The 72,089-nt window shown below is 37.2% G+C and overlaps 2 protein-coding genes across 5 annotated transcripts; both read right to left on the bottom strand.

Moving 5' to 3' along the window:
- Nucleotides 1-7,664: 7,664 nt before the first annotated feature.
- Nucleotides 7,665-19,501, bottom strand: LOC136232362 (beta-adaptin-like protein B). 2 transcript variants are annotated; one of them, XM_066021474.1, is made up of 16 exons: nt 19,331-19,501; nt 18,841-19,048; nt 18,483-18,680; nt 17,766-17,879; nt 17,357-17,607; nt 16,645-16,780; nt 16,346-16,525; nt 16,117-16,209; nt 15,791-16,002; nt 15,638-15,701; nt 12,467-12,646; nt 11,405-11,497; nt 10,506-10,915; nt 9,894-10,083; nt 9,603-9,806; nt 7,665-8,173 (listed from the first exon to the last, which is right to left on the bottom strand). In XM_066021474.1, exons 2-16 carry the CDS (start codon nt 18,925-18,927, stop codon nt 7,874-7,876), a joined length of 2,712 nt encoding a protein of 903 aa, XP_065877546.1. In that variant the 5' UTR covers nt 18,928-19,048; nt 19,331-19,501; the 3' UTR covers nt 7,665-7,873. The 2 variants fall into 2 exon arrangements, with proteins under 2 accessions (XP_065877546.1, XP_065877545.1); XM_066021473.1 differs by having other exon boundaries at nt 18,841-18,936.
- A 4,218-nt stretch (nt 19,502-23,719) lies between these two features.
- Nucleotides 23,720-29,590, bottom strand: LOC136232612 (mitogen-activated protein kinase kinase kinase 3-like). 3 transcript variants are annotated; one of them, XM_066021847.1, is made up of 20 exons: nt 29,346-29,590; nt 28,892-29,028; nt 28,590-28,752; nt 28,446-28,485; nt 28,270-28,352; nt 27,275-27,559; nt 27,122-27,163; nt 26,917-26,982; nt 26,721-26,831; nt 26,542-26,622; nt 26,371-26,448; nt 26,202-26,272; nt 26,017-26,101; nt 25,834-25,934; nt 25,615-25,654; nt 25,369-25,428; nt 25,239-25,285; nt 24,959-25,142; nt 24,728-24,877; nt 24,316-24,589 (listed from the first exon to the last, which is right to left on the bottom strand). In XM_066021847.1, the coding sequence occupies exons 1-20, from the start codon at nt 29,547-29,549 to the stop codon at nt 24,446-24,448; spliced, it is 2,172 nt and encodes a 723-aa protein (XP_065877919.1). In that variant the 5' UTR covers nt 29,550-29,590; the 3' UTR covers nt 24,316-24,445. The 3 variants fall into 3 exon arrangements, with proteins under 3 accessions (XP_065877920.1, XP_065877919.1, XP_065877917.1); XM_066021845.1 differs by having other exon boundaries at nt 24,317-24,589; nt 28,270-28,361; XM_066021848.1 differs by lacking the exons at nt 24,316-24,589; nt 24,728-24,877 and adding an exon at nt 23,720-23,981 and having other exon boundaries at nt 28,270-28,361.
- Between the last annotated feature and the right edge of the window lie 42,499 nt (nt 29,591-72,089).

Raw genomic sequence — 72,089 nt, 5'->3', positions numbered from 1 at the left:
AGAGACGCTTTCACGCGGGGCGTAGTACGTGACACGCGGGGCGTGTTTCAGCTGAAGAATACTTCCTCCCCAAGTTCTCCATACTTGGGACCACTCCCTATTTACAACTCTACCACTCCTTATTTACAAGCATGCCACTCCTTTACCATTAACCCTACTTTACCCTTTATATTTGTATTGTAATTAGTAGATAGTTTACCCTTTTTGTAATTTGGCAATTAGGTTTTTGAGATGCTATAAATTCGTCTCTTTCTCTTTGTAATAGGAACTTTTTATCAATCAACTAAAATTCTTCTTCAAGAAGCTTTTGTTAAGGTTCATCCTTCAACAATGGGGATTTTGTTATTCCTATGGATTTAGTCCATAAATTGGGATCCACTCCTTCTAGTTTAGCTAGATAAGTGTTAGCCTTTGTGAGTTTATGGTTTAAAACTCTCAGATAGAATTAATCCGTATCATTTTCCCTTTGACTTTTAACACTGTTAGTCAATTTGGTATGTGTTTGCTAACGGAATGAAGTACATGGTACCACTTTGCAAACGTTTAAACCACATGGGTGTTGTTCGAAAATGGGTATAACCACAAGGTTTATTTTTGTACTTTTCCCTTAAAATTATTAATTATTGTTATATTTATCAATAGTGAGAGAAGAGACTCCACAATAATAAATTATTAATAAAATAAATAAATTAAAGAGGCACTAAGAGGTGAAGAGATGCTCCTTATTGATAGAGAGTATGGAGATGCTCTTAGTGATTTGATGAGCCACTAAGAGGTTGTTGAAGATTTAGCATATTTAATCTAGTTTATTTACTAAACGGTTTTCAAGGTTTTACTTATATTCAATTCCACATCTTTACTAAAAGTCAACTGCTAAATATCGCAACCAAATTCATTATCACCGTCTCTTTTGGACTTTTTTGCCCTTCTCATAATTTTGATCAAAAACTGAAAATTCTCTCTCCAAAATCATAAACCCGAACAACAATAATTGAAATTATGAAAATAATTAATGTGTGACAATCTGAACCCCGAAAATGGATGATTACGAGTCAGAAACATTAAGATTACATCTTTTTTATCAAAAAACTCATGAAAATAATACATATTTTTCATAACGATTTTACATTTTTCGTCACAAAAATAGAAGAATTTTTCATTTTTCGTCATAAAAAATTGAATGATTTAGTATTTTTCGTCACTAAAAATTTTACGATTTTGCATATTTCAAAATTTGGTCTAAACAAATGCGGCATACCGTTCGACCCATGGTGGGAACGGATGCGGCATACCGTTCGACCTATGGCGGGAACGGATGCGGCGTACCGTTTGTTGAAACACATTTCCACATGATTTTGATTTGACAAAATTATTTAAGTTAATCCATGATTAAGAGACAATTAAATTTAAGTGCTTTGATTTAATTGTACTAATATGTTCGTTCAATGTTGAGTATAAATATAAATAAAAATAAAAATAAAAAGTAAGACAGGACGAAGTCAGCATGAGAACACAGCACAAGCTGAGTGAAGTGTAACTCAGCGTGACAGAAGATAAGTCATCTTCAGAACAGAAGCTCAAAGATCAAGCTAATTAACGAAGCTGAGCGAAACGGAACTCAGTATCAAAAGTAGAAAAGTCTTCTTAAGAACCATATCTTACAGAATGAAGCTGGCCATGAAAGCTAAGTAAAAGAGAACTCAGTATTGGAATTGGCAACAATCAAAGACAACGGCTATCAAAGTCAAGCTGAGTAATCCTCAGGACAGCGCGAATGATCCATTTGCTAAAAGACAAGATCCGACAACTGTCTGCACCAATAATGGAAACCTTGGAATTACGCAAAAGTCAATTTCGAGATGCATGGGTCAACTGTTCTTTTGCTAAAAGACAAACTGGCACAAAAAGACGAAACCTGCGAGAAGAAGACAAATCTGACGCCTGCGGAATTCAAACGACAAGATTGGCCTGTAAATCTGAAGCTAACCAGAACTTGTCCTCGGAAGAAGCCGTTTGAATCCAATGGATAATTCCAGATTCAAATCATTAGGCCTTAGACTTCAACTATAAAAGGACAAGCTCATTCTTGGATCCTTAGTCGATTATCAAAACAAAAAGAGAAAGAATATACATACAAAAGCACACAAAAACAAGAAAGAGATCTTACACCAAATTTTTATTCATGTGTAAAAGCTAGATTGATTTTGTAATCATCTAAAGTGTTCTTCATCTGAAAAGAACAGATTTTGTATCAATTGTAATTGTTGAGAGAGTGGTGCTGAGTATTCGGTTTGGTACTCAGTGGTAGAGAAATCTAAGTGCTGGGTTGTAGCGCTTAGTGGAGTTGAGTAGACGAATAGAGGATGGTACTCTTGCATATTCAACTGCCTTGTAAACGGTTTGTGCTCTACCTTTAAAGAGCTCAGTAGTGGATTGAAAAAGCCCGGAAGGATTCTGGGGTCTGGACGTAGGCGGAGAGGCCGAACCAGGATAAGTCTGCTGAGTTATTTCTAACCCTTTCTCTCAATATATATTTGTATGTGTTGCTTGCTATATTTACTCAGTATATAAATTGTTTAAGCTGACGCTGAGTAAATCAGAGTGTTGAGTTGGAAGCTGACCACCAAAGTGTCAATTCCCAACTCACAAGTAAATACAGTTCTAGTCAGCTCCTGACTAAAGTTGTGTTACGTCTCATTCGGCCGCGCTGACCAGAACTGAGTTAAGAAACTCAAAGAATCATTTTAATTAAAACGAAAAAGTTACATTAGTTCCTAACCCCCCCCCCCCTCCCCCCTTGGAACTAATTACACGGGACCAACACTGTTCGACCCATGGCGGGAACGGATGCATCATACTGTTCGACCGATGGTGGGAACGAATGCGGCATCCGTTCCCGCCATGGGTCGAACGGTATGCCGCATCCATTTAGGTTAAATTTTGAATTTTCTCTCAAAAAAAAAATTCCTCAATTTCGAAATTTTTTTTATGCCAAAAGCAAAATTGTCAAATGGGTGCGGTGATAAAGAATTTGATTGCGATAAATAGCAATATAGCAATAGATTTCATGAGTGGAATTAATAATATTTAAAAGGCAAATAGATTTTTAGTAAAAATATTATTTTTAGTGACGAAAAATGCTAAATCATTTAATTTTTTATGGCGAAAAATGCTCTAAAACAAATAGATTTTTAGTAAAAATATTATTTTTCAATAATATTTTTATTTACTCAAAATAATTTTTATTTTGAAGATATCTTATTAACCCCTTAGGATATATTCTAGCGTACTTGAGACCAACATTTAACATACACACAACGAAAGATGTTAAAAGAGCATTTGGAGTGCTGCAAGCAAAGTTTTCTATAATTAGTTTCTCATCACGTGTGGTTGTAAGGAGATAATTAGCGAAATTATGAGAGCATATGTGTAATCATGCACAACATGATTGTGGAGATGAACGAAATTCATATGTTGCTAATTTTCATTTTACAATTGATGGATTAAGCTTCAATATATCCATGCTTGGAATTTCTCAAACTTGATTTCATACTATATTCAAAATCATGTACAAATTCATAATAGGTCAATGAATTAACAACTACAACCTGATTGAGTGGAAGAGATTTAAAAACGATATGAGGAAGAAGAAAAAGAAAGTGATGATTAATGTAGTAATTTCTTTTTGTTAATTTTTATTGCTTCAATCTTTGTAATTTTTTTTAATAAATGAAGTGTTATGTTTTTTTAATTTTTTAATATTCATGATTAATTTATTATATGATTTATTATTTTAAATTTTGATTAATCCAATTAATTTAATATTTTGGACAACTTATTAAGAAAATAATGAATTCATTAATAATAAATATTTTATATTAAAATGTTAATTCGATCCCATAAATTGAAAATGGTGTCAGTTGCAAAGCAATTACAAGATGGAATATATTTGATTTGATGTGTTAGTATGGATACACAACTTGCAATTGCAAACCAATTACAAGATGAAAATGTTGTTAGTGAAATTTGATTTTTGATTTTTACTTTTCTATTTACGTGGATGACACATTGCACCCACGTGGATAATCGTTTGATATGAAATATGACGTGTCGTTTACGTGTTGATAAGGTGTTCTTAATGTCAATATTCAAGTGATAGAGTCGTTGAATCTCGTCAAAGTGCTACTGTAGTGACTTTATTATCTAAAAAATAACTTAAGTGATGATGATGAAAATACAATTTACTTTAGTGAATGTTGGTGCTTTTGACACCAATTTTTTCTTAATTATTCGTCATGATATATCTGATCTCATGAAAAACTTACATTATTTTTTTACTGTTACTTATTATCGGTGATAAGGTCTAAAAAGATATTAAATTTGGATATTTGTATCCTATCAAACCATGATATGTGTTTAGAATAGATTTCAGTTTGAGAGAGTTGAAAAAACAGATATCTCATTGAAAGATTCTACACATTTTCCCTCTTTCAAAATATTTCTTTAGACAAAAGCATTTATTTATTCAGTCTTGATCACATGCATATTAATGAGCATTTAGAGTTGCAATTTTAATTGTTTTGTATTTTGTGATTCTTTTGTTGCGTTTGATTTCTTCTTATATTAGGCTGTTTATTTTCTTTCATTTTAAAAAGGTTCTATGTGTTGCCGTCCCGGGCCCCTCCGGCCGCCGGAACCATCTTGGTCACGAGTAGTTTTGACCTCCCACATGTCCAGCCCTCCCTAAATCCAAATTTTTTTACATGTTAGGACTATTAAACAAAATCTAGCTTAATTTTGAAAAATTATACATTAATACTTGAAATTGGCTCTTGACCATTCAAATTATAACACACATATATACAAAAAAAAAAATTAAACAAGCTCGATTTAGCAAAAAAAAAAATATTCTGAACGCACGTGTAAAATCACCCCCCCCCCCCCCCTCCCCCAACCGAGTAATCATGTATTCGCCACTGCTCATATTTCATATTGTTATTTTGGTAAGTGATGTAGGATATTATGAGATGAGTTTTCTAGAGTCCTTCCGATGCTTGAGATAAGATAGAAAAATGATCAATGAGAGGGTTGGAACTAGCGATCCCGCTGCGATATTTAAGTCAATAAAGCTAAATGAGGAAATGATATCGAAGAGTAATTCTGTGTATACAAAGAAAATTTCATCTTTTTCCTACTATTCATTTTTCTATTTATAGATTGACATGTTATACGCCCTAGAGGAGCTTAATTTCACGTGTTAGCTTAGAGGAGGTATATTGTCACATGTATTAGTTGTACCAGCCCTCATAGTTGTGCATGATTCTAGGCGTAGAATCGAGATTGAATGTGTATGACCTGACACTCAGGTCACTCCTCTTTGACTAGTCCATATAACACTAACGGTTATTCTTTTAGGAGGGGATTTTCTTATTGGTCCAAGTGTAATTGGTTTATTTAGGATGGTATCAGATGCTCCCACCCCCCAAGATAATGAGCCAAGTGCTTATGGCTTCGTTACTTCTTCCTATGAGATTATTTTTATGGTCTTTTGTGACTATTCCAGCGCATGCGCCTTACTTTTCAATTAAAGTAGGTGGGAGAAATGATGGAGGCATGAGAGAATGGTTTTTTAAGTCTAACGCACCACGTGAAATTGGTTTGGCGTCACTTTGGTATCCTAACGGCTTGTGCTCTAATATCACGCTAAATGTCAATCAACATGTCTTTTCTCTTTAATCGAAGCAATTAATGAGCTTTTCAGATGTACTTTCAAATCTGAAGGCTTTTCAAAACAATGTGATGTTCATTAATTTCTTTTCAAGTCTACCGCTTCGATGTCCCTTTGGATTCTATAAAAGGAAGAGATACGACATTGAAAATATTTTTTCTAGATCTTTTTCTTCTCTCAAACCTCATGCAAGCTTCTACCTCGAGAACTTAGCAAGAACTTTTTGCTCTCATCTTGATGTTTTATTTTGATTTCTTTCTTTGTATGGAAGCACAGTGTCAAAGAAATTCGATAGTGGATTGGAAAAATTCCGTAGTTCTTTGGGACTTCGTAAAGCAATTGACTGCTGATATAGATACATCTATGACTTTGGGGTATCATATGCTAAATCGATACAGAAACATGATCCTTAGGAAACTCGGGAAGAAGCACGTAGACGTTGATTTCCAGTTGTAGGTAAATGTGTGGTCACTAGAAGATGATAAGGTGGCAGATGAAGCTCAAAAACCTAGAGAATTTCCAGATTCAAAACTCGGCTCATAATGTCATTGTATTTCTCATTTCTTGAATATACATTTGTTTATATCAATGTAGACGATGTTACTTTGATGAAATCTTAGTCCTTATATGGCTTAGGAAAATATAGTAGTCTACTGTCGAATGGCATAACTTAGTGAAATTACAAATATAATAGTTTTTCCAGAAGATGTCTATTAATAAAACTTGCATAGTGTTACATCATTCCAAGTCTTGGGAACTGGTTTTCTCGTAAGCTCCCTTAGACGTTAGGTGTGTAGATTGACACATTCGTCAATCTAGAAGGGACCTTCCCATTTACAGCTCATCTTTCCTTTTCCTTTCAAGGGTTGTAACCAAATCACCCAAGAAGAATTGCATATGTCAAACCCTCTTGTCATGAGCTGGCTTCATCCTCTACGATGGGCTTCCATTTTTATTGTTACTCACTCCCTTTTCTCTTTTTATAGATCTAGTTTCCTTCTCATGTTTCTTTCGTTGTTTGCTTCCGAGTAAAAAATTTGTCTTAGACTAAATGCTCCTATTTCCACGGGGACAAATGATTCAATCTCATAGATGAAGGAGAAAAGGGTTTCACCGGTAGGAGTCGCGAGAGTCGTTAAGTATGCCCACGAGACATTTTGTAGTTCATCTACCCAAGAAGTCTCAAGTTTATCCAACCTCTTCTTCAAGTTCTTTATTATTGTTTTCGTTAATTCATTTCATTTGTTCGATGATGTGACATGGAAGCGAACCAAAGTGTAATATGTAATCGCTAAGAGTAAGTCTGAAATGTGCTGCGGTCAAATTGATTTCTGTTATCATTAATTATAGTGTGGGAACACCTAACCGGACATTTTTTCTACGAAGCTAATGACCTGGGTTGAGGTAATGGAGGAGGCAGCAACCTGAGCTGAGATAATGGAGGAGGGTGACTTGACTTCTGCTCACTTATAAAATGAATTAATGCAAGATTAAGTACTTTTTTTTAAATACAGAGTTAAGGTACAAAATGTTGATAGTGTCGACCAATTTTACCTTAGAAAAGTTACTGTGTTTTTTTTTCTAGTTTTTTTCTAATTTTAGTATGCATCATGTGCGTAACACGATAATATTTATATTTATAATTTGTTATATAAATGATAACATGAGGACACATGTCCACTAGAAATAACAAAGATTCGTGATTAAAAGAAGAATTCCATTTAATGATATTTGAAATTAACCAAACTTCGCGATAGTAATGCTAAAATTGTATAATTTATGACATACCCTTGACTCACTGCCAGTCATTAGGGGTATTTTTTGCAGGTTGGAATTAATCTCACACAAGTGTCACTGTCAAGCATGAATCAAATGTTTCGATTCCGACTACTTTTTTTGTTTAAGAACGTCTATACATTGTAAGGTTATAGTGGAATTAAGAAAAACAAAATGAATTATTTCCATAAATCCTATAAAAAAAGCATACAAAATACATGTTAAAAAATTCATATAAAAAAGGATAATTTTACTTGATACAATACAGGCAAGATAAAAGTAAAAACTAAGACAAAATTATCGGTCAAAAAAATCACTACACAAACAAAAATTCATTCAAAATATGTAAAATGTAAGGTGAAAAGGTAACTAAACCTTGAGGAGAGTCTCAACAGCTTCAAAGAAAAGAGAAGCCATCTCAGGGTTTGGAGTCTTTATTGCACACTTTACCCCAGGTGTCCCAACAGCAGTGGTAAGCTCAACCAAAAACGGAATTCCCCGAGGTATTTTAGTCGAGAAGTAGAAGACATCTTGATTCGCATGTTTCCGTTTCGCGATGAAGAACATGTTTGATGCAGCCAACCTGTCTAAAGTAGCTTCTACATTGTTCAATGCAACACCTGGAAACTCCTTCGACACCTCGTTTGAATCGGGAAGGGATCTCCATGTCTGCCAGGGCAACGTATTAGTTACATACAGCCATTTAAGAAATCATCATTAGTAACCAATGATATTTCTCACACAATAGTAGTTAACTGCAAATTTCTCACTGCCTGAACTCTCAAAAATAGCCAAAGTAGACATTCAGGACGTTTGTTTCGGTCCACATTATACCAAGTTCTGGACATATACTTGAGAAAGTGATGATTCTATGCAAATTTCTCACTCTATTTAAGGACAAATTGCAGATAAATGGTCGATTTGGCATTCCAACTTGGCTCACAAAATCAATTTGCCCCAAAACAAAACTTTAGTCCCAATTTAGTCTACAACTTAGCTTTTTTGGTCAGATTAGTCCAAAAGTGACACATGTCAGCATATGATTCATGTTTCTTTTTTACACGTATCACTTTCTGATGCTGACAAGTGTTGACTGCCATTGACACGTGTCATATGGACTGACCTGATCAAAGATGCCAAATTGATACCTGGAATTCACTTTGAGGCAAATTGACCCCACGAGACAACTTGAAGGGCCAAATTGACCTTTTATCCAACAAACAGCACAAGGTCCCTTCGGTGCCACAAGAGAACAAGTGCAATGAATTCACTACCACTCTTTGCACTTAATTCCTTAAGTTCATGATGCAAATGACTAGTCGAGATCAGGCAGAAGTTTTTTAGCAAGTGCCCTAAGTATCTGATTTATCTGCTATTCAAAAAATGTGTATAACATAGTACAAAGGAAAGCTTAGTAACAATATAAGCACATGAAACCTCCAATAACTAATAAATTTAAGGGTTAAGGTGTAAAAATACCCTTAACATTTTGGGCCAGGAGCAATTTTACCCTTAACGTCCAAAATGGTGCTATTTTACCCATAACGTTGGAAGTCAAGAGCAATTTTACCCCTAACGTTGATAAATTGGGTCAATTTCAGACAATATTATAAAACACGGATATTTTTGTTCATTATTCTGCGCCAATTGCATAATAATTCGTTCTAAAAAAAAGATTTCATGTTTTTTTTAATTTAATAATAGAATTTGAGATTAATATTTATAAATTCGGTGGATTTTTTGAATTTTTTTTGTCTAATCCGTACAAAATGACAGTATATTTTTTTATTTTTTTCACATCTCAACGAATGTTTGTGATATGTTACGGATAAAATGACATACGTATGAAGTGTAGATAATAAGATTCATGACCGAGAAGACAGTTTGATGAATTATTTCTCAAATTGATCCAATTTATTAACGTTAGGGGTAAAATTGCTCTTGGCTTCTGGGGTAAAATTGCACCATTTTAGACGTTAAGGGTAAAATTGCTCCTGACCCAAAACGTTAGGGGTATTTTTGCACCTTAACCCTAAATTTAATGCTTTATCTATTTTGCCTAGGTGATAGCCGAAGGGAAAAAAAAAAAAATTATTACCTCTAGGAAGCTTCCACGCTCCATCCTTCCATCTTCAGAGAAGAATACATGAAATGGAATTTTGTCATTGAAGTACAGTACTGGCAGTTGATTATTTTTCACAGCAACTTGCAAAAGTGAGTTTGGAGGGCCAGGAGACAAGTTCTGGAACAATACCATAGGGAGCAAAATACTTGATGTTGTAAATGGTTGCAATTGTGGAACCTAACAGATAATAAGACAATACGTTACATTCAAAGTGAGGGGAAAACAACAAAAATATCGGTTCAGAAAAATTGAGGCGAAAATAACCTGTAAAGGTCCAGCAGCGGCAAGACCTAATGTATTCTTGTTAAACTGAATCATAAATCCATCAAGGGGAAGCTGTGAATTATTCTCAAACAATAAGCTATAAAAGATTTGGCCGTCTCTTCGTGTTAGCTGTGCACTGATTTGTAAACCGTGACCGACTGATGCAGGAACTAGAACTGGCAAAGGAGGGCTGCAGCAAGTTTAAGGATCTGGTAAGTATCACTTCATGGAATTAATCTTGGTCTAGGGCAAGGGATAAAGGGTCAGATTTGCCCCAAAGCTTACATGATCAAGTTGGTCCAAAATGAACTTTAGGTACCAATTAAGTCCACAATTTGGCATTTTTGGTCAAGTTAATCCAAAAGTGACACGTTTCAGCATAAAATTAGTGGCTTTTTTATGTGTAAATTTCTGATGCTGGCACATGCCATTTTGGACTGATTTGACTAAAAATGACAACTTGAATGGCCAAATAGATACCAAAATTCATTTTGGGGAAAATTGACCACACAAGCCAAGTTGAAAGACCAAAGTGGCCCTTTCTCCCTAGCCAAGTGTTTCAATTCTGTGACCCCAGTCCCACAAATAATTAACACTTCCTGCCTTACTTACCCAGAAGGAGTAGATGGCTGGTCAACAGGGACAATGGCACTATTATCCAGGCCTACAAGGTCACCAAGCAAATCTGGCACTGCAGCAGCTGGTGGAGGTGAGGTCGGGGCTGGTTGCCTTGCTTCAGTATATGGAACATTACTAGAACCTGTTGGTGGTGATGCACCACCATGAACAGGATGAGAAGATGATTCTGCATACCCTGATTCACTCCCCCCCTCAGGGTAGTCATCATCTTCAGTTCTCTGTGTTGTAGTCTTGACACGAGTTACAAACACTTCTGGCGGCTTGTGATACACAGAGGCCAGAGTAGCAATGTTTGCAAGAAGCTCATCTAGAAGTGATGGATCAAGTAGGTTTGAATCATCACTAATCACAGGCTTCTCTGCTAACACAACGTCCTTGGCAGCCTGAAAGATTAAACTGCAGCTATCAGATATAACAAGTACAAAAATGTTACTACTTGAAGTGAACAAGTTACACATGTGTTGACACATTAAATGTCATAAAGTTCTATGTTTCAAATGTGACAATTCTATGTTTCAAATGTGACAAGTGTGGATTTAAAATCAGTTTGGATATCATAACGTTCAAAGTAACATACAGGATTCAAACTCATCCAGCATTTACTACCCTGTGTCCATTGGAGGGACAGAAGGAACAGCATTGGCTATATGGAAAAATAAAATAGCTAGCTTGTGCAAGCATATTAAGTAAGATACGTGCAGCCAAATGGATGGATTTGTGCTAATACTGGCAGTGTTAATTTGAGAGCAATGCTATAATAACTATCATCTCCCCGCCTACACCCCCTCATCAAAAAAATATATAAATAAATAAAAAATATGAATATACCAAGCAAACAATACAAAGGCATGCTTATTTACACAAAAGCACACCTCAGGATCAGTAGATAGCAGTCGCCAATATATGTAAGCACGGTCCCTTAGATCAGGATTATCAGTCTCTACGGTAGCATTGTTCAAAACAACCTGTTAAGAAGAAGAATACATACACCGAATTGACTTAGAGACATGTCAAGTCTACATGGGTAAAACAACAGCCATAAATATCAGAAAAATTATCCAATTTAGTCAAAACTATCAAAGAATAACAATAATGCTAATAATACTAATAATAAACAATAGACAATAACATGTTGCAAGAAACCCATGACATTTGCTGCACGTGAGGATTTAGAAACATTCCTAGAAAACAGCATACAAGTACTCTGACCTGGCAAAAATTCATCAAAATAATATTTGATGACCCAATTTCAAAAAGGAAAGAACTTGTAAATTGACAGGAAGAACCTGGCAATGTAAGCAACCACTTCATAATAATTATATTCATATGCATTCACCACTTATTCATTGTCTCCTGCCTTTAAGTCTTTGCATTAGAAAACTTTTCAATGTTAAATGCAGATTAAAGATACCAAACATAGTGCTGCACACAACTTCTTTCAGGTTAGGTTTCAAGTCATGTACTTATCATGTAGCATGGCCAGTTATCAGCTTTACAGATCCCTGGGAGGTATTAGATAAATCTAAAATTGTAGGTACAAGTGACTAGCTCAATAAAAAAAAGACAAGATTTGACCACAAATGCTTTATGTTATAGCACTTTCTTATGCTACAAGCAGTAATACTTTATGTTTTCTTCCATTTTCTACTAGAAGATAATTAAAACGTAAACTTATTTTGCATTTGAAGAATAGTGTTTATTCCAAAACTTTGTTATATCGAAGCATCACCTACAAGGTCATATGGATTTCCAAAGTTCACTTAAAAATATGAAACCTTTTAACCAAAATATTAGGGTTAATAAACCCATATGCCACCATGTTCTACTAAAATCAGAAGGAATTGCAGCCCAGGCATTAACACAAGGCCAAACTGAACGAAGTAAAACCAGACCATAAGTTCCTTGAGCATAATAATGTAGGTCAAAAGCAAAACCTGAATCATCTGCTGAGGGCCTTCAGTTGGCTTTTTCAGGAAGAGTTTGACAGTGGCAGTCAACAATTGTAACTGAACTTGTGCAGGCTCTTCAGGGAAACTCTCCAAGAAGCTTTCAAGGAGCTCATCGGCATTGTCAATTCTTTCAGCATATTCACCAATTATCCAGATCATGGATGCCTTAACATAGAAAAGAAGAAATATGAGAATAATATAGTTATTAAAGGCGCATGGCGCACTAAGGCGCTAGGAGTCCTGGAGCCTTGGCGCATGGCGCGTGCCATAGCGAGACAAGGCGCACTTACAAAAACAAAAATTATAAAACTATAAAACTAACATAAAATTAAGTGGTGGAAATTGCAAGGGGAGAATCAACAAAAAAGATATTTGGACTTGCAATATGGATTCAGATATTTGGACTTGCAATATGGATTCAGATATAGATTCGATATGGAATAAGATGGAGCATAGTATAAGGGAAGTAGCGAAGGAAGTTCTAGGGGAATCTAAAGGTAGCATGCCACCGGGTAAGGACACATCTTGGTGGACAGAAGAAGTACGACAAGCAGTAAAGAGTAAGAGAGAATCCTATAAACTATTGGGGAAATGTAGGAGTGACGAGAACTACGAAAAATACAAAGAGGCTAAAAGGGAAGTAAAGAACGTCATACGAGATGCTAGAGCAAAGGTGAATCGGGATCTGTATACAAGATTGGATACGAAAGAAGGGGAAAGAGACATATATAGAATTGCTCGGATGAGAGATAGGAAGACGCGAGATCTCGGAAAAGTTAAATGTGTGAAGGATGTGGACCAGAAAGTCCTAGTTGGAGATAAGGATATCAAGGAACGATTGAGGTCCTATTTTGATGACTTATTTAATGGAGATCGCCAACAAGATGTTGGAGATATAAGTATCCATCACGATATGATAAATCATGAATGCCTGCGGAGAATTCAAAAGGGTGAAGTCAAAATGGCATTAAGTAAGATGAAGTTGAAGAAAGCAGTAGGACCTGATGGCATCCCTATTGAGATTTGGAGATGTTTGGGAGAAAGAGGAATCGAATGGTTGACGACGTTCTTCAACAAAATTTGGAGAAACAATAAGATGCCATCAGAATGGAGGAAAAGTACCTTAATCCCTTTGTATAAGAACAAAGGCGATGTCCAAGATTGTGCCAACTATCGGGGAATCAAATTAATGAGTCACACTATGAAACTTTGGGAGCGAGTGATTGAACAAAGGCTAAGGAGGACGGTGAAGATCTCGGAAAACCAGTTTGGCTTTATGCCGGGAAGATCAACTATGGAAGCCATCCATCTAATGAGACAATTAATGGAGCACTATCGAAATAAGAAGAAAGACTTGCATATGGTTTTCATTGACTTGGAGAAAGCATATGATAAGGTACCAAGGGAAGTACTTTGGTGGGCCTTGATAAGGAAAGGCATTTCGCGGAAATATATTGACATCATAAAGGACATGTATGAGGGAGTATGCACGAGTGTACGTACTAGTGTTGGGAAAACTGAAGAGTTTCCTATTACGATTGGAGTGCATCAAGGTTCCGCACTAAGCCCATTTCTTTTTGCCATCGTTATGGATGAACTAACAAGTTCACTTCAAGATGGTATACCATGGTGCATGCTGTTTGCAGATGATATTGTGTTGGTTGATGAGACGAAAGAAGGAGTGGAGATGAAGTTGGAACTATGGAGGCAAACTCTAGAATCTAGAGGCTTTAAGTTGAGTCGAAGTAAGACAGAATATTTGGAGTGTAAGTTTAGCGGCCGTAGGAGTAGGGAGGCAGGGACAATCACCCTAGATGGGAGAGTTGTTCAGGCCTCGGATTGCTTCCGGTATTTAGGATCTATTATCCAAACGGATGGAGAAGTAGATGGAGATGTTGCCCATAGGATTAAAGCTGGTTGGTCGAAGTGGAAGAGTGCTACGGGTTTCCTTTGTGATCCCGGCATGCCTAATAGATTGAAGGGAAAATTCTACCGGACGGCAATTAGACCAGCATTGTTATATGGTACGGAGTGTTGGGCAGTGAAACACTGCCACATCCATAAGATGTCGGTGGCGGAGATGCGTATGTTGAGATGGATGTGTGGTCACACGAGAAAGGACCGGGTGCGTAATGAAATAATTAGGACAAAAGTAGGGGTTACATCTATTGAGAATAAAATGAGAGAAAACCGACTAAGGTGGTTTGGCCATGTGAGACGTAGAGCGCTTGATGCGCCGGTTAGGAGAACCGAAGAGTGGCAAAGGGATGTAGTGGTGAGGGGTAGGGGAAGACCTAAGCAAACTTGGAGGAGGGTGATCGAGAGTGATATGAGTTTATTGGGAATTGAGGAAAATATGGTAGTGGATAGGACGGAGTGGAGGGAGCGAATCTGTGTCGCTGACACGACTTGATTTTCACGGTTTTATATGATGGTTCATGTTAGCCGACCCCGAATCATTTCGGGACTAAGGCTTTGTTGTTGTTGTTGTTGTTGTATAAAACTAACATAAAAATGCAATGAATACTAAATCATGACAAAAAATTTAAGCATAAATAAATTTTAAACTACAAAATAAACCCCATGTTAGAAAGCTAAAGTTGAATACTAAATCCTAAGTTCTGCTCCTGATCAAAACTCTCCAAATTCATCACTCCTGTTGAATTCAAATTCCCTTTGACTGCTTTGTTTCTATTTGAATTCGTTTTCTGTGTTTTGTTCTACTAAACTTCTTCCTCTTATAATAAGACTCTGTTGCTTCCTCTTCTAACTTCTTTTCCTCCTCTAATTAATTCAAGCCTATAATCTCTCTCTTCCTTTTTAATATTTTTTTTTCTCTCTCTCACTTGGGACCCTTTAGAAACACTTGTTCCAGATATGTAACTGTCAAAAAAAAACATAAAACTGCCCCTAACTGCCGCTATGTCACCAAGGTGCGCCTTGGTGTGCCTTTGGCAACTGCCCCTTGGCGCAAAAGGGCGCACCAGGTGCGCGCCACGGTGGTTGCGCCACGCCATGGGGATGTCATGGTGCTAAGGCCTGCGCCTTAGGCACGCCTTTAATAACTATGGAGAATAAAATGTAATTATGTAAGCGACTAAGCGAGGATTACAAATACTGAATATTATAAAAAAGCTTGATGGAAAACATAATTACCTTAGCTTCTGGTTCATCTAAAGTGTCCAAGCTCTCACAGAGTGTTGCAATGATGGATTCATAACTAGAAAAGAAAAGGTAATTGAAAAATAAGTTCTAAAATGATTGGAACCAGAATTTCTGAGTAATAGGGCACAAAAAATTATAAGTTACGTGTTAGGATATCTTCTGAAGATGTCTTTAATCACTATAATAGCCTCCTGAACCACATAATTCACTTTAATTTTAATCAGCTCAAGCAGAACACTAATACAACGCTCAGCTGCTCTCTCCAACTTTATAGCACAACGGCCAATTGCACGAACAGCCTTTCTGACAAAATCCACGTCTACTTCTGTAGCGTACTCTTTGAACTCCAACAAAACCTGCAAAGGGGCTTGTCAGAAGAGTATAACCCACAAAACTCCAAGTTAACCCATGACCGAAAATGGATATCACATGTACACTACGGGATTTTTTTGTGGGGGGATGAAGCATACTTGATCTATATTTCGGTCTGAAGCAAGTTTTATCATGATTTCTAGCTTCTCCATCTTCACATAAATTGGGTCGTTGTACTTGCAGAAGAACACCTGAAATTAAAATAAATAAAAATAGAGAAAGATGGTTCATCACAATGTGACCATGTGAAAGGACAATTTAGAATTTTCTTGTAAGCTATAAGTGAATTTGTAAATTCTATCTAGTCGCCAGGCCCATGTTCGTTACCTTAATTTCATGTGCAAGTATTGTAGGTCGTCTCTGTACAATTAGGTTGATGTTCCGCAATGCCACATACTGAATCTCAGGTTCTGCAGAAAGTAAAGTCACAAGAGGAGGAGCCATCTTCTTGCAAAGATTTCTGACTACATCGGTGCTAGTAATGAGTTCCATTTGTTGGAGAATCATCTATCAAGGTGAAAATGGGAAAATAAAAAGCTAATACTTGATTAAACATAATAACTGGCAAAGGAACTGCATAAAAGATGATGAAGAAAAGCATCAACAAGATAATGATAGCATGTTACCTTAACAGCTGAGAGTACAACTGCACAATTTGCATGTTGTAGTCGTGGAGTAACTCGTTCCACTATATTTTCAGCCTCGCGAGCATCAGCCGCCTTGTATCTAGACAGAGCATCCAATATAAAAACTTGGCCCCATCTGAAAAAGTACAAGATAAACGTTGATGAACAAAACCAATAGTCATCCAATAAAAGGAATTGCAAGGTAACAAGTAGAGTACATGCAAGATTATTAACAAAAAAAAATATTATAATTGGTATAATACAAAATGTGAAATCATCCAATTTCCATTGAAATATCAACATTCTACCAATAACTAGGTGACAGTATGAAGGTAGCAGAGTCATGCATCATGAGCACTACAGTCAACATAGTAGGAAAACCAGAGCAGAGGATTCACAATGAGACAAGGTTTGTTAACCCCAATAGAGACTATGCTATTACTTTAGGAAAAAAAGTTGCAAGAGAAAGGACAAGGTATGGTGCAAGTGGAGAAGAATGCAATAACAAGCATGCCCTACAAGCTTAACACACAGCTGAGAGTATATAATAAGTTATTGCATTAGTTCTTTCATTTTTTTTTTTCATATTCTATACGTAGCCATGAATCCAACTGAAAGGCATTATGCTGGGATCCTCCAAGGGCCAGAAAAATCAATTGTGGCAAACCATGGAATGTTTGCCTTTACAAGCATCAGAAAACAGGTTACTTACTCTGTGCACTCATTTAGGGCTGTTAGCAACTTTGAAAGTGTGTGACTAGTAATCTCAAAGATGGGTCGGCTACTATTCTCTTGAATCTCTGCAAGGGCTGCCACAGCATTTGCCACAACCATTGGATTATTGTCAGAAATTAAATCCTTCAGAGATTCCAGAAAACCCCTGTCTTCAACTAACTCAGCATTTATGTCATAAAGTTTGGCCACACAAATGGCTGCTGTCTTACGAACATAAGGATCATCATCCTGTTGATATTTGTGAAAAAAATGCCAGATTAGAGACAGAAAATGTACAAAACCAAACAGGAGAAGAAAAAAGCAAATTGTAAAATGTGTTAGAAAAGAAGAAAGTCAAAATTCAATACAGGCAGGAAGAGATAGCTATAACCAAAAATTGAACCAACCTTAAGACATCTTTGAAGGGGATCACACAAGTACTCAGTTATTTTGTCAACACGAATGCAACCCATTGTTCGCACAGCCAAAGCACGAATAAGAGGATTTGGATCTTGTGAATCCTGCACCAATAAGAGTGAGTTACAAACCTTCAAGAGTTTCTACAAGGATGTGATGATAACGTCAAAGACGGGGAACCACCAGTGGGGGCTAGGTTAGTGCAAAATTCTTGGGTTCCCTCTTCAGAATGTACTCTAGAAACCCTATATAACTGGTGCAGAGTTAATCGAAGTGATCACAGGGCCTATTTGGATGCATTCCTCCACCCATAATGAAAGTATCAAGCATATGAGAAATGATGCAACAGAGAAGATATTATACTTTTCCATAATTTGAAGTAGCATTTTGATCAAGATACAGAAAACTGCAGTAGAAAGCCCCTCAACAGCACCGGGATGCACCGTTGGAAGCTCTAATTGATTTGGAAAATGGAAATGATATAAAGCAAGTACAATCTATATAAAGCAAGTACAATCTTGCCGTGGAAAATGCCATCTAACCCAATAAAGGAATAATACGGTAGTTAACACATCAAAAATCATATCTACCTCCACAAACCATACAGCAATAGTTTCTTAAAGTTATAGGTTCACAATGGTAATAATCAATTGAAAGCAATCACGTAATAAAACTGTTAGTAGTTGAAGGTTTAAGAATATATTTACCTTCACAAATGTATTTACTGCAAGTATTGCTAGATCAGGCTGGCTCTTAGCATAATTTATAAGATATAGATAAACCAATTTCTTAAGCTCCAAATTTTCCGTTTGCATGCAATTCACAACATCTGTGAAAAGAGACGAGACATCCTTGCCAACAGTCATTGCAGCAATCACCTTTTTAACAGCATCTTTTCTCTTATCCTGCACAATGACATCAAAGAAGGCACCTTAATGAAAACTACAATTGTAATTTAAACCCTAAATGATGCGCAGAAAAATCCTCATGCGCACAATTAAACACATCATTAACGTCATGTGCATGTGTGCGTAGAGAAAGATAGAGAAAAGGAGGAAAGTAGACCTTGTACTGAGAATTGAGCTCCTCTTTGAGTTCAGGGATTTCACCCTTCTTGGTGGTCGAGAAGTACTTTGAATCGTGACCACTCATGATGCCGCTCTGAGCCAATCAATTCCACAATGGAAAATGTAGACAGATATGATTCAGTAACTCTAATAACAGTTATTTATCATGTGCAAAGCACCCCCAATCTTCCCCTATTCTATGCAATCTAAAGTAAGAAGAATATAAGTCATAGTTTAGAAGCCAATATGAAAAATCACAGAACTGATCCTAATGATCCATTCTCTAATTCTTGAATATCCATAATAGAAAGTAATTAGAATTCCAGAGAAGTTCAAATTCCACGTTAATACCAACTAATGTCTAAGGAATTCAGCTATTAAAATTGAAGTGAAAACTAAAAAGTTAAAAATCCAGTGGGAGGGAACAATGAGAAATCCCTAGATCTAATGACAATGCAAACTGGGAAAAGGAAATAGAGGTGACTTACGAATCAGTGGATATAGAACGGCCGTCGAGTCACGGTGGTGGTCTCCGGCAGAGCAGGAGAAAGGAATTAAGATTTATGAACCTCTTAGATCTAAAATCTGAACAAAATGAAGAAAAGTATAACAGGCAACTCACGAGGACGACTCGAACGAGCGAAAACACTGACGCAGATAATAATAACTACAATATTGATCCTTTAATTTTAAATTGTCTCCATTAAATCACTAAAGTCTTAAAATTTTCTACATTAAATCACTAAACATTGTAATTAAAATTTGCTGATTCCTTTTTTTTTATTGATTCCTTTTTTCAAAAAAAAATAACATCTAAAATATTTAAAGACGGTTTAATTTTACATTATTACAATGTTCAATTGTTTTTTTTTTTTTTTTTGAAAAAATGCAGTTCTATTAAAATCAATTACTTTATCTGCCAATAATAATGTAACATTAGTTAAAATTTAAAAATCAATGAATTACATACAAATTTCAAGTTGTAGATTTATCTTATCCAAAAAAAAAAATTCATTCTTATATCATCTGTTAAGTGAAATTTTAACTCCAACATTATAGATATAACTTTTATAAATGTTAAATCAAGATATTACTCTAACTAAGAATAGGTATTTGAGAAGTTTGAGTCTCTCTCCTCTTTGTGAGAATTTTATCTTTCTACGATAAACGTCGTTCTTTGTTTCTCTTTGTTTTTGTATATTTTCGTCTTTGTACTTTCAATAGAAAATAAACTCGAAAACATGTCTAAGGAAATATTCACATCAGGGAAATATCTTGAGATATATACTCAATGCATAAAAAAAATGTGTAATAATTTTTTAGTTTATTAAAGAAGTGTTTAGTTAACTAGTTTTCATCTCCTATTTGCATTTTTATTTAAAAAGACAGAGTTTTAGGTGTTTGGTTAGACACTTCGTGTTTCTCTTTTATAACTAGAAAACAGTTTTTTACAAAAGTATGAACTTTTTGCTTTTTGAAAAAACATAGATTTCCAACATTAAAACGTAGCAACAAATAGCAATAGCAAACAACAGATAATAGCAAGCGGGCCTAAAGAAATGATACTAAGTGACAAAATGTAACAGCAAATAACAATAGCAAACAAGACGTAATAGCAAACGGGCCTAAATAAATGATAATAAGTGACAAAATGTAACAGTAGATAACAATAGCAAACAACAAGTAATAACAAATAGGCCTAAATAAAGGCAAAAGACATCATTAGGCCTATCTTTCATTTTTTGGTTCATTAATCCTTTAACCTTTTATTTGGATATATTAAGTCACTGATCATTTTTTTTTGTCTCATTGAGCCATTTATGACCAAATTAATAAGTTCTAAACATTTAATTCTGTTAAAAATACGTTATTAACTTCATCAGTAATTGAAATTACTAAAAAAAATATTTTTTACAATTTGAATCAAGATTTTTACAGTTTTTCTACAGTCACATTACAAATCTAAAACTGCATTAAACAGTAAAAAAATACAAATTTCGAATACAAGTGCAGTGAATAACAATTTGCTAACCGCTAACCGAATTTTATGTTCAAAATTACTTTTTTTTTTGTCATAAAGAGCTTAATAAAACTAAAAAAAAAAATGATTAGATGCTTAATGTATCCAAATAAAAGATCACGAATTTAATGAATCAAAAAATGAAAAATCAGACATCTCATAATATTTTTTGTCCTAAATAAATGATACTAACTTACTAAGTGACAAAATGGGATATAAGCCTAAATTAAAAACTTGTTATCTTAATGTGCATTTAATTATCATATCTTGATGGTTTCTTAGATTATGTGAGAATAATGAGGTGCCAGCAAACAAGAATGTTATCTTAACCAACAGTTGCGTTCACATAGACCCTAATGACCACGTAAATTTGATCATTCACCGTTAAATCTAGACGGATTAAAATCTTAAAAGTCCATGTGAACGCAACTATTTAACCAAACTTTGAACACTTTTCAGCTAACACAAATACATATATTATAAAAAGGAATATAACGATTGACAAGTCCAAAGCAACCTGGACCATTCAAAATTCGTCCTTAACTTTTTACAATCATCAATTACAGACATAAAATGTGTAAAACCTGAAGACTGATCATTAACAGAAAAACAAAAAAACTGGCAGTCAATTTTCTGCACCATCTGAACCTGCAAACATAGCATGAGATGAAGGTTTGCTAGACACAGCAGTGGTTCTGAAAACATAGCACCCTGATACACGAGAGTTGCTGTTGGAAAAAGATTTTTCCAGATCTTGTCATTCCTTGCCTTCCAAATACCCCATAGCAGAACCAGTGGCTCTTCCTGTCAAGAGTTAGAAAACAACATAAACACATTTAGCCATCACCCCTTGACTGATTGAAACTGATTCCAGGCCCCCATAAAAGAGTATAATTATGAGTTTGAGTTGCTATTTTTAAAGGAGAAGACAGAACCAGAACTATATGAAAATAATTGCACCTTATTTAAACAAGATAAACACCAGCTATCCATACTTTGTTTCTGCCTTTTTCTTATATTTTTTAAAAATGTCCTATTCACCTTATTTATTAAAGGCGCACTGTGTACTAACCATGTTTAGTGAACCAGCTATCAAACTGAGATCGCATAGCTTCCATGATCTGAGTCAAGCGGGTAAGTTGATTTCCTATATCAGCTATACGCCTTTCAACTCCTAATCTAGCATCCGCATCATCGAACTTTTTTTGGATCTGTGGATCCAAATGACCGGTGGGTCGGAACAAAGTTAGAAACTCAATTCTAATCCCTACTGGAGAAATCTCATTCTCTACTAAGTAAGCCACTGCAATAGCAGCCAATCAACAACCTAACATTCCTAATAATAGGCTAGGTCATTCTCTATCAGTATCATAAACAATAATACGGACCGGTAACAAGGTTTTGGCACTTGTAACCAAGGATGCGCACTTGTAACCAAGGATGCTAATGAACACAATATTTCAGCTATGTTTTCTATTCCTCACCTTATTTAAATCAGCAGATGCGGAAGTCGAATTGAACCTATTTGATCTACCAACCATAAGATCATCTTCATCATCTATTCGGCACATATCATCATCAGCAGATGCGGAAGTCGAATTGAACCTATTTGATCTACCAACCATAAGATCATCTTCATCATCTATTCGGCACATATCATCATCGGCAGACGCGGAAGCCGAATTGAACCTATTTGATCCACCAACCGTAAGATCATCTTCATCATCAATTTGGCGCATATCATCATCAGCAGACGCGGAAGCCGAATTGAACCTATTTGATCCACCAACCGTAAGATCATCTTCATCATCAATTTGGCGCATATCATCATCAGCAGACGCGGAAACCGAATTGAACCTATTTGATCCACCAACCATAAGATCATCTTCATCATCAATTTGGCGCATATCATCATCAGCAGACGCGGAAGCCGAATTGAACCTATTTGATCCACCAACCATAAGATCATCTTCATCATCTAATTGGCACAACATATCATCCTCATCATAATTTTCTTCGTTCCAATAGGACCGTGGAGGATATACAGTTGAGAATCTCAAACTGCCAATTTCACAAACATCCTCGGTTGAATTTTTAATTCCGATGACCATCCTGCACCATTAACTCATTATCATTTTGTATTGTATGACTACTCCATATTGCATAGGAAAAGGAATGCGTAATTTTAAAATTAACTATTAATGTTACCTTCTCACATCTGAGGAAAAACAGACGATTCTCCTTTGAAAGTATAGTGCCTGGACTTTTGCAACCAAGGTAAATGACAAACTCATCTGAAAAATGAAGAAATCAGAATACACAATTGCAGGACCCAGAATGATGCAACAAAGATGAGAGAGATAGCGAGACTTACCGTTATATCGACGCAAGATCCCTTCAAAAAAATTTGGCCAAATCTCCCCTTCACAACTAGCCTTTGTTGTCCATCAAGTGATCCACTTGTCCCCAACTCAGCAAGTAAGAACGTCATCACATGGTCTGGCTGTCGATGCATTCTGAAATTTAACCATAAAAGAAAAGGGAATTATGCCCTCAAATTTCAAAGTAGAGGCAAATTGTATACTCACTTCACATATATACACCACACTAATGAATCTTATCTCTAAAGCAATCAAACAGCACATAAATAAGTTTTGACAAAAAGGAACATCCAATCAGACATAAGATAATATGACCACTTAACCACCTATATGGAAAATGAAATCCTTCACGGGTAGATCTTCTCTATAGATACCAAAAAATAAACATACAGAAATAACACACTATACACCACAAATTATTTGGTCCGGACATCTTTAAGGCACAAAACTACACTTACTTTTTGCAAAGACCCGTAAAATTCACAAAAACAGTTTTCTTTGTCCCTTCACGAAGATCCAGTGGAGGTCTTATTACAGTTTTCCGCCTATCTACAGCTTGCTCCGAAACAGTTTTCTTCATCCCTTCAAGAAGAACCTGTGGAGGTCTCATTACAGTTCTCCGCCTATCTCCAGCAAGCTCCGGATTGTTTTCACGCAAAATCGGTGGAGAAATAACATATAAAGAATGCTCACGGCTTCCTTTTGGAGATGATGCCTTCCCGGTCTGGCGTAACATCTCTGCAAGTTTGCAACAACAACAACAAAGACATAATCATAAACTCATAACACCCACTTAAAGTTAAAACTAAAGTATCCATACTTTTTTATGCCATTTTCTTTTATTTTCTAAACTAATCTCAGTCATTCATCTCATTTTTAATCCATAGCTAATAATAAAAGAATTTAAAATTCCCAAAAAACCCTAACAAAGCCAAGGCGCGCCGCACGTTGATAGCGCCCAACTCTTCATCTGTGTAAGTATTTTCCTGAGGATTGGGTTTATGATACATATAAACTCTAAAGTAGGAACTTTATTTGCGATTTATTAAGTTTTTTATATATTTTTATATGTAATTAATTATATAAAATTTGTCATGTTCGGACATGTGTCTTATATTTTTAAAAATGCCGTTTGCCACACCCGTGTCTTATATTTTCTAAAAATGCCCTATTCACCTTATTTATTAATGCCTCACTGTGTACTAACCCTGTTTAGTGAACCAGCTATCAAACTGAGAACGCATAGCTTCCATGAGCTGAGTCAAGTGGGTAAGTTGATTTCCTATATCAGCTATACGCCTTTCAACTCCTAATCTTGCATCCGCATCATCGAACTTTTTTTGGATCTGTTAGATACCAATTCTAATCAATTTTAATTCCTACATGAAAAATCTCCCTCTCTACTAAGTAAGTCACTGCAATAGCAGTCAATAAACAACCTAACATTCCTAATAATGGGCTAGATCATTCTCTAAAAGTGGTACCTTCTCATAGACTATAGAAGCGCTAGGTTCACACATGGGATTGACCTCTTGTCTAGAAGAAAAAAAAATTCCTCCACCTCTATCCGATTCTGGAGTTTCACCAAACTTGCATGACCCGTCATCATTGGGTTCATACATGGGATTGAAACTCTGGTTCAAATAAACCATCATGCAAATTATTATTGAAGCGAAATGCAATTATTTAAAAAATCGAACCAAAGTGTTCCTCACCTTATTTAAATCAGCAGACGCAAAAGTTGAATTGAGCCTATTCGATCCACCAACCATAAAATCATTTTTATCATCTATTTGGCACAGATCATCATCATAATTTGCTTCATTCCAGTAGGCTGAGCATCTCAAATTACTCATTTCACAAACATCATCGCTTGAATTATTAATCCCGATGTTAATCCTGCACCATTAACTCATTATTATTTTCACAAGTAAAAAAAATAGCACCAGTCACCACACATCAACTTAAAACAGAAGAAAAGGTTAAGTAGCTTACATATTCTTAATATTCAACCCTTCATTTGCCAATAGATTAATAGATTCCTGAAGTAACAGAAAAACAGTAGTTGAAATTTGAAAGATGTAATGTCAAAAGAACGAAAGCAGTCAAATCTCGTGGCTCTTACTCTAAGAGAATTGTGGAAGACTAAACAAGGTTTCTCGTACTCTCCTGTGACAAATGGATGCTGCATACATCAAGCATGAAAAATTACTATGTGAAAGTCACTTATATTAGTTAAACAAAATACAACTGTAAATTTTATAAAATGACAAATTTGTTTATTAATTCCTACAGAAGAACCGGGGGACTGAAAATAGCTTCATACATATTTAAAACAACATAAAACAATAACAACTAAATTTATAGTTACCTGCAACAAGTCAGATGCAGTAGCCCTCAAGTCCGGCTCCCTGTTACAATGCCATGATTCATATGAGATTATGATAAAATCATCAAAAAGGTTTTACAACAGTATTCATCTTTAGTTATAGTTCCTAAACTCAACAAACTAATATCGCATCTCAATAAAGTATAACCAAGACATAAATAAAAGTACAAAGTAGTAAATATATCAAGATCAAGACTATACTTCTCGAAACACTTCAACAAAAAGTCCTTTCCCTCAGATGAAAGGTGTTCAGGGATATGAGGATGTGATTTAGTTTTACCAATATGGTGGACGACAGCCATCTAAAAATTAATTAATTCAGATGAGAAAAAGCACCACTGATTTCAATTCTTAAAGTCTACAGAAAATTTCAAGAACAAATACCTCCTCTTGATACTGCTGACTCCATGGGGGGTTTCCCGTAGCCATCTCAATCACAGTACATCCAACACTCCATATATCAGCAGAGCTAAGAAAATGAATTTCACAGTCAATCATTGCCAATAATAAAAAGTACGAATATCAGCAAGCACGAATATCCATGAGTAGAAACTATAAAATGCACTTACAAGCTATGCCCAGTCTGGAGAATCACTTCAGGCGCCATCCAGCATATAGTACCCTTGAATGACTTTGCACACTGTAGAAACATAACAACCTCAATAATGAGGGGGGACCCACCTAAAGAACCCGAAGAATACAAAACCTTTGAATGGAAAAAAAAAATGATATGGATACCTGCTCTGCTACTTTTTTGGATGCTCCAAAGTCAGCAAGTTTAATGCACCCCTCGTTATCAACAAGAATGTTTGCCCCCTGTAGAGAAACAAGCAGTGACAAATTTGAAAAGAGAGAACGAGAGAACAATAATTTCTTAAACATAGAGAGCTTACTAAAACAAAGCAATACCTTGATGTCCCTATGCATGATCTCATTCTTATGTAGGTATTCTAATCCCAATAAGAGTTGTTTTGTGTATCTTCTTATTACCTATATGTTGAACAATTTTATGGAGTGAGAGTCTTTCAAACAATTGCATTAAAAAAATTCAGAGTTTGAAAAAAATTCAGAGTTAAACTTTCACTTACCGACTCGTGGAAGGGTCCTAATTTCCCCAGAATTGATGATATGGATCCACCAGGAACAAGTTCCAACAGAACGTTTAAAGAGTCATCTTCTCTAACGGTTCCCAAATATTTCTAGCAAGCAAAGGGGGAAAAAGTTAATACTTCAGCAATATTCAACCATAATCACTAACAACACATACTTGAATATCATACTCACAACAATATTTTGATGTGAAAGATTCTTGAGAAGTTCTACTTCTGCTTCAAGCTCCCTTATGCGAGCCTATTCCAAATCCAAAAAGGTAAGTAAAATAGGAAATACTTAAAAGCGAGAGTAAATCAAATCATAAGCTAAAAATTTAGTTTTAGCACCAAATTAACCATTAACCAAACAAGAAAATGATCCAAAATCCAATCCATACCTTCGTTTTCTTTTTCGAAGCACCATTTCCAGCAATCAAAACCTATAGAAAAAATAACAAAACAAAATAAATGCATGTTCAACACAAAATCTAAATAAATCATATAGTTAAACGTATAACATGAAGTCTTTCTCATAGCAATAATCACTAAACCTGTTTAACAGCAAGAAGCTCTCCAGAATCAAGATTCACCCCCATATAAACCTTACCAAACGAACCTTCCCCAATCAGCTCTCCCTTCTGCCAACGGATTGGGGGAGTATCATCTTTTTTACTATGAGGAAGAGTTGGCAGTGTTGGAGGCTTAGAAAATAAAACCATTTGCGATTTGCGACTGCCGGAGCCGATCTTCTCAACAAAACCTCCAAATCGTCCATCATCTCTAGAAGTGGATTTAAACACTAGGGGTCGGGGAACCGATCCAATGAGATCTTGCATCTGCATATTAAGAAGAAATCTCGCTTAATAAAACAATGACATAATAAAAAAGAAGATAGAGTTAAATTAAGAAGTGATAATACATAGCTGAGTAAAATTTATAACTCAACCACCATAGCAAACAGCAGCAACTTACATAAGAAAAAGGTAGAAGAATTACAACTAAGGAGGGCTCAGAAACTCTTTTATAGTAGAATTAAGGTTCAATTTTACATCTCCAATAAGAAAAAGGATTGACCAAATGAGTCAATTCTCATTTGAGTCATTCAAATTGGCAATGAAATTGCTCACTTTGGTCACAATTTAGGTACATTTGATATTCACCCCATAGATTCAAAATAGGATAGGGAATCATAATTTATGACTATAATCAGGAATTGTAGAACTTGAATAACAATGCTGTCATGATATGATTGGAAAATAGTTCACATGGCATTTACACAACAACTGGAACTGAAAACTTTAGAATTATCGATGTCAATCTAATGATATACAACATTACAAGTCCAATTTTATCCTTCTATAATTTTCAATTATACCTTTTCCCCATTACAAATGTTCCTCACCCTTTTGTTTCCATGTAGGATACAGATTATGGAGAGATTATTGACAAACTTCATGACTAAAAAAAGTCCTTACCATAAAATTGAAGCACTGAGAAAAGACTGCAAATTAAAAAGGAAACCAATCACATCAAGAGCAAACTATACCTCCTCATATATATAATCACGGTTACTCGCTTCCCGTGGATAACACTGCTGTTGCAGCTCAAGTCCTTCTCCTTCATCATCTCCTGCATGATCTAACCAAGGCAAATAAGATATAATAGTAACAATATATTCAAAACAACACATGCGTTCAAAAATATTGAATTTAAAATCCTTACCATCCAAATCTTCTCTTGCTTCCACACTTTCTTGAGCATACTGCACCAGAATCAAATGGGATTAGAAAAATCTAATTGAACAAAGCAATTAAAAATTTGTGATAATTATGAATAAAATTGATAAAGTTTAGAGTGATAGGATACCTCACGGACTACTTCCTCGGCGCGACTTTCACGCTGGGCATTGGTCTGCTCAGCAATCCACTTGCGGCATTGATTAGGATAGGAAAAGGGATGCCATGGCTTCTGGTTGAGATAAGAATGGCTCCAGGCAGTGCCAGATTTGGTAGAGCTTGCTTCTGGTGGGCTGCAAACAAAAACAATCATCATTTAGCTTTTAACTAAAACCTAGTAATGCACTTATGAATATATTCACATTTAAAAGAACATAAAAAGCAGCTTAAAAAAAGAATAATATGAGAATCTACATTGCAGAAGAGACTCACGCTTCAAGTGGTTTCTGAAATGGGTCATCCAAGTCCTCTTTTTTCCTTTCATCAGCAATCTCTGCTGCCTTGGCACTTTCAGCATTATAACCAGGTGGACGAACATACATAAAGCTAACAGCTTTCATCATCTCTATCTATTTCATCAAGTCGCACAAAAAATAAACCATTCATAAAAAATTAGGGCAAACGACTGCGAGAAACAACAGAGACCGGTAACACAAAAAATAAACCATTCATAAAAATTAGGGCAAACGACTGCGAGAACCAACAGAGACCGGTCACATAAAAAATAAACCATTCATAAAAAATTAGGGCAAACGACTGCGAGAACCAACAGAGACCGAATTCGTAAAGGGGAAATAAAATGGGATTAGAAAAATCTAATTGAGCAAAGCAATTAAAAATTTGTGATAATTATGAATAAAATTGATAAAGTTTAGTGATCGGATACCTCGCGGGCTACTTCCTCGGCGCGACGTTCACGCTGGGCGTTGGTCTGCTCAGCAATCCAGTTGCGGCTTTGATTAGGATAGGAAAGGGGATGCCATGGCTTCTGGTTGAGATGAGAATGTCTCCACGAAGTGCCAGATTTGGTTTTGTAATCAACTTCGCCATGAGAATGGCTCCACGCAGTGCTCAATCTAAAAGATTCCATTTACTTCTTTCGTTCTCCTGTCTTTATGATTTCCCCTCTCTTTTTTTTTGTCCTTTATATATCTCAAAATTCGCTCGACATTTCAAATTTCATTTAATCCTGTCAATTTTCTTATTTTCTTTTTGCCAAAAAATAGAATAATTAAGTCGGTGAACTTTAACCGTTTTATATCATTTATTTTTTCGCATTTTCAACGTTTGGTTATTGATTCTATTATATTATGGATTAGGTTTTTATTTAATTTTTTCATCGAGTTTGGATTATATACATCATTAAGCCGATTCGGTTTGTTAACATTGATAAATAAAAATAAGAATTCATTAATCAAGAGAGATAAAAATTAAAAACTAAAACGAAATTATATAAATTAATTTCGAGTATATTCTTCCAAACTCGATTTTCTATTCTCCCATTTTGTGATTTTCAACATCTATATATAATATAAAACAGTAACGATGGAGCTGAGGTGTCACTTCCTCCTTTTTTACTGATAAAAATATAATATATTAAGGGTGTTGTTAAACCCAGCCCCAAATTCCCACCCCTAGCCCCGTGAAATGACGAAAATACCCTTTCATGGGTTTTGGGGAGGAAAAAGATTTTTTTTTTCTCTCCCAACACGCGGGCGTGATAGCCCCACGCCTCACCGTGTGGTCGGGCGTGATTGCTACACGTCCGACCACACGGTGAGACGTGAGGCTATCACGTCCGACCACAAGGTGAGGCGTGATAGGCACACGCCCGCGTGTCGAGAGAGCAAAAAAAATAGCTAGTTCGCTATTGAATTAAATCCGTAAATACCTGTTACATAAAAAAAATTAGTCCGCTGTTGAATTAAACCCGTAAAAAAATTAGTCCGCTATTGAATTTAACCCGTAAATACCTGAATTAACAAAATAAAAATTTAACTAAAATTAACAAAATAAAGATTTAGTTAAACTAAATTAAACAAAATAAAATTTACAACAACTAAAATTTACAACATAACAATTTAGTTAAACTAAATAAAACAAACTAAAAATTACAAAAAATTAATTAGATTAATTAAAACCCCTCGGGCGTATGAACATCACGCCCGACCTATGGTGTGGGCATATGAACATCACGCCCGAACCATAGGTCGGGCGTGATAGCCTCACGCTCGAACCACAGGTCGGGCGTGATATTCATACGCCGGAACCGTAGGTCGGGCGTGATGTTCGTACGCCCGACTGCGATTCCGACATTTTTAAAAAATCACCCACAGATTCAATTTTTAAGCTTAGATCAAACAACAAAAACGGTAAATCTTATTATTTTCGCTTTCCCTTTACGATTGTTGTTACATTCCATGTTTTGGTTCACAAATTAGTCCGGATTTGATCAAAGAGTGTGTAGGGTATTTGAGAGGTTTTGTGTTTTTCAAATTTTAGGTAAAGGGTAATTTGGTCTTTTCATGGGACTAGTGGTGGGAATTCATGGCTGGGTTTAGTAATCCACTATATTAACTTTAGTTATATTATTATATTTATTTATAAAAGATTATTTTATCCATACTATATCTAAGAGTTCTACGAAATTTTAATTAATCTCTAAAATCTCTCTAATTCTCTGCATATCTATATCTAAAAGTTCTACATAATCTAAATTAATCCCTAAAATCTCTATAATTCTCTACATATCTATATATAATATAAAACAGTAACGATGGAGCTGATGTGTCACTTTCTCCTTTTTTACTGATAAGATATAATATAAAATATAATCTATATATAATATAAAACAGTAACGATGGAGATGATGTGTCACTTGCTCTATTTTTACTGATAAAAATATATAATATAAAATATAATATATTAATTTTAATTATATTATTATATTTATCTATAAAAAGATAGATTTTATCCGTACTACATTTAAGAGTTTTACAGAATTTAAATTAATCCCCAAAACCTCTCTAATTCTCTGCATATCTATATATAATATAAAACAGTAACGATGGATCTGGGGTGTCACTTTCTCTATTTTTACTAATAATAATATATAATATATTAATTTTTAATTATATTATTATATTTATCTATAAAAAGATTATTTAAAGTAAATGTGAAAATAAAATAATAATATTTAATTTATATAGCATCTTTATATTATTAATTGTAATTATTATATTATATTTTTGAATTTTAAGATGAATCCGTGCACCGCACGGGCCAAAAACTAGTTAGAATTGTCAAAATCGATCTTCTCGTCTTTTAAACTCGACGGAAAAGTTAAATAATGACCAAATTCATAACAAAATCAATGATCAGGAATTTAATATGGAAAAATAATTGATGAGAGGCTTGATTCTTAAAACATGTAGGGCTTGTTTGGTTCGCGGAATAGAGTGGGAATAGACTAGATATTTCTAAAAAATAGTTATTCCTACATTTGGTTTTTTTTGGATGAAATAGTTATTCCATGGAATCCCTATTCTTTGTTTTCATGGAATAATTGTTCTTTTTTTTTTATAGAAACACTGATATCTTTAATAGATGAAACAAGTACAACAAGAAAAATACAAGTAATGAAACTTTACAATAATCATAAAGGCACTAAAACGACTACAAAGAACAAAAATAACCATAAAATATATTAAAAACGAACACGAAAATATATACTTCTCGTAATTCCAAATCCATAGAAAAGCATCTACAAACCAGTCATCATTAAATTGTAAGGAATAGCTATTCTTCAATTTAGGTAAAGAATAGCATATTCCTTAAATTGTATGTTTATAATTTACAAGATTACCCTCCATTAAATCTTCAATCTTCTATTTAGCCAATTTCTCAAATCCTATGAATTTTAGCAAATCCATCATTTATATCATAAAATAAGTGAAAAAATGAAAAATGAGGAAAACGTTAAAAAACGAAAAAAATACGAAAAATATGAAACACGAAAAACGTGAAAACGTTACAAACATGGGAATGTGAAAAAAACTCGAAAAATAGTAAAACGTGAACAAACGCGAAAAACAAGAATACACAAAAAAAAAAAACACAAAGCATGAATAACGTGAAAAAATGACAAAACACGAAATATACAAAAACGTGAAAACATATGAAAAACACGAAAAATGCTAAAACACAAAACCGTGATAATACATGAAAACCCCGATAAACATGAAACTATGAAAAATGTAAAAAAAAACATGAAAACGTGAAAAAATACAAAAAACGTGAAAAAACATGAATGACACGAAAAAGTAACAAAATGCGATAAATACAAAAACACAGAGCAAACGAAAACGCGAAAAAGGGAAAAAAACTAAAAACTAAAACGAAAAAATTCAAAAAACACAATAACATCAATAATACAAAAACGTGACAAAAACACGAAAAATGCGAAAATATGAACAAACGCGAAAACAATAAAACTTGGAAAACACGAAAATACATAAAAAAAATTGCAAATAAAAAAACACGAAAATATGTAAAAACGTTAAATTGTTAAAAATACGAAAACGTGAAAACACAAAAACTAAAAAAATTTGAAAATCACAAAAAGTAAAAAAAAAAATACGAAAACGTGAAAAACCCCAAAAATATGAAAAAATATTATAAACGCATTTTTCACATTTTCGTGTTTTAACATTTTTTCACGTTTTCGTGTTTTTTGTTTTTCATGTTTTTTTTTTACTTTTTGTGATTTTTCGAAATTTTTCACTTTTTATGTTTTTACGTTTTCGTGTGTTTTAACAAATTTTTACAGGTTTCTTTTCTTGCGTTTTTTCACGTTTTCCATGTTGTTTAGGTTTTCGTGTTTTTCACATCATTTTTCATGTTTTATGTTTTTTTTTGTGCTTTTTTTTTTGTATTTTTTTGTTTTCAAATTTTTCTCTACATTTTTTCCTATCATAGCTTTCCACGGCTCTACATTTTTTTGTGTTTACCGTTTGCACAATTTTTTTTGTGTGTTTTTTCATGTTTTCCGTGTTTTTTTGTGTTAACACGTTTACATGTTTTTTGCGTTTTCACCATTTTCCACTTTTATTTCGTTTTTTTCTTTTGTTTTTGTGTTTTTAATGTGTTTTTGCGCTTTTACATTTTGTATTTTTATAATTTTTCCGTTTTTCATGTTTTTCATGTTTTTTTTTCATTTTTAATATTTTTTTATATTTTTCATGTTTTTCTGTCTTTCATGTTCCCATTTTTTCGTTCTTTATATATTTTTTAAAATAATTTAGATTAAATATTTGAACAATGTACAGTAATACATTTGAGGATAATGTTGTCTTTTGAATGAAAAAATTATCTATTCTATTCTATATTATTCCACCAACCAAATATAGGAGTAACTATTCCTAAGAAATTTCTATTCTATTCCATTCTATTTCATTCCATTCCATTCTGCGAACCAAACGACACCGTAGGGTTTGATTGGATGAGGGGTTTGGAATGGTTAATAAGGGAAGGGTTTGGGAGGGTTTGTGGAAACCCTTGTTTGGAGGATATAAATTTAGAAGGGTAAGGGTTTTGAAGGGTTTGGGAAGGGTTTGGAAGGGTTTGATTTGTGTATATTTGTTTCAATTTTCAAACCCACCAATTTGGAGGGTTTAGGAGGGTTACAAATTTCATTTTCCATTATTACCCTTGTTAAAATTAACTAATACCAAATCAAACACAATATTTATCCCATTATTTTTTTTTTGTGCATTACCGCAAAAAGAAAAGTCAATTTGTGGTTGTCAAACAAACTCATACCCATACCAATGTATTTTTTCATAATTCATTTATATTAAAAGTTAACTTCATTAAGAATTTATTATAATTTAATAGATATAAAAATTAAATAGTTATTATTTTTATTAATATTATTAACATATAAAATAATAGAATATATATTTTATGCCTACCAAAAAAAATAGAATATATATTTTATAATTTAATTTAAATTATATTATAATCTATTAGATTTTTAAATAAATAATATATGAAATTGGATAATTATTATTTAGATATGTAATTAAAAACAATTGTAAATAATATGATTTAATTATATGGGAAGTAACTAATATAAATAATTAATTGAGTGGGACATTTTAGTCACTTTATAATTTTTCATTCCCTTACAAACCCTTCATTCCAAACAAGGGAAATGTACAAACCTTTATAAACCTTTACCATCCAACCAAACAAGGGTAAGGTTAATGCTTCCCTTTCCCTTCCTTCCCCTTCCTCTCCATTCCCTTCACTTCCTTTATTTACCCTCCTAAACCCCCAATCCAATCAAGGCAGTAAAGTTTAGAGACTTAATTATGCTTTTTGCTTTTCCGTGTTCTAGTAATAAAAAATCAAATAATTAAGATTGATTTGAATGGTGTTGGACTCCAAAACTAGGGTTGTAAACGAGCCGAGCCGAGCTTTGGCCTGTTCGAGCTCGGCTCGGCAGTTTCTTATCGAGCTCGAGCCGAGCTCAAATTTCTGTTTGAGCTTGGCTCGTTTAGTAGCTCGCGAGCTCACGAGCTGCTCACGAGCCGAGCTCGTTTATCGAGCTCACGAGCTGCTCACGAGCCGAGCTCGTTTATCGAGCTCACGAGCTTGCTCACGAGCCGAGCTCGTTTATCAAGCTCACGAGCTTGGTCACGAATAAGCTGCTCGCGATCAGCTCGTTTGTTTTGTTCACGAACGAGCTCGTTTATGGTGTTCACGAACAAAATAATATCAAATTCAGTACAATAAATAGATAATTCAGTACAAAATAATACCAAATTCAGTACAAATTCAATAGAAAATAAATACTTAAAAGTAACTAAATTAGCAAACAAGGTTGATGTTTCTAGTTAATTCTATATGGGCCTTAAGTTATAATTTTTATTATATTTAAATTATCATTTCATTGTATTTAAATATAATTTATATTATTCACGAGCTTTTATCGAGCTTGTTCACGAGCCTCTAATCGAGCTTGCTCGCGAGCTTTCGAGCCGAGCTTTGGTCTGTTCAAGCTCGGCTCGTTTATAAACCGAGCTTGAAAATCGTGTTTACGAACGGCTCGTTTACAAATCGAGCCGAGCCGAGCCGAGCTTTTATCGAGCCGAACACCGAGCTGCTCATGAGCGGCTCGGCTCATTTACAGCCCTATCCAAAACTAATGAAATATACTTTTCAAATAGGTAATTGATGATAATTTTATAGTTAACAATTAAAAATCAAATTTGTTGATCAAACTTGTTCGGTTATTATTATTATTTTGTTAATATTTAATAAGTTTATTTATTCTGAATTTTAATTTTAATATAATGTAAAGTTTTTTATTAAATAAAACTTGTCATAGATGTATTTTACCATTTCATAATAGAAATATACACATACGAGTTTTAGTTTTACACATGATATAATTAGATAGGTTAAGATTTATCTTTTGATAATTTAATTAGAAAAAAAATATTTATTGATAAAAGATAGAAATGGCTTTGCTTAACTGTAAAAATAAATTAATACTACTTGATTTTAGATGTAGGTTGTTTTTTTTAACCGTGTGTTTGAGTAAATCACTAAATAATCGACCGATTTTCTAATAAAAGTCGCTAGTAACTTTCTAAGGAATAAATTGACAAAGCTAAGACACCCCCTTGAAAACTCCCTAATTGGAATTTTAATTTGAATGAAAGTAGTATACATAGAATTTTAATTTGAATGAAATTTATACTCCTCTGGAGAGTTTGCTCCTGTTGAGAGCTCTTTATCGTTTTTCCTTTGTGATCTAGGTTTGCCGATCGTTCCTTCCCGACGACGATCTCTCACCTGGCGTAATCCGAATCCCTTTGGGTCTCCCTGACCCTTGATTAGCCCAACGCCCATTTCCCTGATTAATCGAATGGAAACACAGCTCCAGCAACTCACGATAGTTGACGACGGGTTCGAGTTCGGTGGCGAGGCGGACGGAATTGCTACAACTAATTACAAACTCTGTCTGGTGGGTTTAGTCATGACGGATAGAAACTTCAATTTCGAGATTTTCAAGCACCGTATGGCTAGCTTATGGAGACCAGGCAAAGGTCTGGCGATTATGGAACTAGGATGTAAGCTGATATTGTTCCGATTTTTTCATCTCTATGATATGAATTGGGTAATTGACAATGGTCCCTTGACATTTGACAACAACTTGTTAATATTGTATGCCCTGAAAGAGGGGGAAGCACCATCAGAGGCACCGATGACCCATGTTAACTTATGGGTCCAGATACACGGGCTCCCACCGAGCTTGTCTTCGGAAGTGGTGGCTCAGGCATTAGGGAATTTTATGGGGCAGTTTGTGAATATTGACCAGAAAAACAAAAGAAATCATGAACAGAATTATCTCAGAGTGAGAGTTTATATTGACATAAGGAAATCCCTATAAAAGGAAAAGAAAGTTAGACGAGCTGGGGGCTAATGGATTACAGTTAAATTCCGATATGAGAAATTACCCACGTTCTGTTTCATCTGTGGTCTTATAGGCCACTTGGACAGACACCGTGAACTTTATTTTCAAAGCACATAAGAAGAGTTGATCCAGAATTGGGATGTGTCTCTTAGGGCTCCTGTTAGGCGTGTTAGTGCGATGGGTGGCGAACGATGGCTAAGAGAGGAGGAGGGTGCAGCGCAGAGTAATCTGAGACAACCTTTAACCCCAGTGAATGAACATGATCTCAATAACTCACCACAATCAATACGGAGACAGAACCTTTGCCACTTAGCCCGTAATATTGGGACTAGTATTTTTGAGCAGGGATCAGTTGAGAAGACAGTATTGAATGGGAAGCAACCGGAAATAGGCATCGAAGTAATTGAGGAAAGGAAGAGAATAAGGGGAGAAGAGACATTGGATGCTAGCAGTTCAGCACTAAAAGCTAAAAAAAATTACTATCTAGTCTATGGAGGTGGATTCTGTGCTAGGTTCAAACATTGAAAAAGAGTAGATTGATCCAAATATGCAAGAAGACACCCAGAAACAGCAACCCAAATTGGCAGGCACGGGCGCCTACCCACCTGCATGAGGATCCTAAGTTGGAACTGTCAGGGCCTAGGCAACGCCAAGGCAGTTCTGATCCTGCGTGAGCTGATTAAAGCTTATAGGCCTGACATTGTGTTTATGTTCGAAACTTTAGTGAGTCAGACACGTATTGATTTTCTTCGTAATAAAATTGGGTTCGAGGGGGGATATTCAGTCGATAGCATCGGGCGCAGCGGTGGAATCTGTGCCTTTTGGAAAAAAACCAACATCTGCTCACTACTATCGTTTTCCTCAAATCACATTGATCTGACTATTAATGACATCCAGAAAGGGGATTGGCGTTTGATCGGGTTTTACGGGTGCCCAGAGAGAGCTAGACGAAAGGTTTCTTGGAATATTTTTAGAAACTTTGCTGCCGCCTCTCCGCTCCCCTGGGCAATTCTGGGAGATTTTCAACGATTTATTATATCATAGTGATAAAAAAGGTCTTATTGACCATCCGAAGTGGTGTTACAGAGGCTTTAGAGATACTTTGGTTAAGTGTAGTCTGCAAAACATACCCCTTATCGGTTATCCATACACTTGGATTCATCATAGAGGTAAGAGTAACGAGGTCCAGGAGAAATTAGATAGGTGACTTTGTACCGATGCGTGGGTATCTCTGTTTCCGAATCACAGCAGCCGTAACTCCTTAGCGCCGACTTCTGACCATTCTCACATCATCCTCCTCACTGACAATACTGCACTAAAGGCTCCCTGGCAGTTTCGCTTTAAACAAAAATGGCTGCGTGAGGTGCACTTTAGGCATCGTGTTACCTCGGCTTGGTACAGAACTGATTCGGCTCCAATTACAACGAAACTTCAATAGCTGGCAGGCGATTTGGGGAGTTGGGGCTGGAGTAGGAATGCAGAATTGCGTAATGCTGTTACTGAGCTTCAGAATAGATTGGAAAGGCTGAGGCAAGGCAGAGGGGCCAGAGACGCAGAGTTGTATGAAAGCACTAGACCAGAATTAGTTCGGGTGTTATTACAGGAAGAGGATCATTGGCGCCAAAGGTCGAAAGTGTTGTGGCTCCAGGAGGGAGATAACAATACTCGGTTCTACCGCTCTTTCGCTAACAGTAGAAGAAAACAGAATCGGATAAGCAGATTATGGAAGGAGACCGGGGAGTGGGTTTATGACACGACAGGGATTGGTGAAATAGCGCAAGGCTATTTTCAGAAAGCAATAGCAATTGGCGGGAGGTGGTGAATTGTGTGCATATTCGGGTGTCTGAAAATGACAATAGGCGTCTTGCGCAGGACTTTATGAAGGAAGAATTTTGCCGGGCTTTATTTGAGATGCATCCTGAAAAAGCTCCCGGTCCTGATGGGTTTAATCTAGGATTTTATCAGCACTTTTGGGACTTGATTGGGGATGATATTTTTGCAGCAGGCTCACCATGGCTTGAACAATGTATGTTTCCTCCTGGGATTAATAATACCATTATTACCTTGATCCCTAAATGTGAAAATCCTACTGACATGTCAGAACTTAGACCTATTGCGCTATGCAATGTTATCTTTAAGATTATATCTAAAGTGCTGGCTAACAGGCTGAAATTGATTCTTCCTTCTATCATCTCTGATAACCAGTATGCATTTATCAAAGGAAGGTCTATTCATGATAACGTCTTGATTGCTTTTGAATTAATTCACAGTATTAATGGGAATGGGAAAAAGAAGAAAGGGAATGTGGTTGTGAAAGTTGATATGAGCAAAGCCTATGATAGAGTTGATTGGAATTACTTATAGAGTATGATGACCATAATGGGATTCGAGGACAAATGGATTAGATTAATAATGTTGTGCGTGTCGACGGTTTAGTATATGGTAAAGGTAAACGATGCCCTTATTGGTCCTATTATCCTGAAGAGATGACTGATACAAGGGGACCCACTATTCCCGTATCTATTCCTCATTTGTGTTGAGGGGCTAACTACTTGATAACAACCCAAATTATTCTTAAATAAGGAATAAGGGAAAATTAATAGAAATAATGGCAAACCATTATTCCCTCTAAAAGAGATATTTATATATGATTAATGTGGAATTAATGATAATTAATGCAGGGGAGAATATGCAAATAATGAGGAAAAGGAAGGAGTCTCTAGCATTATGCCACGCCACGTGGACCATGGCGAGATACGCCATAACGAGATACGCCCGATGAGAGCGAGTAGCAGAGACCCGCCATAGCTCTCAAGGAGAGCGTACATACGTCTTGACGGATCAAAGAATACGAAAAGGGATATTCATCTTACTGACAGAATATTATCCCAAGGACCAAAAGGGATATTCACCTTGAGAACACCGCAAGAAGAACGGGATGGCGGATCTCCACGGTTCAGCTCAGTGAGATCCGCTGGCGAACCTATGAGGTGAATCTCCTCTTTCACCTGATTCATCACAGTAACGGCTAACTGTCGACTCGGCCATAAAGACCATTAATGAGCTATCAATTAGCTAAGCGCCAGCTTAAAGGTAACCAGTAACCGCCAGCTTAAAGGTAACCAGTAACCGCCATTAATGGAACATTAATGGAGACCTTCTAGTTGCTGAAGGTTACGACTTCTTAGCTATATATAGCCTACATCCCTAGGCTATCAAGGTACACACATTCGCTTACTCTTTGTCAATTCAGTTTGCTCTCTTGATATTCCTTACTGACTTTGGCATCGGAGTGTCCCCGGCCGATCCCAACGGCGCCTCACAGGGAAGTGCTCCGATCAAGGATTTTTCCCCGAGTTATCAATTGGTGCGGTGAAGGTGGATCTCTAACAAACAGGAGATCACAAAATCTTGATTGTATAGAGTTTCACAAAGAACAAAACAATGGAGTCAACGGAATAGAAATCACAATCTCAAACCTTGGCTCAATCAGTACAACAAATCTATCCAAATATACAGTTCTCCATATATTGGTGGGAAAAGGTTTTCTACATTAAATCTAGAATTTTATGATGAAAAGATAAGTTTCCTCCCCTTTCTTATTCCATTTTTACTTAAAGAAAATTGAGATCCCTCACTCTTATAAAGTGCTATGAATATTATTACATGTTATTATGATAAATCTAATAAATTGTGAAAGATAAAGTAGTAGACACAAATCTTTCATTAAATCTTGCATGCTTACTATGCCCTCATATTTTTATGCATGACAAGTGTAATATGCCATTATCATTGAATTAGTACAAGATGCATGTATAAGACCCGTAATCTTGGGATTTACAAAAAAAATCATCCATTCAATGTGATTTTGTCATTTGACATTAAAATATCATAAAAGGGCTCATGTAATTACAAATGATTTAGATCTGGTCGGTCTTTTGGATGAACATGCATATAACTATTACAAGAAATTACAAAAAAAATCATATTTGGTTTTTCCTTGTACAATTCACCATCTATATATGGCTTTTCTCCTATATAGTACTTTTAATATCAAAAATTCATATTTTTGAATATTGTTTTGTCAAACAGTTATTTCATTCCCTTTTTTTTACAAGGATGTGTCTATTCATATAAAAACTGTTTATTTGACATTGTTAAAATTTCTGTTACCAACACAAGAGACTTGAAAATATTGAGTCTATTTGTAATTATCCTGTAATTGTCCCTAACTATTAAGGCCATTATGGGTTGATGAATTACCAAATTGGATAAACAAAACTTTCATGTCCTCAGCTAACTACAAAATAGTGCAATTGTCGGTTTCGGATCAGAACCTTAATTTATGCGAAATTCTTAGGATATACATGAGAATTCCTTAAAGATTGGAGGATTGTATGTGAAGGTATGTGAAAGTGGATTTTGAGTAATTTTCCTTACACTCCAAATTGGAGAAGAATCATGGTACATGTATTTTTCTTCAACTATTACCCTTTCTCTTCTATTTTATTCGTACAAATGAAATGATATAAGAGTAATTTTATATATAACTATATTATTAAATCACCACTTACCTTTCTTCAATTATACCTCATTCAAATGAGGCTTTAATGATCTCTGAATGCCATTAATGTATGGATGCACAATAATAATTGCAAGTAAATAGCAACTATGTAAGATATCTTACCCAATATAGAATGCCATAACTTTTATGACGTTTAAAATAAATATGCTATCTCAGATATTAATGCGCATTGAAATACAAAAGGCTATTATTCTTAAACCATTCTCATTATGGTTACTTATTAAGAATTCATTATGATATTCATGTGCAGTAGCAATCTTTATGGTTATGACCGTTATACGTGATATTATTATTAAAACAAGCACGATTAAAATTCTATTATGAATTTGTTTGACATATAATATTTACTCGGTTTTATCCTTTGACTAAGTTCATTCTAGAGTCAGGGACCAACACGAAGGAATTATTAAGTTGATTCCAAGATGAACTAAAAATTTCATAAAGAGAATTGCATCATACATGATATTTGCCAACAAGGCAAATGCAAACATTCTTTTGCTATGAAGTATGTTCCATGGATCAAGCCATTGATCCTCAAGGTAAGTGAATAGAGTTTTTATGACTTACCACAATCCTTTAATAATGGACAGAGTATGCCCCACTTCTGGAGTTCTTTCAGCGCTAACCCACAGGTACAAGGGAGTTGCTAATACTACAACTAGTGCAAACACTGATGTGAAAAATAAAGCTCAATCCAAAGAAGTGTATATGCAGAGCCACTTCAAAAAAATTCCTTGACTATGTCATCGGCCAAAAAGGAGTTAGAGCAAATCTAGATAAAATAAAAGTCGTGCGAGGAAAAAGGTGAAAAGAGCGCCTAAATGAAAGCCCCACTATGGGTGAGAAAGATCCAGAGGTTGAACGGGCGGATCATCGTGCTAGAAAGATTGTCAACAAGCATATCAAGGTATAAAACAATTCCTAGTAGAACCACCATTGATGAGCAGACCAATCTGAAGGGGATACCTGCATTTGTATCAATTTGTCATGGATAAAGCTATGTGCACCGTGGTTATTCAAGAAGACGAAGGTCAGCAGTTCTCCATCTATTATGTTAGCAAAATGTTGAAGGATGCAGAGACAAGATATCAGAAGCTATATAAAATGGTTCCCACGGTTGTGACAACATCCATCCGCGTTAAACCATACCTCCAAGCATAACCTCAACATGATCGAGATCAAGATCAAGAACCGGCTTCACCATCATGATTCAACATTGAACACACGAATGATGAGATTGAAAGGCGAGTGCATACCGCTCTATATAGACAAGAGAACAATGCAGAAAGGTATGCCATCAAGTTAACATGAATTCGCCATTCACAGCACGGATCCTGGGGTACGAAGCGGACAGAATGTTTAAAGCTTCCAACTTGCCATAATATAAAAGAAAAGATTCAATATAAGCAGGACATTACATATCCCGAGCCCAAAGGAGGGGAGCATGTAACCGTTGGAAGAAACGCCAAAGCGTACCACATTGGTTGGCCACCACACTGAAGCTTGCTGGGAGCTGGTAAACTAGATAGCTTTGTCCAGAATAACAAATAACAAGATGACAAGCAGAAGACAGATCCCAAAAATAAATTCAAAAGTGTCATTAATGTCATAGCAGATAGTGTATCAGCCACCCGTGGAAAAAGCAAAAATATCCGCTCTGGATAAAACATCCCTCCATTGCTCCTTTTGCAGAAACAGATCCAGTAATCTCTCCACATGCAGATGCATTGGTAGTAACAATGGCGATTCAAGGATGGGGTATAAAATAAAGCGAGTAAAGACACAGGCAGTTCTCGCAATGTCATCACCAAAGGTGCATTCGCCAAACTAAAGGTTGATCCGATCCAAATAGAAAAAACCATTGTTGACATCATTGGAGTGACGGATCACACTATCCAGACCAAGGGCCAGAGGTTGCAGCCCTAATTTGCATCCGCCATATGGCAATGTACATTCCCACCAGCAAAGGAGGAGTAATGATTAAGCGGGAACCAAAAGGTGGCTAAAGAGACTTATACTCGACGTCACTATCAATCCGCCCACAATCCAAAGAGGACGAAGGTAAGAAATATTAACTTGTCACTACAGCTTTGGGCGACACAGAAACGCTCCTTATTGCTGATGGAAAGCGGGTGCGGATCGCCAAAGGATTAAAACTTGAGATCAAAGAGGATGTTAAAAAAGTTCTCATTGAGTCTGAAAGCGTATTTACATAGGAGAATGAGATCCCCACAAGAGTAAGCCCAGATGTGATTACTCATAAGTTAAACATCATTGAGGATGCAGTTCTAGTTGCTCGGAAAAGGCGGAACCATGGGCCTAAAAATCAGTATTTTTACATATTCTTATATGTGCATTAAACTGTTATAGTATCCTATATTTTATAATTTATTCTTTCTCGCCATACTTCTTATATTAATTTGCCTAGCTTTTAGTGCTGATATACGCCCAGTGGATGGCGAATGAAAAGTTCCACAGGCGGATCAATTACCTCAAAGATAGGACAATTGATCCCCCTACGGGCGGATCCCCTTTCCACAAAGATAAGAAGCACAGACCCCCAGGAGCTTTCAAATGAGCTCAACTCTCTCCTCAAAGACAGGAAAAGGATTGACCACCATCAAAAGCGGGTTAAAATCGTCTCAAACATGAGATCATTACACCCTCAACTTTCTCCTCAAAGATAGGAGAACACTCTCATGGGCGGATCCCTCTTTAGATGATCACCATTCGAGAAAGAGTTAAAACATTCATTGGACGCAAGGACTTTACACTCTCTCACTCCCTTCCCAAAGAAGGGTTCACAAGTCCTACGGGCGGATCGCTTCACCTCAAAGATAGGTAGCAAGTTAATCCCCTGGGCAGCTTTACTTCCTCTAGAAGGAATAGAACAACTTCTAAACCTTCACAAAGGTTCACACATCGGGGTACGGCTGGCCACCTACCCTAAACAATCGGAGAAATCCTAAACCAGATTCTAGAAAATTACTTGCTAAAAGATATAATGCATTAGTAAAAATAGTTCTGGAAAGCAAAGGGATTCATCTCCAAGTAATGAAGCCTCGTCTTCATCCAATTAATGAAGCCTCGTCTTCATCTCCAAGTAATGAAGCCTCGTCTTCATCTCCAAATAATGAAGCCTCGTCTTCATCTCCAAATAATGAAGCTTCGTCTTCATCCAATTCATGAAGTCTCGTCTTCATCCAATCAATGAAGCCTCGTCTTCATCTCCAAGTAATGAAGCCTCGTCTTCATCTCCAAATAATGAAGCCTCGTCTTCATCTCCAAGTAATGAAGCCTCGTCTTCATCCAATTAATGAAGCCTCGTCTTCATCCAATTCATGAAGCCTCATCTTCATCCAATTCATGAAGCCTCGTCTTCATCCAATTCATGAAGCCTCGTCTTCATCCAATTAATGAAGCCTCGTCTTCATCCAATTCATGAAGCCTCGTCTTCATCCAATTCATGAAGCCTCGTCTTCATCCAATTCATGAAGCCTCGTCTTCATCCAATCAATGAAGCCTCGTCTTCATCCAATTAATGAAGTCTCGTTTTCATCATAGAAATAACAAAGTCTCGCTTCCACAAAATGCACAAAAGTCCCTAAATGGCTGATCATTCTTACTGATCCCTAAGGGCGGGTCATTCTCCTCAATATGGCAGAACTGAACAAAAGAAGTCCCTAAGGCAAATCATAATCCTATGCGATAGGAATAAATGGTCCCATAAAGGGCAGGTTATTCCTTTCTAAAGGAAATATAACTCTCAAGAAGGCCCTAGAGGCTAACAATGGATACGGTTGGCCACCTATCCACGAAGAAGCAAAACCCCTAAAAGCGTATCATATCCATATATGATCCCACATAGGGCGGATCTTGTTCATAAGATCCTGCATAAGGAAGCCCCAAAAGGCGCATCATTTCCATATATGATCCCCCATCTAGGGCGGGTCCACTTTCCTCCAATATAGCACCATTTAGACAGCCCTAAAGAGCTTTTTATACCTTTAGGGGGGGCTTCTGATAACAACCCAAATTATTCTTAAATAAGGAATAAGGGAAAATTAATAGAAATAATGGCAAACCATTATTCCCTCTAAAAGAGATATTTATATATGATTAATGTGGAATTAATGATAATTAATGCAGGGGAGAATATGCAAATAATGAGGAAAAGGAAGGAGTCTCTAGCATTATGCCACGCCACGTGGACCATGGCGAGATACGCCATAACGAGATACGCCCGATGAGAGCGAGTAGCAGAGACCCGCCATAGCTCTCAAGGAGAGCGTACATACGCCTTGACGGATCAAAGAATACGAAAAGGGATATTCATCTTACTGACAGAATATTATCCCAAGGACCAAAAGGAATATTCACCTTGAGAACACCGCAAGAAGAACGGGATGGCGGATCTCCACGGTTCAGCTCAGTGAGATCCGCTGGCGAACCTATGAGGCGAATCTCCTCTTTCACCTGATTCATCACAGTAACGGCTAACTGCCGACTCGGCCATAAAGACCATTAATGAGCTATCAATTAGCTAACCGCCAGCTTAAAGGTAACCAGTAACCGCCAGCTTAAAGGTAACCAGTAACCGCCATTAATCGAACATTAATGGAGACCTTCTAGTTGCTGAAGGTTACGACTTCTTAGCTATATATAGCCTACATCCCTAGGCTATCAAGGTACACACATTCACTTACTCTTTGTCAATTCAGTTTGCTCTCTTGATCTTCCTTACTGACTTTGGCATCGGAGTGTCCCCGGCCGATCCCAACGGCGCCTCACAGGGAAGTGCTCCGATCAAGGATTTTTCCCCGAGTTATCACTAATTTACTGAACAAGGCGGAAAATGAGGGCCATCTTCACGGTTGCCAGGTCTCTAGAGGAGCTTCATCCGTATCGCATCTTCTGTTCACATATGATGCTTTTTTGTTCTGTCAGGCTACCATTGGGGAAGCCAGGATCCTGAAAGACGTACTAAGTACTTATGAAAGGGCCTCGGGTCAAGCTATCAATCTCTCCAAATCTGGGATTATGTTCAGTCGAAATACGCCTCCTGAATTGGCTAATGGGATATCAACTATACTCGGTATCAATAAGGCACTGAACACCGGTAAATATCTAGGCCTTCCATCTCTGATTGTGAGATCTAAAAAGGCCATTTTTGCTCACTTCAGAGTAGACCTGTTCACGAGCCCGTTGGCCCGTCCAACCCGTCAAAGCCCGACTTTTATGAGTTGGGCTTGAACATGCATATTTAGCATTTAGCCCGGCCCAGCCCGAGCCCGAAAAATCCCGAACTTAAAATGGGTTGGGCTTGGGATTTATTTCAAAACCCAAGTCTAGCCCGGCCCGGCCCGATATATAAAATAATTCTATATAATTTAATTACATTTAATATTTTGTTTATATTTATAATATTAGTTTGAATTATTCCATTTTAACGCCATTACTATATGAAATTTATACATCCTTAGTAGTTTTTAAATCACAGCAGATTGGGTTTTTTTTTAATGATGAGTGGATTGATGTTTTATAGAACAAAATTACTGCTTGTAAACTCTTATTTATAAATTATAGTTTATAAATATATGTTGTTACATTTTTCTTATTTATAATAATACTTTAATATGTGAATTTTTTATTATTTATAATAACAATTTAATTTTAAGTTAGATAAAGAAACTTTTAATATAAATATATCGGGTGGATGGGCTGGGCCGGGCCGAGGTTGGAAATTAGTTTTTTTAGTCTAGCCCAGCCCGGCCCGAGCCCGACGTAAATATAGTGCGGGTTGGGCTGGGCTTGGACACAGTTCATATATGTAAAACTCGATTAGGCCCGGCCCAAGCCCGACCCGGCCCAACCCATGAACAGGTCTACTTCATAGATAGGCTCTGGCACCGGTTACAGCGATGGAGAGGAAAAGGTATGTCTAAAGATGGTAAAGCTACTCTTATTAGAGCGGCTGGTCAAGCTATCCCCATTTACTTTCTGACCGGTCCGTAGCTCACACGCGAAAGACAATATTATTTGGGTTACCCATCCATCGGGGAGATACACGGTTAAGAGTGCATACCGTATAGGAGGATCGATGGAAGGCAACGAAAGTCACCATATGAGTGGCGCGTGGAAGAAAGTTTGGCATGCGGAGGTCCCCCACAAAGTCCGTTATTTTGCCTAGTAATTAGCGAGGGGATGTTTACCTACTCGGGTTAAACTCCAAATAAGAGGGATTCTGATTCCTAGTAATTGTGTAGTGTGCAACGGCCCATGGGAGGACGATTGACACGTGTTTACTAATGCTCGTAAAGTATATAGCATTTAATAGGACAAGTGTATCCTATGGCAACAAGTAATATTGTGCTAAGCACAAGATCGAACCACAAAGAATATTTGTTACAACTAGCAAATCTACCTAGAATGATCTAATTGTTTAGAAGGTTTGATAAATGTTTGGGTTTTTGATAACTAATTAATCTAATTGAAAGCAATAAAGGTAATAAAATAAAGTGAACAATTGACAGGGTAGAAGGTGAATTAATGGATGACACAATCTAGGATGAGGAATCCTTTGATTAAATCTTATGTATGGGTTTAGGGAGTTAAGATTTATATTTTACCAATGATTGAAGGTAATTGTCCTACGTGAGGGACTAATGTGATCAGTATTGTCATTCCTATTCACATGCATTCGGGTGATGGCTTGATTAGACATATACCCTAGGTCATGCAAAGCATTAGGTTTATTGACAACTAAGGCTAAAGCCGTAGCCCATCCACAAAGCCTCATTCCTAGTGGTCTTTAGCGAAGTCAGGTTTACACAGATTCGGTATAGACGATTCCATGGTCAGGTTCTCATCTATCTATAATTTTATTTAATGTCAGGGTCACATGCATTAAGCACATTATATACATAAACAGGCTAGTTGATCATTATCAATGTTCATTCTAGCATAAATCTTATTCCTAACAATTTCTAGGCATTAAGCATGCATAAACTGATCAATCAAAGGTCCTAGATCCCTAATCACACATATTCATACAATCAATTTCATCCTCATCCCAAATTGGATGGGGATCAGTTCATAGACAAACCAATCATAGCAAAAGGATAATATGAACAATGGAAAAAGCTTCAATTAAATATAATCGCAAAAGATAAAAGGGAAAGAGATAGAAATCCAAAACCCGTTTTGCCGATTCTAATTACAGAAATAGAAGATGAGGAACTTCTCCCATCAATTGTTCTTGAAAGAAATAAAGACTGAAAATAAACCTAATCTAGAAAGCAGGAAATCTAATCTAAAACCTAAAACTACATTGTGGAGGCTGACTTATTAAAAATCTGATCTCCCCTAGAAAAGTAAGATTAGCTCCCTATTTATAGAGTTAGGGAGAAACCCTAATGCAACCGGGGGCAAAACAAACATTTACAAAGTGTTTTAATGGGCTTCAGGCCCAAATCCGTGCATTCCAACAAGGGGGAGGCATTGGTGCGCCTTTTTCCGCCTCGTCTCGTCGAGACAAGGAGTGTCTCGACGAGACGAGGGCCTGTCTCGATGAGACAAGTATTGTCTCGACGAGATAGGTTGTAAATGGGGTGATTTTGCTCCGGCTTTTATCTGTTTAGGTCATTGGTCTTCCGAAAAGTGCTCTAATGGTCCCTGAATAATCCAGAAATGCTCCAATAGGCTTGGGTCTGGTTCGGAAATGCTCGAATAGGCCTAAAAACACCTGAAAACACAGAAAACTCCATAAATACTAAAAATTACTAATTTAAACTAAAAGCTAACAAAACAATAACAAAACTGAAAGGAAATAAAGCAAAAGGAAGCTAAAAGGGGCCTAAAAACCCTATACAAATGGGAGCTATCATTTAATGAATGCAAGCACTCAAAACGAGTGTGGCAGCTTGCGGGTTGGTTGAAGAATATTTCAGAGGTCGCAGAGGCGACAACTAACCTCTTTGATTGGTTTTGCAGGTTGATGAATTCACTAACACCAGCAATAGGAGCCTTGTTCATGATGCGTTTATGGAGTATCTAGTCAGCCCGGAATAAATGCCTATGGAACCAGGAAACGACAGACCCTGATCAAATTGAAAGGACTGCGGCCACCATATTAAGCGACTGGACTCGGGCTCGAGATATCAAGCTCTCGATCAGTGCATCAGGGGCGGCTAGAAATGCAGCATCGCGGAACTGCAGAAGGTGGTATCCTTCGACTTCTAGACAATTATCATGTTGCACCGATGTAGCTAAATTCAGCAGCACAGAGTTGGCCAGGTGCGGAGCTGCTGTTCGAGATTCAAGCAGAAATTTCATTATGGGGAGAGTAGAAATACTTCCTTGCTGTCCCACGATTCAGGAATGCAAAGCTACAACGCTTCTAAAGGCGATGCAGTGGCTATAAAGCCTAAATATCAAGGAAGTTATCTTTGAATCGGATGCCAAACAGATTGATGAAGCCGTGAACGGAGACAAGGCAGACGATTTATAGCTAAGAGATATAGTTGTTCAATGTCGGACAATTTTAGCAGCAAATGACTATTACTCAGTCAATTGGATCAGGCGACAAGAAAACAGAATGGCTCATGCAATTGCTCAATCTGCCCGTCATATCACTTGTCCCACATTCTTTCATTCTTTATCGAGTTTCGTTTCTGTTGATTTGTTGAACTTTTGCCATTTAAGGCATATTGAATAATTCATTCTTTCATTGGTTCACAAAAAAAATCGACCGATTTTCTTATTGACATGTGATTTGAAATTAATAATATGTTATAAATAAAAAACGGTAAATATTATTAATAAAAATATATTTTTTAATAAAAAATAACCATAATAATGAGCTAAACCTTGACAAAATTGTAACAATGAAAACGAAACACAACTCGGTAATAAATTAAAAATTGAAGGGCGAGTGGATAAACGAGAAGACTGTGCTAACACATGTGTCATTCCATTCGCTTGCCGTCATATCCATTTGACTGAGTAAGATTCATTTGATATTAGAATCGATCGTATTTGAATAATTCTATCCCCAAATTCAGAATCATCAATAATGTAGAATTTATAGCATCAATCACATGTTTAGCATCGGATTCGAAGACCACATTCCTTATTTCATCAGCTTCTAGCCATTGCATAGCCTATAATAAGGCTTCGGCCTCACATTATCGTGTTGTCGGACAACATAACAAACACGCACATCTCCCTATTACAAACTGTCCATTTGTATCCCGTACTACCGCTTCCGTCCCTGCACGACTATCAGTGTTAAAACATGTGGCATCAACACAACATGAGAAAAGTCCTTCCGCTGGTGGGTGCCAAGCCGTGCAACCAGCAAATGAAAAATTTATTACTGTTGTATTTCTGATCTACTGTTCCCCGTACCAGTCTGATTCCTCAAGGCATTAGCTTCTGACCAATCATTAAATACAATACAAGCTTGAGCCACTATCTAATATGTAATTTTGTGATATGTAATGAACCGTAGGAGGATGGATGACAACTTTTTTTATTGAATGTGCATGAGCTAAAAGAGTGTGGCAGAAGGCAATACTTCTGGATCGAATCAATGCCGAGGCAGCAGTGGCTGAGAACTTGACATCATGGTTTCATGATATAATTAGAGTAGTCCCGGGACAAATTGTCAAAACATACTTGATGCACCTCTGAAGTTTATGGCAAGCTAGAAATATCCGTCTTTGGAAGTATGAGATTCGCACAACATATCAGATGTGGCTCAAGCTTGTACTATACTTAATGATTCGCCAGAAGCTAATGCCTTGAGGAATCAGACTGGTACGGGGGAACATCAGATAGGAAATACAATAGTAGGAAATTTTTCATCAGCTGGTTGCACGGCTTGGCACCCGCCAGTGGAAAGACTTTTCTTGTGTTGTGTTGATGCCGCATGTTTTAACGCTGATGGTCGTGCAGGGATGGGAGCGGCAATACGAGATGCAAATGGACAGATTATAATAGGGAGATGTGCGGGTTTGTTATGTTGTCTGACAACACGAGATGTCGATCGATTCTAATGTCAAATGACTCTTACTCTCTCAAATGGATACGATAAGTGAATGGGATGACACATGTGTTAGCACAGTCTTCTCGTTTATCCACTTGCCATTCATTTTTTAATTTATTACCGAATTTTGTTTCTGTTTTATTGTTACAATTTTGTCAAGATTTGTTCATTAACTTATGGTTAGTTTTTATTCAAAAAAACACGACATCATAAATTATTTATTTTTCATTGAAGTAGTTTTTTTTTACATATAACATGCTATAGATAATTTCATTATATGAAACAATATAAATACATTAAGAAAATTACGAGAAATAAAACTCTACACTCAGTGCATAATACATGATTGGTTGGTTGGGGGCTGATTTTACACGTGCGTGTCTTTTTTTTCTTTTTGCTAAATCGAATTTGTTCAATTTTTTTTCCATATATATAGTGTTATAATTTGAGTAGTCAATAAAAAATTTTAAGTATCAATGTAAAACTTCTTAAAATTAAGCTACATTGTATTTAAGATTCTTAACATGAAAAAATATTTATGTTTACTAGAAAAAATCGGATTTAGGAAGAGCCTAATAGGAAAAAAAATAGAATTCTAGATTTAAGTAGGGCATAATATGCGAAAAAGTTGAACTTTGGATATAAAGAGGACCTAACATACCAAAAAAATTATAATTTTGGATTTATAAAGAGCCTAATAGGCCTAAAAAAATTAAAATTTTGGATTTTGAGAGGGACCTGGACTAATTTTTGAGTGCTAATTCAGCATCCCATCAAAATTTATTGGAGACAAGGGTCAGAACCACCACATTCTCAAATTTTATGGAGACAAGAGGGCCGAAAATACCTCTAATCATGGTGGTTCCGGCAGCCGAAGGGCCCCACTCCCTCGACCCCCCTGTATCTGTCCCTGTCCACACACATACATGAAAGAAAAAAAACCACAAAGAGCAATATAAATCATAAAAGGGACAAATAAAGCAACAAACATAGAAATTATATCATTGTCATAAGTTGAATTACGTTGAAAAACTGTTGTAATCTATTTTTCATCATTTAGTCTATTTCGGACCTTCAGATCTGATCATTTCTTTATTTGTAACCACGTAGATACATATATCTATGGATAAGATAAATCTTTTCCGCTCTTGCTAAGACAAAAAAAATAAAAATAAAAAAATATAGCTAACCGATTCAGATCTGGCGGAAAAAATATTTCAATATATAGATTTTAAATTAATAAGAAAGTGCAATAAAATTTAAAATTAAAAGGAAAACATAGATATGAGTAAACCTGTCCACGGGCCCGGGTACCCGCCTAGGTCCGTGTCCATTGAGTCAGGATTAGACAATGATAATTGATGTTAGGCCCAGCCCGATCCAAGTCTGCTAAAGCCCGCCTATTTTTTGGACGAGTTTGGGATTAATACAAATAGCACGGGCCGGCCCAGTCCGGACCGCCTACTAATATTAATTAATAAATTTTTTATATTTATACATTAAATATTTATTTTTAAATATTAAAATTTATTTTTTATAATTAAAAAATTAAATATATATATAACCAGGATTTTTGGAGAGTGGGGGCAAACTATATATATGGTATAAAAAAAAATTAAGGTTTAATACATTATATGCCTCTTGAACTTGTCCGGAAGAGTTTGGTTGGCTCCTTGAACTTTCAAAGTGTCTCGATAACTCCTTCAACTTGCATAAAATGTTCAATTAGCCTTCTGAACTTGCGTAAAATATAATCAATTAATCAATTGGTTGCAAAAAAAGGTAAGATGTATATGGAAGATATGTTACACGCGCTTTAAAATGTTATTATATAATTTATAGAATAGATTAAAAATGAAATTCTTACTTGCTCAATCGTATTCTCTAATATTAGAATTGCATACCCTGACCCTGGTCGTTTTAATTTTTTTGAGATACGTCCAATAAATACATCTTCGACATTTAACTTTTTTTTTTTTTTGCAATCGAGTGATTAATTAATTATATTTTATGGAAGTTTAGAAGCTAAATAGACATTTTATGTAAATTGAGAGTGCACTTGGACACTTTAAAAATTCAGAATCAATCTTTTTGGACAATTTTATAAGGCAAATGATGTATTAAACTAAAAATTAATAACAATATAAATAAAATTTAATTGAATTAGATTAGTTAAATGCTAAATTAGATTAATTTAACATCCCTCTTTTTTTTCTTTTTTAAGAACCATCATCCCTCTTAAATAACAGCAAAAAAACACATTAAAAAAATACAGCAAAGCAAACAGTGCCTGTTTCTAACATAAAAAAAAATACAACAAAAAGTCCATGTTAACACAAAATAAAGAGAGGGCCAATGGATTTTCAATTCGAAATTGAGAGAAGAGAGGGATCATTAGGGATTTTCTGAGAAGATAGAGGGATGGTTCCTGAGAAAAGAAAAGTGGACAGGAAAAAGGCCTTGGTTGGTAGCGTTAATTTAGGTTTCAATTTGAAACTTGATAACACTGGAGAAACTTCTGATCGGATCACGTCCCTGTGAGGCGCCGTTGGGATCGGCCGGGGACACTCCGATGCCAAAGTCAGTAGCGAATATGGAGAATAAACTGTATTGACAAAGCGTAGGGAATGTAAGAATGAATGTACCTTTGATAGCCCTAGATGTAGGCTATTTATAGTTGGGGAATTCATAACCTCTAGGTAACTAGAAAGTCTCCATTAATGCTCATTTAATGGCCGTTACGAGTTACTCTTAACCTGGCGGTTTAGCTAATTGATAGCTCATTAATGGTCTTTATGGCCGAGTCGGCGGCCAGCCGTTATTAAGGCGAATGGAGAGATTCGCCTTAGAGATCCGCCAGCGGATCTCCTAGAGCTAATCCAGGGAGATCCGCCGAATGGTTTCCTTTGCTACGTGGCATATTTAAGGCAATTATCTCTTTTGGTCCTTGCGATAATATCCCGATGTTATCAGAAGCCCCCCCAAAATGCCTTTAAAGTCCTTCAGGGCTTTTAGACTTCTGCGCGCCGTCACACGCTTCCGCATTAATGAGCACTCTGTTCGATGTTCTTTGATGGCCGACACGTGTAATCACACTGCCCTAGGAGCGTTTTTAAAAACCGTCTTCGTTTTCCAGAGCTCTCTTTCTTCCTCGCTTTCCATTTTCTTCTGTTTTTCGGAGCTTTTCTTCAGAAACCTCAAGCTTCTACATTTCCATGTAAGTGTTCTTCATATTACCTTGAATGTTTAGAAGTTCATCTTCGTCTTCGGGGTCAACTTCAGAACTCTTTAATTTGCCATCTTCTCCTAGGATTGAAGTAGATTTTAGTTGGTCCTCGTCTTCATCGGAGAATTCCCAATCTCTCGTCGGAGAGATTAATTCCGGTTAAGCTGAGTTCAATAACTCGGCACAAAGCCATTATCAAACTCGTTCTTCCGGAAATCCTTCCTTTCCCTCTGGTGTTGCTCCGGCCGGTGCCCGTAACCGGTTTCTGGGTTTAATGGCCTCTTCCTCTGTTCCTGTTAGAAAGAAGAATCCTTGAGCAGAGTCCACTTCGTCTCGTATGAGTGCCGCGGATTTGGCGAATCTATCGGATCGCTTTCCGTGGATTAAAAATTATGAAACCCAACTCCCTGCTTCTCATCAACGCCCTTCCAATCCGCCGAAAGGCTTTTTTACCGTTTTTTGTAGTCATGTTGAGAGAGGGTTTCGCCTTCCTCTTCCCAAGATGTTGGCGGATATCCTCTCGTATTTTGACATCGCTGTCAGCCAACTACATCCTAATGGTTGGCTTGACATGGCCTTAGATTGCTATCTTGCGTCGAACTTAGGCGTAGTGTACAATGGCCGTATCTTCAGAGCCCTCCATAAACCTTCCAAGAGGAAGTCAGAGTCCTATCTCACATTCGCCAAATTTGGTGTCTATTCGCCCTTCTACCATAAAATGTCTAACGTGCATAGCTGGGATGAGAGTTTCTTCTACGTGAAGATAAAGGAGGACGAACCGTTAGATTTTCCTTTAGTTTGGAACTCTCGTCCGCTACACATGGCGGGGGATATGCGAGTCTTAACGTTCAGTGATGAAGCTGTGGCGGATCTCATGAAGCAAATTAAGGCGGATGCATGGACCTATGAGGATGCCTTAGCCTTCATGATGAGTGACGTTCCTTTGATCCGCCGAGTGGAAGATCAATTTGTTTACTCGAAAATTACTCAGTTTGATCAAGGTACCTTGTTTATTTCTGGAGCTTTAATTTGTTTTGATATCTTCTTTGGCAGGGCTGCATCTAAGGCAAATCGTGCTCTTGCAGAGACGCGCAGGTAGTTTCGAGAAGAGGAAGCCCGCAAGAAAAATCAAGAGGCTAACCCTCAACCTGATACGGGCAAACGCCCTATGGAGACGGCTGTTGATCCGCCACTAAAGAAGAGGCGGCCCAATACTGTTGGGAGTACCAAGATAATGGCGGATGCCATTAAATCCGCCAAGCCTACTGAGAAAACGGTTCAGGTAATTCGTCTCTTGATTCTATTTCCTGCTCGTCGGATTTTAAAGTGGCGTATGGTCTTTCCCACTTGTCCAGATGGCGAAGCCCGATATTGGCGGGTATTGGTCCGCCAAGTTTGGGGTTCAAGGAACTTTTGAAGATAAATCTCTTTTGAATGACCTGGACGAAGCTCTAGGACAGGTAGGAGAAGTACAGAGGGGCTATGACCAAATCCCCGGATCGATCCATGTCCAAAAGGGAAAGTCGGAGCTTCTTTCGGTAAGTTTTTGGAAGAATGTGATGATTTTTTTGTTTCTGTTTTTTGGGTTAACTTATTTTGCTTTTCTCAGCTGTACACCCGTCTGCGCACCTTGGAGAACGGACTGCTTCAGAATGTGGCGGATAGGGCGACTATTGAGAAGCTGGAGAAAGAGATGGCGAATGCCAATTCTACTATTGCCATTGCCAATGCCAACCTAGCTTCTGCCAATGCGAACTTGGCTTCCGCCACAGCTGCTTTGGTTCTCTGAGACGAGGAGATACAAAAGCTGAAGGCAAAGATAGCCTCCGATGCTAAAAATCATGAAGATGCTCTCGGGGAGGCGGAATACACAGCAGGCGAACAATCATTCTTTTATGGAGAGATGCTTATGGCGTACTTCTCTTTAGCCCACCTTGGAATTGACTTCACAGATCCTGAGTTCGCCGTCCCCGAGCCAGAGGATGTGGCGAGGTTCAAGAAGATGCCCGATGCCAAGGGGTATCTCCGCAACTATGTAAGAAGATGGATGAAAGGAACCTTGCCAGAAGCTAAGCCTTCTACCATAGTTGTGGAGGATGATCCTCAAGAGATGCCGCCTAAGGCTGATTCAGAACAAAAAGGGGATAAGGAGGTATCTCTTGGCGGTGAATCTGTAATTGCGGAGAAAAAGGATCCTCTGGTGAGCACCGTGGGCGAGGAAAGCGCAAAAGGGGATGCCCCTGTTATCATTTAGTTTTTACTTGTATAAATTTTTGTAAAAACCAGTACGATTCCAAACATTGCTATTTATTTCACTTTTACACTTTGTGTCGGACAGTGTTTTGAATGTGAATATGTTTAGGATTTTTGTTTGAAGTAGGTGGCCAGCCATACTTCACTGTATGAACCTTTGTGAAGGTTTGAAGCTGTTCTATTCCTTCTTAGAGGAAGTAAAGCTGCCCAGGGGTTCGTTTTGCCACCTATCTTTGAGGTGAAACGATCCGCCCGCAGGACTTGTAAATCCTTCTTGGGGAAGGATAAGAGAGTGTAAAGACCTTGCATCCAAGGATCGTTTTAACTCTATTGGTGACCATGATCCGCCAAATGACGGATCTGTTGTGAATGTGAGGAGCGTTGGATGCCTCCTTTTCTTTTTATGACTGGATTATTGATATTGCAGCAGTGAACTATAAAAAGAACATGGATAATAAAACCAACAATCTTTATTAATGGGAGAAACACCTTATTACAGGGAATAGGTCTTTGTAAATGAGCCTCATTAAAACCTTTAACAAGAAAAACCATATGGGAAAAAGCTTGTTAAAGAAAAAAGAGTACTCAAGACCATGGGCATACTTCATTCTCTGACCAAGTATTTATGGCGGTTCGGGAGATTCACCATGTGTGGTAGTGTTTTGTCCTTCGTATCTTCTATCATTAAGCACATTTCGGCCTCACCCAATGCTATTGTGGTGCGTTCCTCTTCCGCTTCTTTTTTGGATTGAGGGCGAATCATTAGCGAAGCCGAATAAGTTTCTTGAGCCACTTTTTGACAACCTCTAACCATCACTCCTCCCTTGACCATAGGAATGTAAAGTGTTAGATGGCGAATAGAGATAAGGGCTGCTACTTCGGAGATAAAAGGTCGTCCGAGGATAATATTGTAAGCCAATTGTCCATCCAAGACTGAGAACTCCAAGTCTCCTTTCCAAACTTGATCATCCCCAGTAAGCTCACACTCCAAAATAACTTGGCCTTTCGTCTGAATGGTATGACCAGTGACTCCCCGAATATCGACCATAGTTGGTTCTACTTGGACAGGATCAACTCTGAGTTTGGCGAATGCCTCTCGAGTAATGACGTTACATGAACTTCCCGTATCAATCATTACCCGCTTTATTTCCCATCCTTCAACTATCATAGTGACGACCAGTGCATCCGCATAGGGTGCAATCTCCGGGCCTGCGTCAGAGAAAGGGTGGTTTAACGATGTCCTATCGAGGTTGATCATCTTTGCCTTCTTTGATGCTGGCTGATAACCAGGTCCGCCGGCTATGACATTAATGGTGCCCTTTCCTTTCTTCTTCGGGTCCTCCTTGGATCTATCATCATCTTTTCCTTCCGTTTGGATGAACCGATCCAATTTACCTCTTTCAATGAGTCGTTTAATTTCTCGAGCTAATTCCCAGCAAGCATCCGTATCATGGCCATTTTTCCTGTGATATTTGCAATAATTTTTAGGATCCTTGCCTTTATTAGTATACTCCCCCCTTTTGGCTCGGGGTATGAAATGCTCCGTTTGTGTTGGCTGTTCTCGATCCACATAAGAACCTCACTTTTAGAAGCATTGAGAGGTGTGAAAGAGGTGACAAACGTTGATTTGTTCCTAGAATCTCTTCGTTTGTTTCGAGGAGAATCTTAACGTTTGTCTCTGTCCCGATCTCGGTCTCGGGAGCGGGATTCGCCCCTATCCTTCTTTGGTGATGATGGCGAACCTCGACGAATATCATCCACCTCTATAAAATCTTTGCAACGCTCCATTAACTCTGCCATGCTAGTTGGCTTCTTACGGATGAGATCTTCTTGCAAACTTTTACAGGTAGTGTTTCTCACAAAACATTCCACAGCTACGGAGATATCTACGTCGACAATTTGTATACAATTTTGGTTGAAAGTGTCTACATAGTCGCGGAGGGATTCGTTCGCCTTTTGTTTTAACTCAAAAAGCTTTCCAGATTTCACCACTGCAGGAATGCAACCAGCAAATTTAGCACAAAATTCCCTGCTCAATTGATCGAAGCTGTTTATTGAGCCTGGAGGTAGAGATTGAAACCACAAATAAGCCGGACCTCCTAACGTGGTGACAAACATTTTGCAAAGCACAGGCTCGGTGGCTCGATTGAGTCTGGCCAAGATTCTATACTTTCGAACATGAGCCTCCGGGTTGTCTTTACCTGTATAAATTGCAAGATTAGGGATTTTAAACGCTCTTTCGGTTTCCTCTGCTTCGATCCAAGCCGTAAAAGGCGAATCCCTATTGGCGAATGGATTATGCCTAGCATTTTCTTCATTCATTTGGAGCACTAGGGCCCTTACTCTATCATCAAAATTCTCCGGATCCGCCCTGGGATGATTTCTTCGTGGCGATCTGCTTGGAGAAGATGAAGAACTCGATTCAGACGATGAATCTGATGGCGAGTGCCCTCCTCGTCCACCTCCCCTTCTTCCTCCATTGCCTCCTCCTCCACTTCCTCTGTTTGGAGGATTCGGCCCGTTTCCTCCTTGCTGGCCTCCTGACAAAGTGTGTCCAACAGTTCCCGAAGATGGATGGGGCGGTGGTCCTCCTAAATGAGACGTTTTTTCCGGTCTCTTACTCCTTTTACGACCAGTAGATGGAGGAGATCTGCCACGACGTGGAGATTTTGTTCGCCGGGGCGAAGGAGATCTTGCCTGCTTATCCTTGTTCTTTCTACGCTTTTTGCGAATGGGCTCTTTAAATCCCCCAAGGGACGAATTCGTCCGTGTTCGTCTGGGTACATTCGGTCCGCCAAGATTAAACCTTGGAACCTCTGATCCGCCAGGGGGGATTCCATTGTTCCTGTGGCTTCCTTCACCAGGAAACAACTCCCTGATAACTGGTCGTGCTCCACTCGGCGCCGTGGTAGTTACCGTAGAGTCAATGTTGTGAGTTTGAAGGAATGAAGAGCTACGAGCCCCCGGTCCCAGACCGAAGTTTAACGGAGGTAAAGATGAGACAACTGATGTAGAGACCGCACTACTATGAGGAATAGTCATGAACGCCCGAAGGCGGTTTCCGATTTCAAGCCCATATCGCGCCTCGATATCCAGAGCACACATATCAATAAAGGATGCCGTGGGCATGTTTCCATCAATATTCATCGTAGGAGCAGTGGTGCTTGTGCGCCCAACACTGGATGGTGTAATTATTGGTGATTCGATCCCTGAGGAGGGATTTTGTATTTCGTCGTTCATGATGTTTCAATGTAAACGAAAAATCCTTTATTTGGTCAAGGACTCCACGTTCACCGCACCAATTGATAACACTGGAGAAACTTCTGATCGAATCACGTCCCTGTGAGGCGCCGTTGGGATCGGCCGGGGACACTCCGATGCCAAAGTCAGTAGCGAATATGGAGAATAAACTGTATTGACAAAGCGTAGGGAATGTAAGAATGAATGTACCTTTGATAGCCCTAGATGTAGGCTATTTATAGTTGGGGAATTCATAACCTCTAGGTAACTAGAAAGTCTCCATTAATGCTCATTTAATGGCCGTTACGAGTTACTCTTAACCTGGCGGTTTAGCTAATTGATAGCTCATTAATGGTCTTTATGGCCGAGTCGGCGGCCAGCCGTTATTAAGGCGAATGGAGAGATTCGCCTTAGAGATCCGCCAGCGGATCTCTTAGAGCTAATCCAGGGAGATCCGCCGAACGGTTTCCTTTGCTACGTGGCATATTTAAGGCAATTATCTCTTTTGGTCCTTGCGATAATATCCCGATGTTATCAAAACTTCTTGAACAAAACGACGTCACTCCACTTTAAGTGGAACGACGTCGTTTCGTTCTATGCAGCAAATTATAAAAATTAAAACCTAGAAAACTAATCTTCTTCCTTGAGCGTTGTGCGAACTTCAGCTGCAGCCATCAATGGCGTCTTTGGTCTGGGATATCTGAGGGGGCAAACTCAAAAATTTAAAAATTCATACCTGGAGTTTTATAGAGTTATAGATCTCAGTGGGGGCAAGTGCCCCCGTTGCCCCCACTGTAGATCCGTCCCTATATATATATATATATATATATATATATATATATATATATGTTTAGATGGGTTTACATGAGCAGGACTTGGGATTTGATTTTTAAGTCCGAGTCCAGTCCGACTCGTGCCTGTCTAAATTACTAGTGGGCTAGATTGGAGTTGGGCTGAGGACTTTTATACAAAAACAAATTCGGCCCAAAACGATCCATGACCAGGTCTAGATAGATATGAGAGAAAGAAAGAAAGGAAGATATTCTACACTTTCTCACTATATATTGTAATTTGAATATTATGTGATATATCACTTATTGGGATTTGAGAGTTCAAAGGCAACATCCCTTAAAAAAAACTAACAAAATAAAATAAATCAAAGGCAATACAAATTATAATTTGTAATAGGGTTAATGTGCAAAAATACCCCTAACGTTTTGAGCTAGAGTAATTTTACTCTCAACGTCTAAAATAGTGCAATTTTACCTCTAACGTTGGAAGTCAAGAGCAATTTTATCCCTAACGTTAATAAATTGGGTCAATTTGAGAAATAATTAACTGTCTTCTCGATCATGAATCTTGTTATCTATATTTCATACGTGTGTCATTTTATCAGTAACAAATCACAAACATTCGTTGGGATGTGAAAAAAAATAAAAAAATATACTGTCTTTTTGTGCGAATTAGACAAAAAAAATTTTTAAAAAAATCCACTGAATTTATAAATATTAATCTCAAATTCTATTATTAAAAACATGAAATCCTTTTTGTAAAACAAAATATTATGCAATTGTCGCAGAATAATGAACAAAAATATTTGTGTTTTATAATAGTGTATGGAATTGACCCAATTTATCAACGTTAGGGGTAAAATTGCTCTTGGCTTCTAACGTTAGGGGCAAAATTGTACCATTTTAAACGTTAAGGATAAAATTGCTCCTAACCCAAAACTTTAGGGGTATTTTTACACCTTAACCATTTGTAATAAAAATAAAAATTCAATAAAAATCGGGTGATTACCTTATCCCAATAGATTTTATTTTAACCTTTTTTCTTTTGGTTACAATTTTTTTGGGGGGTAATATGGTAAAATAGCAAGTACATAGTATTCCATCCAAATGATCCAGTGAAAAAGACTAAAATGTTGACAGCTCTTGGGTCAACTAACAGAAAAGAAAGGGACATTTACGTCCTCTCACTATCCACGCACAACACAATCCGTTATCCATCTGGTAAATTACACCCACGGCCCTTAAACTTTGCTTTACTTTTATTACGGATCCTTATATTTTTTTAAGACAATCTTATAGTTTTTGAACTTTACTATATTTACTAATGTGATATTAAGGGGTATTTTTTTACCTACTTTTCACCTATTGTTTGCCTTTTCATTTTAAAAGGCATAGTTTTAGATGTTTGGTTAGACTTCTTCTGTTTGCCTTTACAGTTGAAAGCAACATTAAGGGCCCGTTTGTTTTACCTACTGTTTGTTGTTGCTATTTGTTGTTTACTGTTTGCTGTTGCTGTTACGGTTTGCTGTTGGAAAAAGCTATTTTTCCAAAAAGCAGAAATTCTCTACTTTTGTAAAATGCTGCTTTTTGGGTATAAAATGCAAACAGGAATTAACCAAACACCTAATGCTGCTTTTCAGTTGTAAAAAGCAAACATGATATCACTAACTAAACACCTAAAACTCTCCCTTTTGAAATGAAAAGGCAAAAGGAGCAAGCAAATACCCCCTATGTGTTTGGTTAGTGACCTCATGTTTATCTTTTTACACCTGAAAAACAGCCTTTTGCAAAAGCAGAGAATCTCTGCTTTTTAGAAAAGCAGTCATTTTCAACAACAAACAGCAACGGTAAACAGCAACAACAAACAGTAGGTAAAACAATCGGACCCTAACTCCTTATAACTCATTTTACCATTAACTAAATTAAAATATCCAGTAATAATTTTAAAATAAAAAAGTTAATGAATTAAAATTGTTTAAAACCATATTTTTTAATAAAACATTAGATTTTTCAAATCATATTTTCCGAAGTTTTCTATCTCAACAAAATCAGTTTTTTGACCTAACCTAATAACATCTAAATGACATAAATAAAACAAAAGGTTCAAGAGTTAAAGTTTTATAGAATATCATTGAAATAAAGAATGAATTTAACCTTAATGTTTTAAGGAAAGTATGTATTAGAAAAATATGGTTTGACTGGTATTTAATCGTCACTTCAGAGCTTTCAAATATCAATTATGTTTATAATATTTAGTGTATTACAAACAAAATTTCAAAAATTCTATTAAAATGCTAAAAACTAAATTTGCTACATATAAATTAACACGATTTTTTTTATCAAACCGTCTAAAATATTTATTATATTATTAATATATTCACAAAAAAAATGTACGAAACTGCTTCAATTTATAAATAAACTTGTTTAGAATGTTAGATGTGACAGTTAACAAATAATCAAATCAATTTTTTTTTTCAAATTTTCAATAGTGTACGACTAAAATTGATATTGCTTGAAAATATTAGTGTTAAATTTACACTATTTTATACGTTAGAGTTAAATTTGCACTTCGCTTAAAATGTTAAAGTTAAATTTGGCCCTTATCCGATATCAATCTAGAATTACATACTATTGGAGCGATAATATTTTTTTACTAAAGTGCAAAATTTATGTTCATAATGTTATGTTTTAAAGTTTTGGAGCCATAGTGGAAGTAATAATAGAATTGAGGGGCTATAAATGCAATTTACTCATTACCCATTCCTATTACTAATTCTTTGGTTAGCTTGCTTAAACCGGCCATTATCCTGTGGGGCCCTTTTTTATAATTATTTTTGAAGTAATATAAAAAACATAATAATTTATAGAAAATGATTCTGTAAAGGCATCAACCTATATATATGCATATATGCAACTTCCTTTGCACAAAAAATTATATATGTTGGTGAATTTTATAATTATTTTACTTTTTACATTATTGTTAAATCAATTTCATACTAATTATTTATTTTGGGATGAGAATCTTAAGAATTTAACTTAAAACTTAACTTAATAGTAATATAATGATTTTTTTTTACTAAAATAAAATCATTAGATTTTTTTTTTTTGATAAAAAAAACATGTCATATATGTATTTATAAAAAAACAATATTAGTATATATTTTAGCATTGATAAATTTTTTTAGAGAGCCATTGCATCAATAATTAGTGGTTTACCATGACTTCCATATATTAATAAATTTTATAAATATTCAACTTTTAAACTATTTATTTGATAATTGACTTTTTTTTATTATGTATATTATATTCTACACAATATTATAAATGACAAATAAAACGAAACATAAATTAATTGGTCAAATGTAAATATTCAAATCTTTTTTTTTTATTGGGTTAAGGTGCAAAAATACCCTAACGTTTTGGGTCAGGAGCAATTTTACCCCTAACGTCTAAAATGGTGCAATTTTACCCCTAACGTTTGTAGCCAAGAGCAATTTTACCCCTAACGTTGATAAATTGGGTCAATTTCAGACAATATTATAAAATATAGTCTTTTTTTTCTTTATTTTGCACCAATTACATATCAATTCGTTCGAAAAAAAAAGGATATCATGTTTTTTGTAATTTAATAATAAAATTGGAGATTAATATTTATAAATTCAGTGATTTTTTTTGTCTAATTCGTACAAAAAAACGGCATATTTTTTATTTTTTCACATTCCAAAATATGTTTGTGATTTGTTGCTGATAAAATAACGCATGTGTGGAGTGTGGATGACGAGATTCATGACTGAGAAGACAGTTTGATGAATTATTTCTCAAATTAACTAAATTTATCAATGTTAGGGGTAAAATTGCTCTTGGCTTCCAACGTTAGGGGTTAAATTGCACCATTTTAGACGTTTTTTTTTTAACCCTGCACCATTTTATACGTTAGGGGTAAAATTGCTCCTGACCCAAAACGTTAGGGGTATTTTTGCACCTTAACTCTTTTATATTCAATTCCAACCCAAATTGTTTTTTTAAGTAACGAATTTTATGTTTCAAGAGATAACTCGTGAACCTGTTTATTTATTCAAATGATTTAGATTATACTCCTAATATTTATTTATTTATTTTATAAACTGATGATTATCTGAAACTGGAAAATAAGTTGATTATGTATACATACACGTATGATTAATATGAATACAAGTAGAGTTTTAACTATCCATATATATCCGAAGGGGCTGAGCCTGACGGTAATTAGCTAGTAATATTCAAAGTTGGACGTTTCAGGTTCAAATCTTAGAGAGGTAGAGAGTAAAAAATTGATTTTAAGTTTAATCTACCCTCCTACATTTTTTTAAGAGAAAAAAAGAAAAAATAATTCTCCATGTATAAATATGCATATTTACAATTAATAGTTACGTTAAAAATATTAAAAAAACTTCAGATCTGTTGTCATGGTAAAGAATTTTTATGAAGATGGAGAATTTTGAGATCTATCTTCTCTCTCTCAGATCTATTTCTCTCTTTTAGATCTATCTCCTCTCTTTCAGATCTCTCTTCTCTCTCTAAAACACAGGATCAATTTTATAACTCAATTTTCTCTCTCTCAATTAGTTATAACTAAATTAACTATAACTAATAGTAGAATTTAAGAAAAGTAAATCTCTCTCTCTCTCTCTCGGCGATGACCAAGGCGATCGTGAAGGTTAAGGGGGATGGGTCGGTGAAGGCAGACGGCTGGCCTGTGTCGGATCTGGTGGTGGCGGGGCGCGGGTGGTGCAATGACTCCGGGATCGATGAGGCGTGGGCGGCGGCGGATGATGGGAGATCCGAGGGATCTCCTCGGGGGAGGAGGCGGAGCAGCGGGATTCGGAGGGATCAGTCGAGGGATAGGAGTAGATCGGAGTGGGTGGATGGTGGGGAGGCGGATCCGACGGTTTCGACGGGGGGTGCTAGGGGTGCGTCGGTGCCGTTGGGGGCTTCTAGGGATGCGGCGACCGATAAGGGGCTGGAAGGTGTTGGTGCCGCGGCTGCGGCCCTTGACTCGTTTTTCGCGGAGGGACGCGCGCATGATTCCGGAGTTAGAGGGCCGCTTCCGGTGCTTGGGCCACATGGAGTACCAGACGTCTCTCCCCAGCAGGATGAGCATGTCGTGCAACTTTCGTTGGCCGCGCAGGCCGCGCAAGCCGCACAAGCCGCGCAAGCCGCACAGACTGCGCAAGCCGCTCAAGCGGGAGTTTCCGTGGATTTGGGAGGCCCCTCCTGGAGGGATAAGTTGCTAGGGGTGTCAGTGGAGGATCCCATGATGGAGGTGGATGCTTTTGAGAATGATTCCGGGGATTTTCTCTATGATTCCGATTCTGAGGATGGAGAGCCTGATAACCCGCTGTGTCCTAGGATCCGGCTGTCCTCAGATGACAAGCGGGTCATGAGATCGAAGTGGAAATTGGCGTTAATCGTCACTGTGTTGGGGAAAAGGATCAGTTTCAATTATTTTGCCCAGAGGATCCAGGCTTAGTGGGCAAAGAAATCTATCACAGACCTTGAAAATGACTATTATGTCATTAAATTCACAAGGGCTGAGGATTTCAATGCTGTTGTGAATGGTGGTTCGTATATTATCTCCAATCATGTGTTGGCTCTGAGACCTTGGGTCCCAAATTTTGATCCCCATGATTGCTCTGTTAACAGGATCCTTACTTGGGTTAGGTTCCCGGGCCTACCTCTTTAATACTACAGTGATAGGTTCCTAAACAAGATTGGTAGCCTTGTTGGGAAAGTCCACCATGTTGATAAGACTACCATTGGGGCAGTGAGAGGCAAGTTTGCCAGGGTCTGTATCGATATTGATCTCGCTAAGCCTCTTCTTTCTCAGTTCTGTACTCAAAACAAGGTCTATCATATTGAATATGAAGGTATACACAACATCTGCTATGAATGTGGTATGTTTGGCCATACCCTTGAGGGTTGTCCTAAGAGAAGGAAGGACGTGGAGGAGTTGGTGCAACCTATCATAGGCGAAGCTGAGAAGAGTCAAGGGGAAGTAAGGAGCTTTGGCCCATGGATGCTTGCCAAGAGGCCAGTGAGAAGGAAGCCACGGGCTAATGTTAATGCTAATCATTCACCAGATATCAGTACGAAGATGACTACTCTCCAGATTGCTCCTGAGATCAAGGTCAGACCCCCGGATATTAAGAAGGGGATTGAGACTGGAGTGGACTCAGCTTCGGGTTCCGGGTCAAGGTTCAGTGTTTTGTCTATGGAGGAAGATCAGGACTCGAATCCTTCTGATAAGCAGATTGATTTAAGCATGCCTGGTCTGGAGTCGGTAGAGCATGCCTTTAGTCTGGGTAATTCTATTAATCCTCTCTTTGTCTCTAATGCTTCTGCTAAAGGCAAAGAGATTCCCCAGTCTATCCTGTCAGCTGGGAAGGGTTTGAGTAGGGAGGCGAGTACTCTACATCCTCCTGTTGATGCTCCTATTGGTAAGACTATAGGAGTGAGTAAGTTAAACATGAAGAATCCCAAAGGGAAACATAAAAAGAACCTTCATGGTTTGAATTCTTTGGATAAAAGGGGTCCTTCTGGGACCGCCTCTAGGCTCTCCGGAGCTCCGAACAAATACCCGATCTAGGGTTTGGGCCTGCGTCTGTAGTCTCCCCCTCTGATGGACTTCTTCGTTTGGAATGTTAGAGGTGCGACGAGCAAGGCTACCCGCATTCATGTCAATGATCTCATTAAACAGTTTAACCCTTCCTGCTTTGTCCTTCTTAAGACCAAGGTTAGTGGAGCCAAAGCAGATGAGGTGGTTAGAAAGTTTAAGAATTGGAATTGCGTCAGGTCGGAAGCTACTGGCTGGGCAGGGGGGATTTGGCTCTTTTGGAAGCCAGGTCAAGTCAATATTGATATTGTTACTATAGACAGTCAATTCATCCATAGTAAGGTGTGTTACCCGGGTAATAAACCCTTATTTATTACCTTCGTTTATGCTGATCATGTTTCGACTAACCGAAGAAGGATGTGGGAGATCCTTCATTCTTTTAGCTCTAACATGGTGGAGGCGTGGTTGGTTGCCGGAGATTTTAATGACATTGCCCTCTTGAGTGATCAGAGAGGAAGGGGTAATCATTATGTGAACCGGTGTCTTAATCATAAGCAAAGTATGGATATGTGCGGGCTTTCGGACCTGGATGCTGCTGGCCACAAATTTACCTGGAAAAGGAATAGTGTGTTTGTTAGGTTGGATAAGGTGTACGCTAATGTTGCAGCGATTTATAGGTTTCCTGAGGTCAAGGTACTTAATCTCCCTTTCCGTCACTCAGACCATTGCCCTATCCTCATTAATTTGGTCAAAGGAAATCGGCTGAAAGGTAATAGACCTTTTAGGTATCTGGTGGCTTGGGAGTCTCACCCCGAGTTTAAGGATTTCGTTAAAAGCAATTGGCATCCCCACTCTGATGTTCTCCTCGCTACTGAGGAATTCAGGAGGAATGTGGCTGTTTGGAATAAAAATACTTTTGGTCATATTATCAGGAGGAAGAACAAACTCTTGAGGAGAATGGAAGGTGTTCAGCGTTGCTTGGAGGTTCGTTTTGATCATAGCATGAATAGTCACCTAAGAGCTCTTCAGAACGAGTTGGAAGCTGTGCTTAGATAGGAAGAGCTTCTGTGGTTCCAGAAATCTAGGAAGGCTTGGATTCAAGATGGGGACCGGAATACCAGGTTTTTCCACCTCTCAACGATCATTAGGAGATAGCGAAATAGGATCGAGACTATTAAAGACGCCAGTGGTGAGTGAATTTTTGAGGAGGAGGACATTCGGCGCCTTGCCCTTGATTTCTATAAGGACCTGTTCAGAAAGGAAGTTGTGGACCTAGAGAGTGCCCACTCTGGCATTTCCTTTCCTCATTTGGGGGAGGATGCTATTAATAATGCTTTCCATCCCATTGAGCTTAAAGAGATTGATCTGGCCTTCTCCAGCATCGGTTCCACTAAGGCTCCTGGTATTGATGGTATCCCCGCTAGTTTCTATCATAAACACTGGGACACTGTTAAAGAGGGTATATACAGCTTTGTGTTAGGTGTCTTTGGTGGTTCGAACGATATCAGTTTGGTTAATAAAACCCTTATTGTCATGATTCTTAAGGTTGCCAAGCCTTCTTCCTTTCTCCAGATGAGACCCATCAGTCTTTGTAATGTCTTGTATAAAGTTATTACTAAGATTGTGGCTAATAAAATACAGAAGATCCTTCCGGATATTATCAGCCAAAATCAAGGGAGCTTTGTTCCTGGAAGACAATTGATGGATAACGTTGTTATTGCCCAGGAGGTTGTCCATTCTATGAAGATTAAGAAAGGCAAGAAAGGGATCGTGGCTCTCAAGCTGGATCTGGAGAAAGCCTATGATAGGTTGAACTAGAGCTTTCTTCTGGATAGTTTAGCCAAAGATGGTATCCCGGAGAACTGGAGGAATTTGATTAGAAAGTGTATCTCCTCTCTTGTTTTCCAGGTTATGATCAATGGGGATATGTCGGATGAGTTCTCTCCATCCAGGGGTATTCGTCAAGGGGATCCTATGAGCCCCTTCCTTTTTGTTATTGCCATGAAAAGAATGTCTCACCTGATCCAAGAGGCGGTGAGCAAAGGGACTCTCCACCCTATTTCTATCAATAGACATTGCCCCCCTGTTACCCATTTACTCTTTGATGATGATGTCATGCTCTTTGTGGAGGGTAATGAGGAACAAATTAAGGCTGTGATGGATATCCTCGACTGCTTTTGTGATGCTTCTGGCCAGAAGATTAACATCCATAAATCTCGTATGCTTTGTTCCAAGAATATGGATAATAGCTTATGTAGAAGACTGAGTGAGATGTCTGGCATTCCCCTGACTCAATCGTTTGGGAAATACCTTGGGGTCCCTCTTCATAGTGACAGGGTGTCCAAAGCCTCTTTTAAAGACATTTTGGACAAATCTAACGGTTTATGTGCTAGCTGGAAAGCTAATTCTCTTTCCCTTGCAGGTCGCCTTACTTTAATCCAGTCTATCAACTGCGCTGCTCCAAATCACATCATGCAAGCCTGTAAGCTCCCTGAGCCGGTCCTCAACGACCTTGATAAAATTAATCGGCGTTTTCTATGGGGAGAGTCTAGGGATGGGAGGAAGATTCACTTGGTCCCTTGGAAGGAAGCCTGCCAGCCTAAGAGCAGGGGGGTCTTGGTATAAGGCAAACTAAGGACAATAATAAAGTTCTGTTAATGAAGCTTCTTTGGAGAATGTGGCAATCCCCCTCCTCCCTTTGGGTTCGTCTTCTGTGCGGCAAGTATAGGAAAGATAGAATCTTTGGTGGCCCGAAAGAGAGGGTTGTCAGCTGTTCCTTCCTTTGGAAAGGGCTTAGTGCTGTTTTTGCTGAGTTCTGTACGGGGATTGGCTTGGAGGTGGGTAATGGGAGATCCATTAGTTTCTGGTATGACACCTGGATTGGTGACAAACCGTTGATTGAGGTGTGCATCGCCCCTTCGCCGAATGATCTCCTCTCTTGGAGAATTGCTGATGTGGTGGACTCGGAGGGAGACTGGATCTGGTCTAAGTTCGACTCCTTTCTTAGCCTAGAGACCCTCCTTAATATTAAAGGTGTGAAGATTAGTAATCAGGAGGAGGATAAGGACAGACACTGCTGGGCCTTGACTAATAATGGTTCTTATTCTTGCAAATCGGCCTATGAAGCTTTTACCCCTAATAGGGCTGATCCTCCCTTGGAAATTTGGAAGTCCATTTGGGCCCTCAAAGTCCCATACCGCATTAGGAGTTTCCTATGGCTGGGAGTCAAAGACAGGCTCCTCACGAATGTAGATAGACACAGAAGGCACTTGGTTGTATCTGGTGCCTGTAGCAGATGCAGCGACCATGTGGAAACCTTGTGCCATGCTTTGAGGGATTGCCCGAATAGTAGAAAGGTTTGGGAAGGGGTCCTTCCTCACCACATCCTTCCTTCCTTTATGGGGTTCTCTGATATTGACTGGTTCTCTGAAGGCGTTAATGGGAATTTGTTGGCCAGTATGGAGCACGGGGCTATTCTCTTCGCTATTATTTGTCACCAAATGTGGAAATGGAGGAATGAACAGTTATTTGTCGAGAAGACTGTCTTTATTCATGACCTCCGGTTTTACTTCTCGAAAAAACTCTCTGTTATTACAAAGAGTTTTGAAGGAGAGCCCCTGGTTCACCCCTCCCCGGTTAAAGAGGTCCAGTTAGTTGGGTGGAGGAAGCCCAGGGGAGGGGTTGTCAAGTTGAATACGGATGGCTCCTGCCTTAGTAATGGCAGAATTGTTGCTGGTGGATTTCTTCGGGATGCTGGTGGCGCCTGCCTGGCTGGGTTTACCCATAACTTAGGTACGGGCTCCCCCTTTACTGCGGAGCTCTGGGGGATCTTGTCTGGCATTAAAACTCGCCATTCGCATGGGTGTTAAAAGACTTTCGGTGGAGTCTGACAATTTGAAGGCTATCAACAGGATTTCGGATAGACAGACTGTTTGTCTTAAGAGTCAGAATTTCATTAAAGCCATCTTGAGGTTTCGTCCTGCCTTCGATTCTCTTACCTTCTCCCATATTTATAGGGAGCAAAACCGCGTGGCGGATCGCTTGGCAGCTGCTGGGCATGGGGGGATGTTAGGTGTTTCTGCCCTTTTCGTTCCTCATTCTTTTCTGTTACCTTCTCTTCTTGAGGATAGGATTGGGGTCAGTCTTCCTAGACTGATCCCGGGTTAGATTTTTGTTTGTTTGTTTTTTTTCTTCCCTTCTTACCAAAAAAAACTTCACATTATTTGTTTAAGTGGTTTTTTAATTGGATTTGAATTTTAATGTTTTTATTTAATATTTAAATAAAAAATATTAATTTTAAAGTGAATAATGGATGAAAAGTTATTTTTTGAACAAAAAAGTTATTAAATGATCAAATAGGTTATAATCAATTGAAATAATAAGTTAAAATATACATAATTAACCAAATTA

Source organism: Euphorbia lathyris, chromosome 6 (genome assembly GCF_963576675.1).
Source record: "Euphorbia lathyris chromosome 6, ddEupLath1.1, whole genome shotgun sequence".
Lineage (NCBI taxonomy): Eukaryota > Viridiplantae > Streptophyta > Magnoliopsida > Malpighiales > Euphorbiaceae > Euphorbia > Euphorbia lathyris.
This window is presented reverse-complemented; position numbering and strand designations above follow the sequence as displayed.

Coding starts and splice junctions, on each gene's coding strand:
- LOC136232362 (XM_066021474.1), bottom strand. CDS start 18,927: ATGAGTGGTCACGATTCAAAGTACTTCTCGACCACCAAGAAGGGTGAA. Junction 17,880..18,482: donor CAGTAAATACATTTGTGAAG/GTAAATATATTC, acceptor TTATTGGTGCAG/GATTCACAAGATCCAAATCC. Junction 12,647..15,637: donor TAGATGAACCAGAAGCTAAG/GTAATTATGTTT, acceptor TTCTATGTTAAG/GCATCCATGATCTGGATAAT.
- LOC136232612 (XM_066021845.1), bottom strand. CDS start 29,549: ATGGAATCTTTTAGATTGAGCACTGCGTGGAGCCATTCTCATGGCGAA. Junction 26,623..26,720: donor TAGGACCCTTCCACGAGTCG/GTAAGTGAAAGT, acceptor TTCAACATATAG/GTAATAAGAAGATACACAAA. Junction 25,655..25,833: donor TTGTTGAAGTGTTTCGAGAA/GTATAGTCTTGA, acceptor GCATTGTAACAG/GGAGCCGGACTTGAGGGCTA.